General features: G+C 35.9%; 3 long non-coding RNA genes and 1 other non-coding gene across 4 annotated transcripts in view; 1 reads left to right on the top strand and 3 right to left on the bottom strand.

The window, feature by feature from the left end:
* The window catches only part of LOC138703720 (uncharacterized), an 8899-nt gene extending 7759 nt beyond the window's left edge, over nucleotides 1-1140 (bottom strand). The window contains exon 1 of the long non-coding RNA XR_011333246.1: nucleotides 1044-1140. This is a non-coding gene — a long non-coding RNA (uncharacterized lncRNA). The remainder of the gene's footprint in view (nucleotides 1-1043) is intronic.
* A 28961-nt stretch (nucleotides 1141-30101) lies between these two features.
* TRNAY-GUA (transfer RNA tyrosine (anticodon GUA)) lies at nucleotides 30102-30173 on the top strand. Its single transcript has one exon. It is a non-coding gene; the product is annotated as a tRNA-Tyr (tRNA).
* A 1475-nt stretch (nucleotides 30174-31648) lies between these two features.
* Nucleotides 31649-34725, bottom strand: LOC138703718 (uncharacterized). The gene is made up of 2 exons (XR_011333244.1): nucleotides 32258-34725; nucleotides 31649-31875 (listed from the first exon to the last, which is right to left on the bottom strand). It is a non-coding gene; the product is annotated as an uncharacterized lncRNA (long non-coding RNA).
* A 13784-nt stretch (nucleotides 34726-48509) lies between these two features.
* LOC138703722 (uncharacterized) lies at nucleotides 48510-67297 on the bottom strand. Its single transcript, XR_011333248.1, has 3 exons — nucleotides 67196-67297; nucleotides 49120-49196; nucleotides 48510-48736 (listed from the first exon to the last, which is right to left on the bottom strand). It is a non-coding gene; the product is annotated as an uncharacterized lncRNA (long non-coding RNA).
* Nucleotides 67298-72089: the final 4792 nt, after the last annotated feature.

Genomic DNA, 72089 nt, shown 5'->3' with positions numbered 1-72089 from the left:
ATTTTATACCCCTTGACCGCTGTACGCCAGTTTATATCGTACCCAGTTTTCTTTTAAATATGACTTGAGAAATTATATCTCAGAAATTAAGGACATATTAATTATATTATATCTTATTTTATTTAAAAAATAAAGATACATTATATAAATTCGCAATAAGTCAAAAATAACAAACAACAATAACAAAAATAATATTTTGGGATACGTATATTTTAGAAATTAAAACATTGTTCTTCCCACAATGCTTAACTGATTAGCAACGTGATTATACAGATAGAATCTCGCAGTAACAAATTTTCGGACATGAACAATATTTTGAGAGACGTATAATTTAGAATTAATACAGATTCATTTTCAGTGAGCTTACGTACATTCATATACAAACATTAAAATCGTAACTAAAATATCACTGAATAGCATTTTGGTATGTGTAAAATGCTTTGTTTTCCCCTAACTTGCATAAATAAATAAATAAATAAATAAATAAATAAATAAATAAATAAATAAATCTATGTATATAAAATTAAGTATTAAATTATGTGGTTTTAAAGAATTCAAGAATTCAGTTGGATAAAATACAGCTTGCTCACTATCTACAACTGTATCGAGAAACTCATACTACAGTCCTGGACTGCGTAAAGATACTTATTACATGAATTGTCTAAATTTTGGCCTTCATGATGTATCAACAATGCTTTCGTGCTCTTTCTTCCACGGTCTCGTGAAAATCGATGTTAAATACAACAGACAATAATAAAAAACAATTGACTGTAGAAGATTGCATTTAATACTATACATGAATGTTTGATCGTATATAATTTTATTTTTTATGTTTTAATTAATTTAATATCCATTTGTCCGATTTTAATGTAGCCTATGTACTTCTCCTGGTTATGAAGATTAAATGTGGAAACTTTGAGTCATATCGGTCAAAGCGTCTAGATTTGTATAGAAAACATACATACATAGGCACATTGACTTTTATATATAAGATATTGTTATATTTAATTAAGAAATACTTATTTCGTGTAGCTTTATCTCACTGGATATAAACACAGTCCCGTGCTACGTCGTCGTGGTCTAGGCAGCCTTGTCAGACTTCTGTGCACGTCTAGGAAGTTGCGAGCTTCTATTTATTTGCCTGTTATCGCGAACACTGGCAATGTTTCGGGGGTATCTGATTTGACGCAAGAGAATTGAGCGTTGACCATGAAGGAGAGGGAAGTGTTGTGCAAACATAAAATATCACTACAAACTACGTATACAAATAACTGCGTAATGCTTGGACTAAGAACACTAATATAATTATATCTCCATGTAACTCGTAATATGACCCTATATTTTGAAAAAAAAAAAAAAAAAAAAAAAAAAGTAAGGTAGCCTGTATACCAGTGGTTCCAAAACTTTCTGAAGGCGCGACTCACTTTTGGACGAGAATTTCTTTTGCGACCTCCCTCCCCCCACTTCCGTACCGGTACTAAGCCTCATTCGAAAAATATAAGTCCTTGTACAACCGAAAATAATAATAATTTTGCTCAAAATCGGTGGATACCACCCAAAGTATGAACAAATTGAATTACAGAGGTGTGAAAATTATTAGAATAATCTTAATTTTAAAGGTTTTTTCATAGTTCCTTCACAAATATTCATTGAATGATGAATATAGGTATATAATATTACTATACTGATGTAGGATATATTTACTACTAACAATGCCGGAAAGCATTGTTGTACATTGGTATTTTTCTTATTTTACAATTGTTATGGGAATTCAGAAATTATTATATTATGTTGGCTGAATTGGAAACATAAAAAATTAATTAAGAAATGCTTTAAACAAATTGTTCTTTACGTTTACATTGTTGTGAAGGTTCAAATGAACGTATACATCTGTTTTGTGCATATAATTTTTTATGTTTCCAATTCCGCCGCTGTAATTATATTTTAGTTCCTATTTTATTTTACTTATTTATTTATATTATTATTATTATTTTTTTATTTTAATATTATATCTGAACTGCGACCGAGCACGAGCGCTGCTCATTCGGTCTCAAATTTTGTTAATACTACTGTATCTTCTTTTTATATTGCTTGTATTATTTTATTTGTATTTATCTTTGTTTGTTTTTGTAATTATATTTCTTTATTCTGTATATTTGAATTTAAATAAATAAAAATAAATAAAATATATTACTTCAAACCGTCACCATCATGGCGCTGCGGTAATAGTTCAATACAAAGTGATAAATTTCATCAAAGGAAGGGCATTGCGAACTTGTATTTTCAGCAAAATTTGTGAAGGTATGTGTTCGTTATATGGAAATACAGTGCGTTCGTAGCTCGGCCGGACCGTTCCGCGGCGGCCTTGGACTGGGTGAAGATTGACGCGCCTGCCTCCAGAGTAGCGCTGTAGCTACCGCTGACGCGCCAGTCAGTCGAGTTGGATCTGTCGTGAGGGAAAGACGTCTCATTCATTCATTCATTCGTTCATTCATTCATTCATTCATTCATTCATTCATTTTATTCCATAGATCTTACATGAGCAATGAAGCTTTAAGATGTGAAACAAGTCAAAATTTTACAATATTACAATTACAATTTTTACAATTTTGTTCAATTTTTTACAATATTTTGGCGAGATGTAGTGAGATGAGGTGAGGTCCGAAGATTCGCCAAAATATCACCCGGCATTCGCCCCCCGGTTGGGGAAACCTCGGAAAAACCCAACCAGGTAATCAAATCAAAGGGGTTGCTGCCAAGGACTCGCCATAGACCATCCGGCTTCAGTCCCACGGCTGTGGAAAACCTCGGAAGAAACCAAAGACCAAAGGGGGATCCAACCCAAGCCAGAACGCAGCTCCGGATCAGCAGCCCAGCGAGTCTGCCGACTGAGCTAGATCGATGCCTGTACTGAAAGTATACAATACATAGCCAATCAGATTATTAAATTCACAAACGCAAACGATCATTCATCAGTTGAGCTATATGTATAATACAAAACAAGTAAGTTAATCAAGTTTAAGGCATAAACAATTCAACCAGTTGTGATATACAGAAATTTATAATACATATCATGCAAACTACTTCAAATTACAAACTCAAAGTAATCATTTTAAAAGCATATGCAATTCATCAGCCAAACTACAACAAACATAATATACAATCAAATTAGTTCAATTTACAAACTTATTTTCGTTAAGCTATACAAAATTGTACAATTCATATGAAGTAGATTAATTCAATTTATAAGCTTAAACAATTCATCAGTTGACCTATACAGTATGCTAGTCAATTTACAGCACATACAGTTCATCAGTTATGCTAAACAAAAATATACAATGCATAGGGTTGGAAGTAAATCCCGAAAAGACTAAGTATATGATTATGTCTCTGTGACCAGAATATTGTACGAAATGGAACTATAAAAATTGGAGATTTATCCTTCGAAGAGGTGGAAAAATTCAAATATCTTGGAGCAACAGTAACAAATCTAAATGACACTCGGGAGGAAATTAAACGCAGAATAAATATGGGAAATGCCTGTTATTATTCGGTTGAGAAGCTTTTGTCATCTAGTCTGGTGTCAAAAAATCTGAAAGTTAGAATTTATAAAACAGTTATATTACCGGTTGTTCTGTATGGTTGTGAAACTTGGACTCTCACTTTCAGAGAGGAACAGAGATTAAGGGTGTTTGAGAATAAGGTTCTTAGGAAAATATTTGGGGCTAAGAGGGATGAAGTTACAAGAGAATGGAGAAAGTTACACAACGTAGAGCTGCACGCATTGTATACTTCACCTGACATAATTAGGAACATAAAATCCAGGCGTTTGAGATGGGCAGGACATGTAGCACGTATGGGCGAATCCAGAAATGCATATAGAGTGTTAGTTGGGAGGCCGGAGGGAAAGAGACCTTTGGGGAGGCCGAGACGTAGATGGGAGGATAATATTAAAATGGATTTGAGGGAGGTAGGATATGATGGTAGAGACTGGATTAATCTTGCTCAGGATAGGGACCAATGGCGGGCTTATGTGAGGGCGGCAATGAACCTACGGGTTCCTTAAAAGCCAGTAAGTAAGTATAGTAAACACATTAAGTCAATATAAAAACATATTTTAGTTGAGCTACATAAAATTGTCTGTGCGCGTGTTGTGAGTAAAATTGTGTTGTCTCGTGGTGATAAAATGTCTATTAATAATGGTTGATTACACTTCAGAACAACGCATTTTTCTCCTTGATGCGTGTGTGAAATACTCTTCTGCAAGAAGGTGTCGAAGAGAATTTGAACATCGGTTTGCAGGTGTCTTAATTCCTAGGAGGTCAACTATTCATGACTCTGCCAATAAAGTCAGACGTACAGGATCTTTTTTGAACCAGAAACGTGTTCAACAACGCCGTGTACTGACAGAAGAGAAGCTTGATGAAGTAGGGGCCCGGTTATAGCACTCACTCCGCAAATCACTGCGACGTTCAGCACAAGAGGTTAACATTTCCAAGACGTCAGCTTTTGTGGCAACGAAACTTCTGAATCTTAAGCCGTACAGGGTAGCTGTAGTTCATACTTTATAACAACAAGAGCCTGTAAGTAGAGTTAATTACTGCAATTGGTTTGTGCAGTCCATTCATAATGGCGATGTGGACCCACTTTTAACGTTCTTCACTGATGAAGTGTGGTTTCATCTTCACGGTCATGTTTCTACTCAGAACAATAGATACGGGCCACCGAAAATCCCCATATTATTCATGAAGTTCCTCACCACGCTGCAAAGATTGGGGTTTGGTGTGCAGTGAGTGCGAGTGTGTATTTTTCGACACAACAGTTGATTCACACGTTTATGTAACTTCAATTTTAAATAATTTTATGCTCGACCATGCCGAAATGTAGTAATTATACACCTGGTAGCAGACCTTTAATGCATGTCATTAAAGTTCACCTACTCATTAAAGGTCAGGTCTTTCAGCCAATGACGACTCAGGTTACAACTGTTCAGCCAATGACAGGTCAGCTTTGTACCGTTATAAAACCGCAAGTATCGATTATTCTCGGATATGCAATCGAAAGAGAATTAGCGAAAAGTCACGGAGGCTGGAAATCCAATACTGTCGCAGAAGGTTATGTACTGTTACTATAATAATTAGCGTTAATTGTAAATAATATTCAAATAAATTCAATTTGTCATCTCGTTTTTCAATGTCTAATTTATTTTAATGTTATCTCTGTAGGTTCTTATGGCCTAGCAAGGTCATTGTGAACATCTGTACTCGGAAAAAATCAATACTTTCGCGTCTGCGCACATCTGACAACATACGGGACATTGGGCAAGGTCAGATACAAAGAAAATTAATAATATCAAGTTAGAAATATGGTCGAGCATAAAAAGTCGTATGAAACTCGCCTATAATGGTAATTAACAAGCTCGTATGAAAATTATGAAACTCCCTTGCGCTTGTTTCATAAATATCCATACTCGCTTCTTAATTACCTTCATTATAGGCTCGTTGCATAATGTACTATTTTCCGCAACTAACAAGAAACAAACGATTGAGTGGCTGGTTTCAGCAGGATTCAGCTACAGCGCACACCGCTGCGAATTCTATGCATGAACTGCGAAGTGTGTTTGGTGACAGAATAATTAGTCGAGGATTGTGGCCACCTCGTTCCCCTGACCTATCTCCATACGATTTTTATTTATGGGGAACGTTAAAGAATAAAGTGTACGCATCAAATCCGCACACGTTACAAGAATGGAAGGACAACATCACGAGAGAAATACAGGCAATCGGTCAACATGAACTTTTGCGTTTGAACCAGAATTGTTTTCGGAGATATAGGGAATGTGTTCGAGTTGAAGGTCATCCATCACTTTCAACATCTGTTGCGATGCAGGTAAGCCTAATGTTAGTAGAGTAGTTAGTGTTCCGTACCCATGACTTGCCGGTCGTTTACGTGTAACTCTGGCGGCAGGAGCGCCAATCTTCACCCAGTCCAAGGCCGCCGCGGAACGGTCCGGCCGAGCTACGAACACACTCATTGTCACTGAAGATCGTTTTCTTGGGGTAACGTGTTGGAAAGAATTACACAGTTAAGAATATAACTTTTAATGTACTGTACGTACAAGTACTGCCGACACCATATCTATGCAGACGACCTTCAAATGTGCATAAAATTCCACACTGACGAAATAAATGATGCAATAACTAAAATTAATGACGATCTGGATTCAATCTGGACATGGACACGGAAATTCCGACTTAAACTAAATCCAGAAAAATCACAGTCAAACATTGTGGGCCATTCACGTTTGTTAAGCACTATTAACATACCAAATTTGTCCCCGATTAAAATACACGGCACCGAAATTCCGTTCAGTGAATCAGTAAATAATCTAGGTATTACTGTAAGTAATCTTATTATTATCGCTGCCTTAAATCACTTACATATATTTGGATTACAGCTCGTCTAATTATTATAAATTATAATGTTGATTTTCTCTACTTAACTTTCAGTGAATGATTGAAATTCATACCTAACTTACGATTTATCTACTACGAAAATCATCGTATACTCCACGACATCCACAACCAACGAGCATTCAGTTCAAATAATATCTCAATAATCTGATTACACATAACGTCGCTTATCTGACGAAGTGACGTAAGCGCCAAAACCAAAAATTTGGAGATACTTCGCCAGCACACTTCGTTGGACCATATCTATATTCTGACGAACTGGCGTACATCCATCTCTAATGGTTACTTGGCAGTGAACATCGTGTTATCGTCGTAAACGCCATTGCTCTTTCATTCTTTTTCAGACGAACTGGCGTATACGACTCGCAAGTCGCTTACGTCTCTTCGTTAGGTATTACCATTTTTAAAATTGGTCGTTACGTCTATGTGTGCAGTGTATTGCTAGGCTCCCTATAATCCATGGATTGCCACGTGATGAACATTTATTTATAAATTCGAGCAAACTAACTATTTCAACATTATTAAGCTGTCTGGAGTATGAAATTGGCACAAAAAGAAACAGATTGATTGGACTACAGTCAGAGAAGTCAGAGTGACCAAAGACGACCCTAACTGCGTTTTTGTAAAAACCAGTCATTTGGACGAACATTATGAGCAGCTATCTCTGAAATCACGGAATATTTCTGAAATTTTGAAGCTTCCTCTGCCTCTTCTTAATGTCACCTCTCCAAAGATTTCGGTTGAGAAGTACAAGGATTTGCAGCAGCTATGCGAAGGGTCAACACCAGTAATAAGAGATGTTGTTTATAAAACTTCTACAAGGAACTCCCACATTAATTCTAGGGTACAATTATTATTATTAACCCATGAACATTTTCAATACTTGTTTGTGTTTCTTAAAATTGTTTGTAAACAAATAAATACATTATTCATTAATTTTATGTAATTAAAAAAAATTCTTGATTTTGCTTTATTAAAATAAGTTTATAATCCTCTTTATTTCCTAAATTTCAAATAATTATAATGTATAATAAAAATAAAAAATAAATAAAATTAGTCAAAAAATAAATAAAGAATAATACAACTCAAAGAATAGCATAAATTAGTATTATACGATCAGTCATGTGTCTGGCGTAAGTGCCTTCCTATTATGAGTGAAATCTTTCGAACAGACGTATCTCCAATTAAGGCCTTCTTGGCCTATAAGGTATCAAAATTTTAGAGTTTGCCATTAGTCCTTATTAAGAGAAACAATAAACGAACTGAATCAATGTATTATCTTTGACGTGTCAATTTATTACTTTGAGTTGTAGGTCCGCATATCAATACACTTTTCTTTCAACTGCTCTCCTGTAAAATTACACATTTGTCGCTTACGCCACTTCGTCTTTTTAGCGACGATAAGTCATTTACAATTAATAAGATGTCACCAAATCAGATAACAAATTGGAGCAGCAGTCTCCTGCATAAATAATATTTGGTTCATTAGCGAACGTTTTTCAGTAAGTAGTCCTATAATTATCTGTCTATATAATAATTCGTATATAATATAATAACTCGCATATATTTTTGCACTTACCATTTCTCCATCTTAACTTTCAGATGAAACATATATAACACACGAACATCAACTACGCAATTATCGTATATCCTACGACAACTAATGAGTACTTTAATATATCTATTTTATCAATTAGCATTATAAATTTTAACATTATTGACAAATTTTAATCATAATTGTATATTTTATTTGTAACATGAGCTATATGTATAAAATATCCATCCAATTCAATTAAAAATCTATAGATTATATTAACAATTATCCTGTATTACGTCACATTTTACATAAAGCTCATGAATATCATGCATTACATATATACATTGTTCTTTATTCTTTATTATTTGCATAATTTATTATTATAGGTTTCAGATTACATTGTTTTGTTATATCTGAGGATGCCCCAAACGGCGAATAAATAGCAAATAAACATTTGCAAGTTCATATGTCTTAAGATTGAAAATGTATTATATACTTATTTAGTAATTCACCAGGCATATTGAAATATAAAAATGAATTGTAAATAATTATGGATAAAAGTTTAAATTCGAACATTCGAGTTGCAGAAACCTGCAAAAAAGTATTCTCATTAATCCACTCGTTTAGACGATTGAAGAATTTTCTACTCTTTTCCATGAAAAAAAAATGTTAGTGCAAACACTCGTGATGCCCCACTTCGATTACTGTGATATTCTGCTTACTGACCTAAGCGTTACTTCGGCGCAGAGACTACAACGTACGTCCGTTTCGTCTGCAACATTCGCCGGGCTGATCACGTAACACCATCCCTCGAAATGTTGTCCTGGCTCTGTCTAGAAGATCGTAGGAAAATCCACTGTCTTTCCCTTCTCTTTCACATATTGCATTTCTCCACTCCTGTCTATCTTGAGTCTCGTTTTCAAAATGTATCCACCCATCATAACCTAGACACACGATCACAACACTCCTCAATATTATCCATTCCCTCCCACCGAACATCCTCATATTCATCTTCTTTCACTGTGGCTGTTCCTCGCCTTTGAATTCCCTACCGAGTAATGTCAGGGACTGTCAGACATCAAACCAATTTAAGAATAGGCTAACGAGATATTTTTCAGGTTTCTCAATGTTTAATGGTCATATATATCACAGATAAATATCTAAAATATCTCATTATTATTATTATTATTACTATTATTATTACTATTATTATTATTACTATTATTATTATTATTATTATTATTATTATTATTATTATTATTATAACTATATCTTACCAATGTTTATTATTGTCACAGTAACATTAGTTATCCAATTTTCATTATTTACTTTCATGTTGTTTTATGATCTAGATATTAATGTAATAACTATGTAAGCAAATGTATTTAATTAGAATTAGAGTCTGGCTGGGCGGAAGAGAAGGCCTACTGGCCTTAGCTCTGCCAGATTAAATAAATAAATAAATAATTATTAATATTATTATTATTATTATTATTATTATTATTATTATCACAAGACGAGAAATCGGAATACAGTAGAACCTCTATTATCCGTGGTAATGAATGGGGTGGAGTGAACGGTTAATCGAAAAAATCGGATAACCCGTACTATAAAATGTGTTCATAACCTAAGTGCATAATAGCCTACAGTTTCTAATTTCCCCCGTGGTCTTTTCTTTTAACACGCTAGGTAGTGGATCATAAGTTCACTCATTTAAGTCTGGTTTTCAACAACGAGTTTTTTAGTAGGTTATTTTACGACGCTTTATCAACATTTTAGGTTATATAGCGTCTGAATCACATGAAGGTGATAATGCCTGTGAAATGAGTCCCGTTTCCAGCACCGATAGTTACCCAGCATTTGCTCATATTGAGTTGAGGGAAAACCACGGAAAAAACCTCAACTAGGTAACTTGCCCCGACCGGGAATCGAACCCGAGCTACTTAGTTTCGCGACCTGACGCGCTAGCCGTTACTCGACAAGTGTGAACAACGACGGGTTTTTAATGGTCAAGGAAACTCCTTATGACAGATGTCTGTGGAAAGATAGGAATAGTAGAGGTCTCACGTTGTAGATTTACAAACTTGTTGCACTTTATTTTTTGTTTTTCATTACGTTGTGCACAGTTGTAATTCCTATCTCGCATTGTGATGCGACAGTTTCTCTTTTTCCCAAACCACTCAATTATTTGCACTTTCTTTTCGTAGCAAACAGCGTATTCCGAATCTCACCGGTCCGGTGGCATCAATGACGTCACGTTGCAGCGAAATAAGGAACAAAACTGCTGGAAGGATCGATGGCTGTCATGACGACTGTACAACTTGTTGTCTGTGCTACGCTAGCAAAATTTTGCGAAATGTCCGTACTCCCATCTCGTTCAAAGAAAAGAGAGCATAAACAATTTATTTCTTGAACCAGTAGTAATAACTGGTCCGTTGACATGTTCGCTCATAAGCCATTAACATATTGTTTTTACGTTGTGCTCATTACAAACAATACAGCAGAACACACCGCCATGACACAACAGTGCACGATGTCATTCGTCTGCTAATTCCCGCCCTATACAAGAACCAATCAGATTCACTGATGGCGGCTGATGGAGACTGCCACCACATCTGCAAGCTGATGGCACCGGTGCGACACCGGTGGAGCATCAATGACGTCATCGGTGGGATTCTGAACACCGTTATGCCATCGGATTGCTCACCGGTGAGATTCGGAATACGTACAAACACGTTTTCTTTTGACACCTGTGGAAGACATTTTGCATAGAAGTTAGACAGTACGACAACTCGAAAAGTAGATCATACTGCGTGTAAGGATAGGTTTGTAAAAAAACATTCTGTATAAAAAAAATCGTACTAATGTAATGTACATTACTTCATATTTTTTTCTGCAGAACAAAAGGAACGAGAGAGAAAGATAGTCGGATAATCTACCAATCGGTTAATACGGTGACGGATAATCGGGGTTTTACTGTATATGTTTTTTTCAATTTTTTTTTTTCTGTTTTTCGTTTTCACTTATTTCCTTTGTTTTTACTTACACTAATACAAACACAACACCCATGCCCGAGGCGGGACTCTAACCCACAACCCTTCGGACCAAGCGATAGAGACATGCCGTGTCCCTACCGCTTGAGCCATCCGGGCCGGCAATTCAATTTGATTCAATTTTTCAACTTAAATTTATTTGGCCATTAGACATACAGTTGTAGGCTTCGTCAGAATACATTGAAAAAAACATATAAATACATTTAAAAAAACACTAATAACAAAAACAGTAAAATTTAAGTAATATAATGAAAACATGAAATAATTTGAAACTTTTAAATTGAAGAAAACTAACTAAATTGCAATTAACACTTATCTATTAAAATACAATTTCATACAAATTTGTGTTGAAAAACTCAGCAACAGAATAAAAGGGATTATTTAATAACCAATTGTAAAATCTAGTTTGAAACTATTGATTGGTAATTTATAATATTGACTTGGGAGCTTATTATATAATTTCATCCCCATAATTAAAAAGTTTGCGTTGCTCTTGTGTAATCTACAATATGGAATATTAATTTGTTCACTATTTCTAATTTCATGATCATGTATATTGGCCACTAATGAGTAATTGTCGATATTTTGTCTAGTGTAAAGTACTAGATCATATATATACAAATTTATGATTGTTAAAATCCGTGATTGTCTGAAAAGTGGCCGACAATGTTCCAGACAATTTGATTTACATAAAATTCTAATGGCCTTCTTTTGTAAAATCAAGACGCTTCCAATTTTGGTTCCATTTCCCCAGAAAATTAGGGCATATCGAATTATCGAATGAAAGAAAGAAAAGTAGACACATCTTAAATCATTTTGAGAAACGCAAGTAGTTAATTTCTTTAGCAAATATAAAACTCTTGATAGCTTTGTGCATATGTACTCGATGTGATTGTCCCATGTTAAACTGGAGTCTATAAAAAGTCCCAGAAATTACGTGTAGTTGAGTTTGTTGTCCCTATTTATTAGATAGTTTAGGCTGGAACCTATTTCCCAATTGAAGAATGTGATCCCAAAATTAACAAGGAAATATATTATCTATATAAAGGTAATGATATGGTTATAGACATTAAAGCTAGATGTATTGAATGGTTTGCCCAATTATGCAGAATGAACGATACACATTTGCCCAAAATGATATTAAGGGGAGAGGATGGTATTTTTTTAACTTTTTTCCTATTTGGTGTAAAATATTAATTTTTTGTGTGTAGAGAGCTCATAGCTGTGGCAACTCAACCAAATAAAAATATTTTGAAAAAATTATTTCGCGGCCCAAATTTGAAAAAAATATACCCATGCAGGATTGTACTAAAACCGATATATCTAAACCGTTTTTAAAGATAGATTCAAACAGTGTTTTGCAATGTATTAGCAAAATCAATTTTTACAAACTGTCTGTAACAGAATTGTGATATTAGTCCCTACGTATGTAAAATAAACAATTAAAATTTAATAACAATTTTCTGATTTCCTTTCTTGCAAACAAACGGACGTATTTTTAAATTTAAATCAATTAACAAAATTCTGTTACAGAGAAAAGTTTCCTAATAGTCTAAAGAATGTGTGTTCTAAATTTCATGCATGTATCTTTAATAGTTCAGATATTATATCCATTTTTGTCTGGCAATGTAGCAAAAAAAAAATGAAGTTACTGGAAACCGATAAAAGAGGGCGTATGATTTAAAAATCCATAGCGCAGGAAGTTTAAAAATGACGTCTCAACATCCGATAAGGGCACAAATACCCACAAAATGTTATGCAATGCATTCCACACATATCAAAGAGTATTTTAAAGAAAACTTTTTTTTTTAATTTAATTTACCGGAAACAACAATAAAAGTGTGCGAGTGATTTAAAAATCCATAACGCAGGAAGTTTAAAAATGGCGACTCAACATCCGATAAGGGCACAAATACCCACAAAATGTTATGCTATGCATTCCACACATATCAGAGAGTATTTTAAAGAATTTTTTTGTTTTCTGAAAATTTACTCATTTTTCACCAAAAAATACCATCCTCTCCCCTTAAATGCTAAACTAGATGGCAAGAGGGAAGTCGGCAAACTCAGATTACGATGCCTGGATCATGTACAGACAAACGAAAGATGGAAAGCAAGGGCCATAAATCGAAGTGAATGGATGGTTGTTTTTTATTTTTTATTTTAGTAGGTTATTTTACGACGCTTTATCAACATCTTAGGTTATTTAGCGTCTGAATGAGATGAAGGTGATAATGCCGGTGAAATGAATCCTGGGTCCAGCACCGAAAGTTACCCAGCAGTTGCTCATATTGGGTTGAGAGAAAACCCCAGAAAAAACCTCAACCAGGTAACTTGCCTCAATCGAGAATCGAACCCGGGCCACCTGGTTTCGCGGCCAGACGCGCTAGCCGTTACTCCACAGGTGTGGACGGACGGTTGTTGAAAGGGAGGCTAAGGTCAAACTAAAGGACTGTCACGCCGATGATGATGATGATGATGATGATGATGATGATGATGATGATGATCCCAAAACTCACTCGGTCTATTTGATCATTTTTGTTAGGCTATTTATTGATATGTTATATATTATTATTATTTTTCTTTTTAGATTTCTATCATGTTTTAAGCTTCTTTTTTTCCAAAACAACGCCAATCCTTGTCTAAAAGTTTGTGTTATTGTGTATATCACTTGAAAACAAGCTTAGTCCGTAAATCGGTGGTGGATAAAAAAGTATTGGACCTAGCCCAGTTCTTTCATAAAAATGGACTGAACACGTTTTGAATAATAGTTTGCAAGATTAAGATGTTAACATTATAATAGCCAGGGATAAAATTAACGGGTTTACAAAGAAACTTGATTTCTGGACAATATCATATGACAAATATATTTGATTCAATCTAGTGTATTAAAGAGCTCATGGAAAATTTTGCTACGTATGATAGACAATGGAAGGAGTCCATAATCGTACCCATCTTTAAGAAGGGGGACGAGACTAACTGTGGTAACTTTCCAGGAATATCACTTTTGTTGACGTCGTACAAAATGTTGTCCAATATTCTTTTGAGAAGATTAACTCCATATGTAGTTGAAATTATTGTGGATCAACAGTGTGGTTTTAGGCGTATTAGATCAACTCTTGACCAGATATTTTGTGTTCGCCAAATAATAGAGAAAAAATGGGAGTGTAAGGGTACAGTGCATCAGTTATTCATAGATCTCAAAAAGGCATATGACTCGGTTAAGAGAGATGTTTTATACGATATTCTTATTGGATTTGGTATTCCCAAGAAACTAGTTCGATTAATTAAAATGTGTCTCAGTGAAAAGTACAGCAGAGTTCGTATAGGTTCGTTTCTGTCAGATGCGTTTCCAATTCACTGTGGGCTAAAGCAAGGAGATTCACTATCACATTTACTTTTTAACTTTGCTCTAGAGTATGTCATTAGGAAAGTCCAAGATAACAGACAGGGCTTGGAATTGAACGGGTTACATCAGCTGCTTGTCTATGCGGATGACGTGAATATGTTAGGACAAAATCCACAAACGATTAGGAAAAACACGGGAATTTTATTGGAAGCAAGTAAAGAGATAGGTTTGGAAGTAAATCCCAAAAAGACAAAGTATATGATTATTTCTCGTGACGGGAATATTGTACGAAATGGAAATATAAAAATTGGAAATTTATCTTTTGAAGAGGTGGAGAAGTTCAAATATCTTGGAGCAACAGTAACAAATATAAATGATACTCGGGAGGAAATTAAACACAGAATAAATATGGGAAATGCCTGTTATTATTCGGTTGAGAAGCTTTTATCATCCAGTCTGCTGTCAAAAAATATGAAAGTTAGAATTTATAAAACAGCTATATTACTGGTTGTTCTTTATGGTTGTGAAACTTAGACTCTCACTTTGAGAGAGGAACATAGGTTAAGGTTATTTGAGGATAAGGTGCTTAGGAAAATATTTGGGCTAAGAGGGATGAAGTTACAGGAGAATGGAGAAAGTTACACAACACAGAACTGCACGCATTGTGTTCTTCACCTGACATAATTAGGAACATTAAAACCAGACGTTTGAGATGGGGAGGGCATGTAGCACGTATGGGCGAATCCAGAAATGCATATAAAGTGTTAGTTGGGAGGCCGGAGGGAAGAAGACCTTTAGGGAGGCCGAGACGTCGATGGGAAGATAATATTAAAATGGATTTGAGGGAGGTGGGATGTGATGATAGGGAATGGATTAATCTTGCTCAGGATAGGGATCAATGGCGGGTTTATGTGAGGGCAGCAATGAACCTCCGGGTTCCTTAAAAGCCAGTAAGTAAGTACAACCTTGTATTTATGCAGAATTAGTTTCTCGTCTATGTTCACCTTCAAAACAAAAGTGAGATATTCCCTTGAACTTTAAAATGAAATCACATTAATTTTTACTAAAATATTTTATTATTCTTATGTTCAATATTGTTTATGTTTATGTTTCTAAATACAAAATAAATGTTAATAAGAAACTTTTCAACTTATTTTGTAAATCATGTCGTGACCCCCTTCAATTCCTTACACGATCCGCCTAGGGATCGCGACTCACACTTTGGGAACCGTTGATATACAACCAACTCGTTTCTTCTATCAGCACGATAATGTCATAGCGTGGAATGAGGATTAGTAGGTCTTGTTATGTGCAGATTAATATTTTGTAACATTTTCTTTTGCTTTTGTTTCTCAGTATTTATCAGTGGCCTCCATTTTTACGTTTGCATGAACACAAGAAAATGTAATGAGCATATCACCCATAAAGGTTTCAAGCTATCTTATTCTTTATCATATTTCTGGAATTCCCTGTCGTGACCTCTTTGATAATTTGCTGAATCCTGTCGTTTTGCAAGGTTATCTTTCTTTATTTCAAATACACAGATAAACTGCTTTTGTGAAAGTTATAACCTAACTGATCCGATTCTTTGGTTAAAAGATGTTTTTAATTTAGAAGTTAGTAATTTGGTTTCGAAGAAGTTCGTAATAACTTAACGCTTAGCATTACCTTAAACTCTACGCGTACTAGTATCTTCCATCTTGCTCCTTAGAGGGAGCCGCCTATGCAGCCCGCGGTAGCGGGCCGATGCAACCCGCAACATAGCACAAGGGATACAAATAAAAAAAATGTATCCCTCATGCATAATTATCATACATATCAGAACCCACAAACATCTAAACCAGGCATGTCAGAAATCAGACACTGAAAGTGCAGTGTATGTGCGCGGAACGCCGGTCTGTGCAAATTGCGTCATTCACGTGTTGATCTTACCAGTTCTTAGCGGGAGGGATGTGCAAGAATCTGTTCTGCAATTCTAGTGTTCAATTAAATTGACATTTTGGCATTATAAACATACTTAGCAGAAGGAAAAAACACAATTATTGTCAGTGTCAATATTTGACAATAATTGTAACACAAGAAACAATAGAATTACTCAGTTACAATTCACAAAGCAGTCGTTTGTAAAGAATCATTTATTTACTTGATATGTATACAGTATTTGAAGAAAATAGGCTCTAAATATTGCAGTAATTTCGAGACAACAAAAAGCGAACACAGTATTTCATTTTACGTAGTAGGTACTGATTATTTCAAAGTAATACCCTTTCATTGTTCGTCAAGCATTGTTGGGACCATTGGTGCACAAATGTTAAAGAAATATTTTACTCCCAATTACATGCAGTAGGACATTGTGAGGCTTTTACACTGGAATCATTTTCTTGCTGTATATTAATATAAATCCACATTATTATTAATAAATTGGATAAATTAAGCTTGAATTTAAATTTATATATAGTTTATTTGGAAAACGTTGAAAGCAAGTATCAGCAAGTTGGGAGCGTTACTGAATTGAGTTAAAAGAATAGTTCACAAGCTGTGAAGCGAGGACATTTTCTTTATGTCAGGTTTAAAGATTTATTAACGTAAGTATATTAAGGTAATACAGTAACGTGAGATGGAAAATTCGCCATTATGTATTATTTGTCCAGAAAATTTTTCCGCCTTACAAATAGTTGCTTTCTTCCTTCCCTTACAACCTCAAGACCCTCACATGTATTCTTCACTCAATATTCTCATCACTTATCAGCTTATCAAATAAAAGTTGTAAGTCGTCTAACCATTGATGGCTGTGTTAGTACAGACTCCAAAACAACGTCATTGTCATGTTTGTTTTTGCCATGAGAGTACTGATTAAGAAATAAGAGCTGGCGAATATCATATTTTGAGAACTTTACTAATCTGATTTAAATTCTCACATCACTATTAGGTCCACATGATATGATGAAAGCCTTTCATTTTAAAATAATTACTGTTGGCTGAGGAAAACATCATAACAGTTATGTTATATGATTCGTGATTTCTCTTCCTCGTTATATCTGTGGACTCCTCACTTTATATTCATAACGCATTCACAATCACAGCTCAATGAGCACCCGTACTGATCTGTGTTACTGAAACAAAAGCTGTTCAGCTACTGCAGGTAATGTACAGCCCTGTCGCGTTCCCCTCCAAGCCGATTCACTCCCTCCAGGTAGGGGAATAGGAACTGCACATTGCACAGAGACAAGTGCACAATGTGCAGGGTTTTGACATGCCTGATCTAAACCCATATCACACAAGTACGAATTACATAAATTTTCCACGGAATTATAGGGATTATTTGAATTTTCTGCTATATTTTTAAAATGTTAGATGCTTAAAAATGCTATTTTTCTCTACTTGAGAAACAAATCTATGCTTGTGCACAAGTAAAATAGGGTTAGTTAAAATGTTACATTTTCTCTACCTATATATTCGCCTTGATTTTTATGAAGATGCATCTTCCTTTCAACACTATGATACATGAGTGTGTGGTCCACACTTGTGGAATAACGGTTAGCGCGTCTAGCCGCGAAACCAGGTAGCCTGGGTTCGATTCCCGGTCGGGGAATGTTACTTGGTTGAGGTTTTTTCGGACAGTATCAAGCTCCGCAACAGAAAAGAAAACCCTCGTCAACCTTGTATCAAAGTGCGCATCTATCTCCCCTCATTGGTTACCCCCACTCTTTCACATCAATACTAAGCAAATTCTCTTCACACTTCAGAGTAAATAAATTAGTAATGTCAATATTGTGTACTCCGTTCTAGGCTTAGACCTACTTGTAAAACTTCATGAACCTCTTGCTAGTTTTAAGTAGTCTTGGATGAAGTTTTCTTCTTTGCGTATATTAGTTCCTTCTTTTTAGTTTTATATCTCTGGTCGTTATTTTCTCGCTTATACATATATATACATCGTGACGTTCAACCAGAGGTCCCGGGATCGATACCCGGCCCCGGTACAATTTTTCCCTTGAAATTATTCAAATCTGCTTTACAGGGAGCTTTACCTGAAAGACTAAATTTGCATAATATATACGTCACTGTGTACATTAACAGAAAACCACAATTCCAAGTCACACAGAGATTGTGTGCACTCGATGTGGGTCTCTGGCGTTTCGACAGCCCACGCGAGTTGTGTGGATATAAAGGGAAAAGTTGAGACGGTGTCGGGTGGAGTTCCCGGGTAGCTCAGTTGGCAGAGCGCTGGTACGTTCAACCAGAGGTCCCGGGATCGATACCCGGCCCCGGAACAGTTTTTCCCTTGAAATTATTCTCCTATGATGTTCGTGAAAATTCAAGTTCAATGGAAAACTACTGATACTCAATATAGTGTATAACAAACACTGCAATACATATAGCGATGGAAGAGTGAGAATATGACAGGATTGAAATAAAGGTATGCAATGTTCTTTTGGTCCAACACCACAAATAATTCTCACTGCTTTCTTCTGTAATTTGAAAATATTAAAAGATGAACTATGATTCCCCATAATAAAATACCATATTGAAGATGACTATGAATATATGTAAAACACAGTGAATGACACTTTTTTTATCCACAGTTTTAGACAAACATCTTAATATAAATATTCCTTTAGATACCTTACCCGAAATCATATTGATATGGCTATCCCAGCCCAAACAGCATTCAATATAAATACCCAAAAACTTGATGTTATTATGAAAAGCATCAATTTTCCTAACCTAATTTAAGATCTGTCGCTTTACTTTCATTAATACATAAATAATTAGAAGAACACCATGACTTCATTAAGATATCATTCTCATCTAACAAATGTTGAGAGTCAGAATAACAGTCAGCATCTAGCTGAATAGCCACTTACTTACTTACTTACTTACTTACTGGCTTTTAAGGAACCCGGAGGTTCATTGCCGTCCTCACATAAGCCCGCCATTGGTCCCTATCCTGAGCAAAATTAATCCATTCTCTATCATCATATCCCACCTCCCTCAAATCCATTTTAATATTACCTTCCCATCTACGTCTCGGCCTCCCTAAAGGTCTTTTTCCCTCCGGCCTCCCAACTAACACTCTATATGCATTTCTGGATTCGCCCATACGTGCTACATGCCCTGCCCATCTCAAACGTCTGGATTTAATGTTCCTAATTATGTCAGGTGAAGAATACAATGCGTGCAGTTCTGTGTTGTGTAACTTTCTCCATTCTCCTGTAACTTCTTCCCTCTTATTTTCCCAAGAATCTTATTCTCAAACACCCGTAGTCTCTGTTCCTCTCTCAAAGTGAGAGTCCAAGTTTCACAACCATACAGAACACCCGGTAATATAACACATCATCAGCAAATAGATAAGGGTTAACAGAGTTGCTATTAACACAACGTAAATCATTAATATGAATAATAAACGTTACAGGACCTAAAACAGATATTTGAGGTACACCATATACTAAAGACTTGAACTGCGATAGTGAACCATTGTAAGCTACACACTGTAATCTATTATTTAAGTAAGAATTTGTAAGGTTCATTCCCTCTGAACTAAAACCATAAACATTAATTTGTCAACTAATACAGGGTGGGGCATAGGGACCAAGTATTTTTAACTGGCTTGTACTCGGTCATTATGAAAGGGAGAGACGTGCGGCATGTGACAGTCCATTCCGTGGCTCATAGCATTTCACCTGCAGTCGGCATCATGGAGCAGTGGACGCATGTTTGCCTATGATTGTTTTGTTAGAAATGGCGAGTCGGTGAGCTCGATACGGCGTGAGTTTTGCTACAGATTCAATATTAATCGCAATGATTCTGTTCCCGTGCGTGACACAATCTTATGTTGGGTTAAAAAATCTTAAAAAAAAAGGCGCAATACTAAAGAATAAATCGCCCGGCCCCCAACACAGAGTGCGTACTCAGAAAATTTTCAATCAGACAAGCGATACTGCGCAGCCCAGGCCGCTCTGCTCGAAGACATTCAGCTGCTCTTGGAATCAGCAATCGTACGGTAAGACGGATTTTGCATGGCGATTTACATTTACACCCATACAAGATAGGTGGTTTCAGCAAGATGGGGCCACGGCGCATATCTCCAGAGCGTCAATGGCAGTTCTTTGCCTCCTGTTTTCCAATCGTCTCATTTCGAGATTTGGTGATGTTTAATGGCTCCCTCGGTCCCCTGGCCTGTCCACGTGATTTTTTTCTGTGCGAGTACCTAAAGGCACGTGTTTACGAGGATAAGCCCCGAATATTAGATGAATTAAAGGACACAGTACGTCAACACATCACCCAAATCAACAGAGATCTCCTGGAAACAATAGAGGTGAATTTTCGTCAGTGCCTTAAACAATGCGTCAACACAGACGGGCATCACATGCCAGATGTAATTTTCCGCTCATAATTGAAATGGTATGTTCTCACAAACGTTATTCTACGAATAAAATGTGTTGAAAACAAAAACTAACTGTTTTATGATTATTTTAAAAACACTTGGTTCCTATGCCACACCCTATATATCATGAGATATAGGGTCAAAAACTCTTATCATGTCATAAAATTTACATAAAACAGATTTTTTCAATACATTTCAAACATTCACCCACTAGTGGCAGAACAACATCACAAGTATTACGGTTTTTACGGAAACCAAATTGGGAAGTAGAAAATAAGTTATTGGATTCAAAATAATTAATTGTCTGATCATTAATAAGAGATTTAAATACCTTGGCCGCTATAGGTAGGCCCCTACAATAATCACTGGCCTATAATTTTCCATATCTGATTTGACATCTTTTTTGAAAATTGGAATAACTTTAGAACACTTCAAGATTTTGGGAAAATAAGACATTCTAATTCTAATGTATGTATTAATAAAATGCTTAAAACGGTAATAATAATAATAATAATAATAATAATAATAATAATAATAATAATAATAATAATATTAATAATAATAACCTGAAGAGGGAACCGAACTCTAGCGATATGTCTTAGGGAACTTTTACACTGGCTTCCAGCTAGAAGCATTCGCCATCCACACCAACTGACTACACCTCGTTGGGGGTTGAGGGAAAACCTCGGAAAAGACCTCAACCAGGTAACTTGCCCCAACCAACATGAAACTTTAAAATGCAAGTATCTTAAAACTTTAAATTTTAAGTTGTTTTCCTTTTGAATTGGTCCGTCGATATGTGCTCTAGAACCATCAAACGTGTCCAACAATTGCTCAACAACATAAATTTAGAGCTGTAACTTTTCGCAGTGCATGGCTACAAGTATTTGTCTGATGTGATGTGATTCAGAGTTTGAAAGAAGAAGGTATGGGAGAGAAGGAACAGTGGAAGAAATTAACAACTGCCAGGGGCAACCTTGACGAATTTGTCAAAGCCAAACTTGAATTCAGTAATAATTCAGGGGCGATTTCTCAGGGTATGCTATGCTTGCTGCGCAAGCCCAATATTTTCGTAGAATGTATATTTCTCAAAATGGCGTTACGTACATTAAAATTTCTTTTGAATTTTTGAATATTGTATAGGCGTATTACCATCCGCAGGTTGCGCACCGCAAGTATCGTAACGCTTGCTCGTTTCTCGGAGCTACAGGAAAGACGTAGAAATAGCGAGAATATGATGCGCGCGCAAGTGCCTTCCTTCTTAGTCCGTCCTAGGCGCACATGTTTCTGGTATGTGTTGTTTGAAGCTCTGGTCCGAGAGCTACACCAACGACTATTTAACATTACACAGAGCAGTACTGACAGCGGGAATGTGCTGTGATTTGCGAGTGCAATGTAATTGTATGAGGGAAATGCATATTATATTAACTGCTGCATGTACTGGGTGTTCAGTTCAAAGTGTGTCATGGCTCGCTGTATGCCGTCATGTGGCTACCCGATGAGCCTAGAGAATTCAATCTTCCTACACTTCCGCAGCTCAGGTGTATAACCTATGAGGTAGAGAAGTTGCCTAGCAAGTACGGCATTCATTCTGAAGAGCACGTACTGATACGTACGGTAACGCCGGTAGTGGCAGGAATGTGAACTGTTTGGAAATACGTACTGTCGGAATATGGGGAGAGGGTTAAGACGATTACTTACGCATTTGTTGACATTAACTTCGACGGTCAACATGGACACGGAGCATTTGATTTTTGTTGTGGAATGTTACCGTACGCAACCGATGATAACAAATACCCTGCGTACGACTTGCCGGCGCAAAACACAGTTCGAAAGAGGTTATGGTAGCACACAGACCGTACAGACCGCCACCTGTTGCTACGACGTTCAAGTTATACCGTACACGTTTTCAAGTTCAGATTGAAGAACGCCTTAAATAATAGGCAACTTCTCTAACATATAAGCTGAAACTCGCTTCAAATCGGTGACCCAACAACAGTGACGTCACGACACACTTTGAAATGAACACCCAGTATTATTAATTCTTAAACATTAATTTGAAGTATTGCAATGAGTTCGGAATTGTGTGTTATTGAAACCTTATTATTAAATCCATTTTCCCGAAGGACTATTCAAGAGAAGACAGACATAGAGAATATGTGCGCTCATTCAGTGCAGCTCAATACAACAATGTGCATTGGTTGGCAGGGTCGAAAAAACTAAATAAACTGTTTTGTTGGCCATGTTTGTTATAGTATAGCAAACTCCTACATCTGATAAACAAATATGATCCATGACTCATAATGATTTCATAAATATAAAATAAATTATTTATGTGGGGCTGATTATTTTTCTATGAATTGTTATATCCTCCCATCTTCCCCTATGAATAAACGAGCAAGCCTAACTTTCGTGACTAGCATTTTCCCCTGAGTAATATCAAGCTTTATGTTACTAAGAACTTTCTTCGAAGCCAATTTATCACTATCTGGATTAACCATAATGTTCGTTTTGGTAAACTATAAGCTGCAAATTGAATGCGGTTCGATTTTTGTGATTGTGGAACGCAAGGAAACTCTCTGTCTGTAAGTTATGTATTAAATAAAAAGAGCCAGCTTTCCAAAACGATAGGTTTTAGAAGAATATTGCAAAAGTCAGGTTAACACCTTGCACAAATATGATAAATAACAATCCTGTTTTAAATATTCATGGGAGGTACTGAAATCTTTCAACCAAGGACAGATATCGGTTCATGAATAATTATTGAGAAACAAAAGACATTTCAAAAATTGAAAAGTGTAACCTCAATGCATATCGAATTGAATAATATACTAATTATCTTTTCAGGCTTTCGTATTATCAAACTAAGACAAGAAAAATGAGTACCCTGCAACATTCAAATAATGTTAATCTAAACGAAGTTTTGTCACGCACGAATTACTGTTAGTATACAGGGTGTTTCAAAGATACGGGGCATAATTTCAGGTATGTATTTCCCACATGTAGACAATCAAAATAGTTCATTACAACATGTGTCCGGAAATGCTTCATTTCCGAGTTATGGCCTTCACAACATTGAAATTCACCGAAACGTTTTTCTTTCCGCAGGTCGTAGTCATTACAGAAGATGTTCAAAATGTCCACCTCCTGCTTGAATACAGACCTCACATCGATGTCTCATTGACCTGCGAACACGATCCCGAACTCCAAGAGTATTGCGTATGTCCTCAGAACATGCCACAATTCGATTCCGCAGGGATTCCAAATCAGGCACCGGAGACGAATAAACCAATGATTTTAAATGGCCCCACAAGTAGAACCCGAGAGGGTTCAGATCAGGTGAGCGTGGAGGCCAAGCAATTGGGCCACCTCTACCTATCCATCGATCAGGAAACCTTCGATCCAAGTACCGGCGAGCCGTACGACTGAAGTGTGCAGGAGCGCCATCATGCAAGAAGTGAATGTGTTGACGATTGATCAGTGGAGTGTCTTCTAAAACATGAGGTATGGTTTTATACCATTAAGTACGAGAAAAATTCGTACCGGCACCGGGAATCGAACCCAGGACCTCTCCTGGCCGTAACACGATACTACGAGAGGAGTTCGGCCGGCGTCGTGAATCGGGTCCCGGCATAGCTCAGTTGGTTAGAGAGCACTCTGCGCGCACAGCTGAGAGGTCCTGGGTTCGATTCCCGGTGCCGGTACGAATTTTTCTCGTACTTAATGGTATAAAACCAAACTGACTAGTCATACTAGTCGAGCAAAATATAATGAGGTGGGCGAGACCTCATTCATATTTGATACATGAGGCATGGTGTTTTCCAGGAAGTTTGTGTACGCCTGCCCCGTAAGTCTGTTTACAAGTACATGGGGTCCAACTAATCGATCACCAATGATACCGGCCCATATGTTGAGGGAGAATCGCACCTGGTGATGAGATGGAACAGTTGCACGTGGGTTTTCATACGCCCATACATGCTGATTGTGGAAATTTGTTATGCCATCTCGTATGAACTGTGCTTCATCTGTAAATAATACTAAGGCAGGAAAGTTCGGATTTACACCACACTGCTGCAAGAACCACTGACAGAACCTAACTCATGCAGGGTAATCTGCTGGTGACAGGGCCTGTACACGTTGCAAATGATAAGGATACAATTGATAATCTTTCAACAGTCTCCAGACAGTCGTATGAGGAACATTGACTTGCAACGCTACCCTTCGTGTGCTGATAGGAGTCACGTTCACAGCCTCCAGAATCTCCTCCTGTACTTCTGGAGTTGTAGATCTTGGTCGTCCCCTTCCTAAACCAGGAGACTTAAATTTTCCATACTCGCACAGACGGTAATGGAGACGTACAAATGTCTTCCGATCTGGAAATTGTCGTTGTGGGTACCTCTCCTGGTACAAACGACGAGCCAGCGCAGCATTGCCGTCCGCCTTACCGTACATGAAGTGTATCTCTGCCAGCTCTTGATTTGAATACATGTCGCACAGTCTAACGCCTACACAACACTGAATGTAACCTTCGCCTCGGAATGAACTGTCAGAGTGCCCCCTTAATGTCTCCTTTGACGGCAACGACCTGCGGAAAGAAAAACGTTCCGGTGAATTTCAATGTTGTGAAGGCCATAACTCGGAAATAAAGCATTTCCGGACACATGTTGTAATGAACTATTTTGATTGTCTACATGTGGGAAATACATACCTGAAATTATGCCCCGTATTTTTGAAACACCCTGTATATAAATTTTGAATACTGCATAAATTTGTTTTAAAAACAATAGTTACTCGTTTAAGAAAGTTTGAATGTCGTTGCCAAGGCAATGTAGAAATAGGAAGATCGTACCAAAACATAGAATTGACGTGTGCAGCCACTCATATAAATCATCTCGGCTCTGTAGGACTGTGTAATTGTCTGCTGTGTGTACTACCTCCGCAACTGTGGATGGATGACTTTCTTAAGTACATTACAGTAAATGCACCGTAGAGAAGGAGATTGATTGCGTGCTAACGTTTGCAGCGGAGTTGTGCTCGACTTATGCATGATGTTGGTATGTTTCAATATCCTTTCACACACTTTGCTGCAGCCCAAAAATGTAGAAATGACGCCGAGAGATGTGGAAGAATAATTATTGGTTAAATATACAGTATATACCAATCCGTAGAAGTCCCAATAGACATTGAAACAAAAAAAATGAAAAGTGGTTTTGAAACAAATTATGGGTTTAATGTGATGTGCCATGTCGAAATTCACTATTATAGGCTATTCACAAAGATGTAGTTCTTTTGGCGATACAGTAAGGAATACTGTATATTTCAGATTGCTCCAGTTACGTCTAGTGACGTAGAAGAAACATTTTCAGATTACAAATATTACTTTTGTGAACATAGAAAATAATATTTTTGGTATACTGCAAATTTAAATTATTATTAATAGGAACATGTCTAGAAACATACAGGCTATTGTTACATATTTTGCTATATTTATGGGTAAATTATTTTATATAGAAAATTAAGAATGTAATTGGCAATTACTGTTCTTATGCACAATGTTAATCGTTCATTTTGTTTCTCATTCATTGGCACAAATATGGTAAACATTGGTAATTTCGTGATAATTTCATGAAAATTAATTTAAAATGCAAATGTGTAAATATATCCTTATTCCGATTTTTTCATCTAAAAGACGATAATTTTCTGTACAAACCTGGAGACATAAAAGATTGGACACGTTCTTGAACAAGTGCCAAAAACCACTTTTACAACTTAAGCTAAAAGATTGGTTATTTCGTGATAACCTTGGTAATTTCGTTATATTACACTGATAATTTCGTGAGAGGTAGAAGAATTGTGGAAAAATTCATTAAAGTCAAATTAAATTGTCATTTATTGTTACAAGGCTTCAAACAGTAATTCCGTCTAATATTCGTAGCAAGAAAACATAGAAATATATATCACCACATAATAAGAATGAAATCAAAGTAAAATTGAAATTGAAAAGGGATCTTCTTTGCCCTGAAAGGGTGAACTATTTTATTACGGACTTTACTATACCCCATTATTCCTAGGGTAACTCCAAAAGTAATACAAAACATTTGTTTAAAAATTATATTTTTATCCTACAGCTTTGCTATTTTTACAGAATGTAGATACATCCTTTAGGAACAAAATGTCACTTTTCCACATAATTCCCGCCCCTTTCAACTGCCTTACGTAACCTAGGAATGAGGGCCTGTAGACCAGCACGGTGAAAGTCTGGACCAACACGTCTGAGCCACTCTTTAGCAGCGTGCACAAGGGAGTCATCTTCTAACCTCGTTCCGCGAAGGGATCCTTCAGTTTACCAAAGAGATGGTAATCGCACGGTGCCAGTTCAGGACTGTAAGGCGGCTGTTTCAGTGTTGTCTATCCGAATTTTCTGATCTGGTCTGTGGTTTTGTGACTGACATATTATGGCTGTGCGTTGTCGTGCAATAGCAGAACATCCTGCTTCACCCGATGTCGTCGAACACGACTCAGTCGAGCTTGAAGTTTTTTGAGAGTTACCACATACGCGTCAGAATTAATGATGGTTCCATGTGGCATGATGTCCACAAGCAAGAGTCCTTCTGAATCAAAAAAGACAGTAGCCATAACTTTTCCTGCCGAAGGTGCACTTTTGAATTTCCATTTCTTTCGTGAATTTGCATGATGCCACTCCATTGTCTGCCTCTGTCTCCGGTCCAAAATGGTGGAGCCATGTTTCATCATCTGTCACAATTCTTGCAAGTAAGTCATCTAGCACTTATCATTGGCACTTAGCATGATAACAAATCAAACAGAAGCTAAACTGAACCCATTGCGCCCCCCTTTTCTTTTTTTTCATCATATCTTATCTTCAGATTTCTAAAATTCGTATTGTAATACAATTTTTAAAGTAGTATAAAATGTAACGCTTAATGCTCAACAAAATTTCGCCTCAAACAGCTAAGATTTCTATCAGTAAAGCTAAGCCTATAGGGCGACTAAAGCTGTATCTAAAATTCCAAAAACATTTCCTAAAATATCATGAAGATATAATAAATCATTGTACCAAATACCATATGCTTACCTTTAGTAATAAGTCTGTAATGTAATTTCAAACATTAACAAAATTTGTACGCCTGAGATTTCGACGCTAACTTGCTCTCTCCAAACATAAAAGATCACTGAAGCGGCTACAATAGTCACACAAAGCGTAGCTGTATGTTTCTGGAAACCGGACAACATATGCAATTCCTTGGCGGAAATTTGAATCTCGTAACACCATTGGTTAATTCACGAAAAAGCAAAGGAAAAGTATCACGAAATAACCACTGCCACGAAATTACCAATGTTTACCCTATAAGTTTGGTTACCTACATGTTTCTCTTGTTGGTTTGTTGACGTCACTGCATTTCATGCAGTAGATGTGCAGAATGGATGGCAACCTCTGCACCAAAATAAAACTGGTAATAGATGATGAGGACTGATTTGGAAATCTAAATAAATTTTTGTCTAACATTCACTGTTTAGAGATAATCGTTATATTCCTACTAAGCATTTGGCAATATTACAGCCCTGCAAAACCTCTACCAAGCGCGGGCTGCACTCCTTACCTTCCCCTCACCCTTTGTGGTATTCAGTCTGTGACGCGTGACAGTGCGCTGCGTTGCAAGATTTATTTTAATGATTTACGCAATTATTAAATTTAAATTCATAGTTAACGGTTTGATATGCGAAAAAAGATTCAAGACACTAACTGTTCAGATTATTTTTATCTATCTGGGTGTATAGCAATCAGCCATTATCTCGGGCCATTACTGTAATAGATCGCTGCAAACAATAGGCTAAGACTAATTTTTTCCTACTTAACAGTGCTTCATCGAAGTAAAAGTGTAATAAAAGTTTTGTTACATTTAACACAGTAGAATCACCTCTTAAATTTTGACGTATCAGTCTGCAGTCCCTTCCAGTCTGCATAGTCCAAGCTCACACAACTTAACAGTTTCGGTACGAACTTCTTACCTCAGGTTATAAGAGAACACCAGCGAATAGGGATTATAAAGAATGGACACTGAGCGAATTTTCCTGTGTGTTTGTTTCTCTGTGCGCCAGCGGCTAGTTCCACTTTCAAGCGCTAGAGGTAGTGTAATCGAGCATACGCTGAGAATAATTGAGAATAGAATTAAGGCACAGGATCCAAACATCGCCTACCTTATTGCATAATCCAGTAACGCTTTGCTTCAAATAAATTCAAGTTAACCGCTTTTCCTTATTTCTCAGTGACAAACTAGTTGTAATAATAATATTTTATATTTCAGATATCATAAATTATACTATAAAATAATATAATACATTATAAAATTAAGTATCGAATTCGTTTAATATTTGTATATAATATAATATAGGTATATGGTTTTACTTCTCGTAAGAGTTTTGTTTTTCCATTTTCAGCGCTATCAAATCATTACATATTTTAATTGTTGTTGGGGTCAACGTCTGAACTCTCATTATAAAGGAACTCTAGAGTCTAGACATTACAGTTAATGAAGGATTTATTATTTTATGGATGCAATTTATTTTATTTGAGTACATAATGTACCTAGATGTATTAATTGTATGTGTTATATTTCCGCTGTGTCGACTGCTAGCTGGTGTGATGTCAGGGCCAACTCTAGGGAGAAAGCAGAATCTGACGCTCTAGCTGGCTTGAAGGTCATTGAAATCGGTCCGGCTACATCAAAGGTACCGACGCGAAGTGTCCATTCTTTATAATCCCTATTCGCTGAGCACACTAGCGCTTTAAGTACTTATAACAGAACTGTGATTTCTTTTGTTTGTATAGGAACCAGAGAAGGTGCAGTATTGTCAACTTACGAAGGATGTAAACAGTAATGGTAAGTAGGAAAAAAAGGCATGATCCTACAAAATATATATTATCGTTGCATGTGAAAAGGAACCTAGTCATTATTCTCTGAAAAATAATTCCAAGTGTTTGCACTTTAACACATATTTGGAATATATATTATTTTAATGTACCGAAGTACATATGATATTTCCATGCAGATATTCTGCGTCATCATACGATGAAAGAGTGGAACGGAGAAAAATTCTCTCCGGCGCCGGGATTTGAACCCGGGTTTTCAGCTCTACGTGCTGATGCTTTATCCACTAAGCCACACCGGATACAACTCCGACGCCGGTTATAGACATCTATGACGTAGTGCAGAGGGCGGCCACTAGAGGGAACCCAAGAGTTGGAGCTTAATCTGAGACGATTCTAACCGGCGTCGGAGTTGTATCCGGTGTGGCTTAGTGGATAAAGCATCAGCATGTAGAGCTGAAAACCCGGGTTCAAATCCCGGCGCCGGAGAGAATTTTTCTCCGTTCCATCACTCTTTCAACATATTTGGAAGTCCTAGGTTGACTTCCGTTAACCGCTAATTTTTGAAAATGTTCGTTTCGACATTGATCATGACATCTTGAAGCAGGTTGCTGTAGGATAATCAGCTCTAGCTCTGCAATGTTATGCAAAACCCCGCCGAGTCTGTGTGGCTAAAGCGGTAGCACACTTGTCGACCATGCAATCTGCACGGATTGGATTTCTGGGCAGGTCGTGATGGAATTGTAATGGATAAACCAGCCGTTGCAGAGGAATTTTCTCGGGGTACTTCCCTTTTCCCTTTAGCCTACCATTACACAAAAACTCTACTTATTCCCGTCACTTTATCTGTTACGTCGTAATATTTAAAAATAGACAGCGATGAATTCTTAGGGCTAATACAGGTTTCCAATGCTGATTTAGGAAGGGCTTCGGACGAAAGGTTCTGCAGCTTATTAGGTACTTGCCTGACGTTATATATATATATATATATATATATATATATATATATATATATATAGGGTACAGTAGGATACTGTAAGCCTAAGAACTTGGAACCCTTCTGGGTCCAGCTATCGAAATTCAAGCCAAACCAAGTTACTCCAGCCTAGGGTTGCAAGGTGTTCTGTCAACGCGTACACCAAAGAGACTGGGGCGTGTTCTGTCAACGTGTACATCGAAGAGACTGGGCCGTGTTCTGGCAACGTGTACACCAAAGAGACTGGGCCGTGTTCTGGCAACGCGTACACCAGAGAAACTGGGCAGTATTCTGGCAACGCGTACACCAAGGAGACTGGGCCGTGTTCTGGCAACGCGTACACCAAAGAGACTGGGCAGTATTCTGGCAACGCGTACACCAAGGAGACTGGACCGTGTTCTGTCAACGTGTACACCAAAGAGACTGGGCCGTGTTCTGGCAACGCGTACACTAAGGAGACTGGACCGTGTTCTGTCAACGTGTACACCAAAGAGACTGGGCCGTGTTCTGGCAACGCGTACACCAAAGAGTCTGGACCGTATTGTGACAACGCTTACACCAAAGAGATAGCGTGTTCTGGTGAGCCAATACTGATCCAAGCATACTGTTGATTTGAATATAAGAGAATATCGAACCCGACTCAATCGTCCTGCAGCCACTATACTAGACCCCCGAAAGTGACCACATTATGGAGTGATCAGTGTATCATTGTGGAAGTATCAGTACTTCCGCAAACTAATGTTGGTGTTATAATACATCCGATACATCATAGTAATGTAAGATGACTGAAAGCTATGATTCTGATATATCCGTGGACATGAATATTAAAGAGTTATGAACAATTTTATTGGATGTAACTCAATAATTGTAGTGCTGTTATGAGTTTGAACATGTGGTGTAATGTAGAACAGTCTTTATTTTGTAAGTCACGTGGGTTGGACACTTAGGTCCTAGCGTCGACGCATACAAATAAATAAGAGTCAATAGCTAGTAGGTAGATGTTTTATTCTTGCAGATGTGTTACAATTTAAGGCGGGTTCATCTGATACACAAACATTAATTTTCAGATTCGTGCATTAGGATAATTTTCTGTTATTTTGTGCTTATACAGTATGTTGCATGTGTTTTACTTCATAAGCGTATTTTATTTGTAGGGTCCTCTGGAGTTATGTTGCTCGCAGCCCTTAGTATAGGGGAGCTCTGGGTGGCAGGCGTCTGAAACAATTCATAAAAGGATGACATATTTAATTCAAACATTGCACGTAGTTTCAACATAAGTTAAAATGTAATGCTATTCGAGAACAAGGGATTCACCAAGTTCAGGATGTCACTGTCGATATATTGACCTACTTTGTATTTATTTGCTTATCTCTCTTACTTTTTGGAGTACATATTTATTATTTTTAATGATGCTTGCAGAGAAGATGGTAGTTAAAAACTTATTCATTGTATTGAAACAAAGATTGAAAAAACTTTATATATGAGCCTTTAATTTCTCTTCGTGCTCATTTTCGTAATTTAGTTTTGACACTTCAAGCAGGAAAAATTAAAAAGTTCAATATTTGATTTAAATTTAATATATTATTTAAAAATTTACCATTATTACGAGTAGAACCACAAAGAGCAACACACGAAGCGTTGTGGACATTTTATAGTGGACTCTTGCACAGGCACCTGCAATTCATAGTTTGAAATAATTACATAAATAACTAGCAAAACAATGGACAGCATTCTCACCATTTTACAATATCACAATAAAGTCATCATTTTTATCTTTTCTCTAATGCTATTGTCCACATATTTACATGTAGAATATAGTGCGTTGGTTTTTGCAGAATGTAGACTTAATATGAAGGTATTAGTTTAAAGCATTAAGCTAAGGGGCGTAGCAGGGTCAGTCGTCCATCAGTCAGACAGGCTAGCTATTTGTAACGATCCCCACAGTAGGTTTTCACCTGATGATGAAGAGAGATCCATTGTTCGAAAGGCTGTGTTATAATTTTTGTGCGAGATCGTGCGTATTTGCTTGCTTTCCGCACAAAATAAATACGCGGTAAGTGTGAAATACCACATTCAGTACTCCCAACGTAACACACATAACAATTTCCCTCTTTTTACCGCTTAAGAGACATATTCATTTTACTGCTTTAGGCTTTTAACATATGATTTTTAGAGACGTTTAACATAGTAATAATTATCAATTGGAAACTTACAACTGCAACTTCACCTATATTGCACTGTTAATTATTGTTCTTAAATATTTGCAAAAATTAAGTAAAGTCTACTACTCCACTAAAGTTATTGCATTTGTGATGCAAGTAACATTAAATAAGCCGTGAAAAAATCAACAAGATTCCAGATGTCGATGTTATTACTGCAATATGTTATATAAATAATATTGTTAAAATATTAAAATGAAAAATAAATCATTACATAACATTACCGTTTGTTTTAAGTTCGCATTTATAGACTGGAGGAAAATAAAGACAGACGTATATCACATCCTGCTGCAATATAGTAAACACAGAAAACATTTTATAACAACAATGTTGAAGAGAGATATTTTCGTTTTCAAAAAATTGCCGTCATTGAACAGAAACCAAGATGGAGATTTCATTGCAACTAATTAGAAATTCCTCTTTCAGGTATGTAATAAACGATCTTCGCACAAAATAATGTACGATACACGAGCGGTATGTTTGTTTTCATGTTCTCGGAAATTAAAAAAGCTCAACTACGTTTCGCTTTTTCGTTCTCTTCCTCGAACATGAAAACATCAACATACCGCTCTTGTAACGCATATTACTATTATAAAATTATTAGCAATGGAAAAAGTCCAAACAGCTCAACCATTGAATTTTATTATTAATACTAGGTGAAAGCATAGGGGAGAGGGAGGCAGGTTGGCTCAAATTTTAAATTTCATTTTTTTTTCTGTAATTTGGATAGCATTTTATGAAATCGTCAAAGGCGGTCGTTCTACTGGTTCTTTGGCTATGTGTAAATATATTTGAATTTATATTTCACCACGATTTAAATTTGAAATTTTGTATTATTTTCAAATTTGCAGATTTAATCAACTTACCCCGCCCGGGACGCAGGTTGACACGTGGTATGGGGTATATTGGCTACATGTTAAATAAGAGCAAACTGTTTATAAGATTAGTTTTTTTAAGTATAGAATTTATTTCTTTACACAGGCACACGATCCTATATGCCGAACACACATAAATATAATATAACCATGGAGTTAAACAATTAGGTAAAAAAAGAACTGAATTCTAGAAAAACAAGGTAGAAAAATTAATTTTGAACTTGTAAATGACTACATGTCATATTGTCTTATTAAAAAGTATCTGAGAAGGAGTTTATGCAAACAAACTTTCTGTTTGCATCTTTAAAATTTTGATGGGGCATTTGTCTTTGGACTGGTCTTAAGATTTCTTTTGTTACTACAGTCTCCTCTTGTATTTTTGGTGAACAAATTCATTATTCTTCTTTGATTTTTTCTCCGAGACTCTGGTATGAGATATTAAAATCACTAATATATTACTTGCTGTCTTATAAGGAACCCGGAGGCTCATTGTCGCCCTCACATAAGCCCGCCATTGGTCCCTATCCTGAGCAAAATTAATCCATTCTCTATCATCATATCCCACCTCCCTCAAATCCATTTTAATATCATCTTCCCATCTACGTCTCGGCCTCCCTAAAGGTCTTTTTCCCTCCGGCCTCCCAACTAACATTCTATATGCATTTCTGGGTTCGCCCATACGTGCTACATGCCCTGCCCATCTCAAACGTCTGGATTTAATGTTCCTAATTATGTCAGGTGAAGAATACAATGCGTGCAGTTCTGTGTTGTGTAACTTTCTCCATTCTCCTGTAAGTTCATCCCTCTTAGCCCCAAATATTTTCCTAAGAATCTTATTCTCAAACACCCGTAGTCTCTGTTCCTCTCTCAAAGTGAGAGTCCAAGTTTCACAACCATACAGAGCAACGGGTAATATAACTGTTTTATAAATTCTAACTTCCAGATTTTTCGACAGCAGACTGGATGATAAAAGTTTCTCAACAGAATAATAACAGGCATTACCCATAATTATTCAGTGTTTAATTTCCTCCCGAGTATCATATATATTTGTTACTGTTGCTCCAAGATATTTGAACTTCTCCACCACTTCAAAACATAAATTTCCAATTTTTATATTTCCATTTCGTACAATATTCTGGTCACGAGACATAATCATATTCTTTGTCTTTTCGGGATTTACTTCCAAACTTATCTATTTTACTTGCTTCCAGTAAAATTCCCGTGTTTTCCCTAATCGTTTGTGGATTTTCTCCTAACATATTCACGTCATCCGCACAGACAAGAAGCCGATGTAACCCATTCAATTCCAAACCCTCTCTGTTATCCTGGACTTTCCTAATGGTATACTCTAGAGCAAAGATAGATAGATAGATAGATGGATAGATAGATAGATAGATAGATAGATAGATAGATAGATAGATAGATAGATAGATAGATAGATAGATAGATAGATAGATAGATGGATGGATGGATGGATGGATGGATGGATGGATGGATGGATGGATGGATGGATGGATGGATGGATGGATGGATGGATGGATGGATGGATGGATGGATGGATGGATGGATGGATGGATGGATGGATTTGTTCCATAATATTCTTACATTTGCTTTACAGCATAGAATAAAGAACATGTCCAATTCTTACGTTTAACAATAAAATGCAAATATGAAATATGTACAGAATTAATACCTTAATAACAATAATATTTCATACTATGTAATATGTTTACCATTTAATATTATTATAATATTTACACAGTACTGTGAAATGTCAAGAATTCATCTACAGAATAGAAAGTGTGAGATATTAAGTAATTTTTTAGTTTTACCTTAAATAATGCAGTGTTTTGGCTATGATTCTTAATGTCTTCAGGAAGACTATTGAACAATTTTATCGCCATGTAACGTACTCCCCTTTGAAATCATGATAAATTTGATGATGGCGTATGAAAATCATTCCTTCTGCGGGTATTTATACTATGTATGGCTGAGTTAGTTGGAAAATTTTCTTTATTACATAAGAGGAAATTTATTGTAGAGTATCTGTATTGATTTGTTAAGGTTAGAATCTCTAATTTTTTTTTTAAATAATCTACATGATTTTCTAGCCTTTGCTCCAACTATTATTCTAATGGCTCTTTTTTCTAATAAGAATATATTTTTACTATCTAAAGAATTTCCCCAAAATATTATTCCGTAGGACATAATGGAATGAAAATAGGCAAAATATATTGTCTTTGAGATATTGCTGTTTAGAAATTGTTGTAACTACCTAATTGCGAAGCATGCTGAGCTAAGTTTGGGGGTTATTTCTTTGATATGATTTTTCCAATTTATTGTATTATTAATATGCAAACCAAGAAATTTGGTTGTTGATGTTTCTAGTAGAGGTATATTGTTGATAGTTGTGTCCAATGTTTCAGAGATTAAATTTGAAGTGGCTTTAAATTGAATTATGTTAGTTTTATTATTGTTTAATGCTAGTTTATTGGTTGTAAACCAGTCATAAATTTTAAGGAGAATTGATTCTGTTTTATATTTGAATGTGACAAAGTTATTGTCTGTAATTATGATACTTGTGTCATCTGCAAATAATATAGGATAACCTATTCCTTTTATTATGGGGCCAAGGTCATTTATAAAAATTAAAAATAGAAGAGGCCCTAATATAGATCCCTGTGGGACCCCTGTATGAACATTTCCCCATGTTGAAGTAGATGTAAAGGAGTTATTAAATGCGTTGATTTCTACTTTTTGTTTTCTGTTCAGGAGATATGACTCAAACCACTGATATGCTATGCCTTTAATACCATAGTATTCTAATTTTTGTAGTAGAATTTTATGGTTAATACAATCAAAAGCTTTGGAGAGATCACAGAATATCCCTCCTAATTGTAATTTTTTATTAATAGCTTCCAGAATTTTATCAGTTAAATTAAACGTCGCTTGCTCAGTTGATTTATTCTTTCTGAACCCAAATTGTTCCGGAATGAGAATGTTGTATATATCAAGATGATGATATACTCTTTTATATATAACTTTTTCGAAGACCTTTGAGAAGACTTGTAGAAGGGATATGGGCCTGTAGTTTTCGGGCGAGGTTCTGTCCCCTTTCTTGAATAAAGGAATAACAACTGAATATTTCAGTCGCTCTGGAAATACACCATTAAACATTGAAAAGTTACATAAATAAGACAGGGGCTTGGCTAATATTTGTGAACTGGCTTTTAATATTTTACTAGTAATTTCATCATATCCCGAGGAATTTTTAGACTTTAATTGCTTTAGAATTGTAATTATTTCTCGTGAATTTGTTGGAAAAATTTGAATATTTTGGAAAGTTACAGGAATAAAAAGTAAAGGGGATAGTGCATCTCCTTGCTTTAGCCCACAGTGAATTGGAAACACATCTGACAGAAACTGACCTATACTGACTCTGCTGTACGTTTCACTGAGACACATTTTACTTAATCGAACTAGTTTCTTGGGAATACCAAATTCAATCACTAATATATTATATTATATTATATTATATTATATTATATTATATTATATTATATTATATTATGTTATGTTATATGTTATGTTATATTATATTATATTATATTATATTATATTATATTATATTATATTATATTATATTATATTATATTATATTATATTATATTATATTATATTATATTATTTTTTATTTTTATTTACTAGAAGTTCCTCAAATTAGAGGCTGCCATTAGACAAAGCATACAAAACAATACAATAACAAATAGATGACAGAGTAAGAAAAAAGTAAACAAGTACACAAACAAACACTGGTAGTTTACAGAATCAAAAACGTTACAAGTAAAGAAGCAATGAAAGCTAATAAGAGAAATAAAAATGATAATGGTGCGTCAGTTTTTTCATTACACTGAATTAGAGTCCATATAGGTGGTTCCGTATGAGTTTGACTGACTCTCTAATTATGAGGAGGGCCAGTTCGTTCAGAAACGATTTGTGAAGTCCTAGGGTCTTACAGAATTGAGAAGAGAAGTTAGGTATCGTTCCTCTTGCTCCAAACATCAATCCCGTAACACTGATATCGCGAAGTTGGTATTTATCTTTATAATACGGGATGGTTGTAACGTAGATTGTTCGTTTCTCCTCATGTACGACTTCAGGCTGTCCTTTATACGTTTCAAGCCTGATGGTGGGTCGATTATCATACTCTGAGACAGGGATTCCCTAATGGCGATTATGTCAATTCGTCTGTTACTGCCATTGTCGGCAGTTCCGTGGAATTCTTCATAGACGGTGTATTTTAGTTTTCTAAGGGCATCGGCCAGTTTAGTTGTAATTGCATGGTGCCTATGTATACGCAATGGTTCGCCATAAGGGCAGGCTCCGAGGACTTGTCCAAGGGTTTCTATCTCACTGAGGCATCGCCTGCAATGGTTGTCCTGAGACCTACCGGGTATGGCTCTTAGAGCACGTTATATTTTTATTTTAGAAATTAAGAGACTGTATTTTGCCCAACGCTTAACATACTACATTGGCACCTGTGACTACACAGATAGTATTTCTCAGTAACACATTTTCGGACATGAACAACTTTTTCAGAGACGTGATTTTAGAATTAATACAGTATCATTTTCAGTGGATTTACGTACACTCACGTACTATGTATATTAGCAACATGACAAAAGTATCATTGAATTGTTTTTTGATATGTGTAAAATTCCTTGTTTTTCCATTCTTTGCTTAAATATAGAATATGTATAACTTACTAATGTTCAGGTGTGTCCACTCGAGAGCAAGCCACATAGGTTAGTTGAGGATGTGGAAAACACCCAGTTTCTAAGTTAATGTCTGCAACTTGCAACGACTGTCTTTGAGCTTTATTTTAATATGACCATTGCAAACGCTAGACGCACTGAAATTACAGTTGTTTATAAATCGGAGGACATGTTTGTGGGTATTATGGGAATACGTGTGATAAAAACATGTTCTCCTTTCGTTTTCCCAGTTAATATTGTCACTTCTACTATGTGTTCATGAGTTTTTCACAACAATTCTTGTTCTACAGTATTCCATAATTTTGGTGTGTCAATACTTTGCCATTGGTGATTCAATATTAAGTATTATTATGTGGTGGCAATCCTTGTTTTTTTTTAAGAATTAGGGATTTCAGTTGGATAAAAACAGTCTGCTTACTATCTTCAACTGTATCAAGAAACTCATAATACAGTTCTATACTGCAAAGATTCTTATTGCATTAATTGTCAAGTTTTTGGTCGTCATGATGTATCAACAAATGTTATTAAATTTAATTTCGTGTCATTTTTTCCACGGCCTCTGAAAGTCGATGTTAAATACAACAGAGAGTAATAAAGAACAATTGACAGTAGAAGATTGCATTTAATATTATACAGGAACGTTTGGTCATATTTAATTTTATTTTCTAAATTAATGTAACTTCCATTTGTCCAATTTTGAGATAGCCCATATTTTTCTCCTGGTTATGAAGGTGAAATGTGCAAACTTCGGCAAATATCGGTCAAAGTATGTAGATATATAAAAAGAACATATATACATAACCACATTCTCTTTTATATATTAAGATAAAGAGAATTATAGAATCCTCATTGTAACTAGTTGTCGCTCTACGGTCTCATTACACCTTCAGATTTCGTTATCTAACTTAACATTAATCATATATTGTGATGTATTAAAAGGCCACTTGTGCCAATAACAGTATAAAAAATAAACAGAAACAATTCACCCAATACGTACCCCAACTCGAGTTAGTTCAGTGTGTGAAGACGATTTAGTGAAGAATTCAGTATGTGAGGACGTGTATATACTAGCAGCAATGCAATTTTTCTGTTTTACCTTACATGAATTCTTGTATTTAACCTACTCATTTGCCTCTATCAGTACGTTGATGTCCTAGGGTGAAAATACATTTGGAACATTTATTTCGAAATGCAAAATTACTAAGGTTTCTCTTTCTTTTTTTCTTCTTTTTTTTTAACTGCTTTCGTTTTCCAATAATTATCTATTGCTCAACTAATTATTTTCGCTTCAATTAGTTAATTATATATGTTCCATAATATTTAATAACACTTTTCAAATGCCACAATTTTCGCAATTTTCGAAGTTTAACTACTTGCGTGATGGCCTTCAAAATGCTCTTCTTTTTAATTCAAATATGCCTTATGCAAGAATCGTTTCCATGCGTCCAACAGTAACAAAAATTGTACAGAATTCGATATGTCACTTCCAATTTTCCGAAAGCTAACGATTGAACTAGCCTGAATTTAAGTTTAGTACTTACTTATTTACTTATGTCTTTTAAGGAACCCGCACGTTCATTGCCGCCCTCACATAAGCCTCCATCAGTCCCTAGTCCGTGCAAGATTTTAAAATGTACTTTATAATAATAATAATCTGACTTGCTTCTCGAAAAAGAAGTTAGGAAGAGACTAGTGAAGTGCTTTGTATTGAGTGTGGTTTGTGTGGAGCTGAAACATGGCCATTAACACGAAGTGAAGCGAAGAGAATAGAAGCATTTGAAATGTGGATATGGAGAAGAATGGAACGTGTGAAATGAACAGACAGAATAAGAAATGAAGCTGTGTTGGAAAAAGTGGGTGAAGAAAGAATGATGCTGCAACTTATCAGGAAGAGGAAATGAAGTTTTTGTGTCACTGGCTGAGAAGAAGCTGCTTATTGAAGGATACACTGAAAGAAAAATGATGAACGAGAGAAAAGTTGGAGGCAGAAGAAGATATCAGGTGATAGACTACATGGTTTTATATCATTTCAACACTGTTTCTTTCCTAATCTTTTTAAGGGGATTATTATTATTATTATTATTATTATTATTATTATTATTATTATTATTATTATTATTATTATTATTATTATTATTATGCGTTTCACGAATAGAGGAGGTTGTCTCGTCGGTTTTTAAAATAGTAGCAGGTCAGTTTTCCAGGAAGGCAAGAGGACTACCGAACGTTTCAAAGAAAGTTCATACTTTTGGTAGAACACTCGTGTATGTATCATATATTGCGTTATCCATAACAATCATAGAATTAGGTGGAATATTAGGTAAAAGCTGCTCCTGAAAACATTTTTTAAACGGTCGCTCTCCATTTCTTCGTAATAATCCTTAGCTGAACGTGATTTCAACACCTGTAAGCTATTATTTTTTACAAAATCCTGTTCACTACCGGCATGGAGTAGCCTACTATAATTCTGGAATCTCTACCAATCGACGCACGCGGAACTGGATCGTCATCACTCATTGTCATGATTTTAGTTTATCTTTTGGCGTGTTCACATTTTTATCCATGTTTCTTCAAGAGACGTTCAGTTGATCATATACTTTTGTGCGAGATCGTGCGTAGTTGCTTGGTTTCCGCACAATACCAATCCGCGGAAAGCCTAAAATTCCACATTCAGTATTCCCAACCTAACACACATAACAATTTCCCTCTTCTTACCGCTTAAGTGACATATTATTTTACTGCTTTAGGCTTTTAACATATTATTGTTAGAGACGTTCAATATAGTAATAATTATAAATTGGAAACTTACCACTGCAATTTCACCTATATTGCACTGTTAATTTTTGTTTTTGAATATTTGCAAAAATTAAGTAAGCTCTACAACTCCACTAAAGTTACTGCATTGGTGATGCAAGTAACATTAAGGAAGCCGTGAAAAAATCAACAAGACCGGCAAAATTAAACTTACCGATGTTATTAGCTGCAATATGTTATATAAATAATATTGTTAAAATACTAAAATGAAAAATAAAACATTACATAACATTAGCGTTTTTTTTAAGTTCGCATTTATAGACTGGGGGGGGGGGAAGACAGACGTATATCACGGCCTGCTGGAATATAGTAAACACAGAAAATATTTTAAAGCAACAATGTTGAAGATAGATACTTTTGTTTTCCAAATTTGCCGTCATTGAACAGAAACCAAGATGGAGATTTCATTGCAACTAATTAGAAATTCCTCTTTCAGGTATGTAATAAACGATCTTCGCACAAAATAATGTACGATACACGACCGGTATGTTTTCTTTCAATTCTCGGAAATTAAAAAAGCTCAACTACGTTTCGCTTTTTCAAACTTTTCCTCGAACATGAAAACTTCAACACACCGCTCTTGTAACGCATATTACTGTTATTGGCATGAAGAAACTGATCACGCAACCCAATTATGTCTTGAGGTTCCATGAAATATTTCCGTGTCATGTTATTGTTTTTACAGCGGAACCCAATGTTTGTCATTATTGGCTAGAGAGATGATAGAGACGCAGAGAAACCCAACTGCTCTTTGGCTCTTTTAGTACATCATTCACAGTTGGAATGTAACCTTCTCTACACAAGCTTAAATGCATTCCTATCGAAATTACCCATATTATTTTCAGAACAATCCCACTGCCGCTTTTTCGTTTGCTTTTCAATCCGCCTGTTTGTTTCTCTAAGAACTCTATTTTTCATAATTCCACTAGCTTTAATAGTGCATGTACGTGAACACCACAAATATTATCAGAAAATACAGGCTCTAAATTTCTAACATTTTATGAGGAAATAAACTCACAATTGTACCTAAATTACAAGGTACCACAAAAAGACTCATTGGAATTTGAATATCTGATAAAAGTATAAAAAGGTTCCTAATAATATTTTTTTAGAAATCCGTTTTTACTTTCAATTAAATTTTCCAAAATTTAAAAATTTTCACACATATTATTTCGTAACTCCACAACCATTAGATGTAGAACTCTGATATTTTGTACACTGGATTTAACATGCATTTATGCAAAAGGTACGCTACAGTAATGCTCATTTCTTTGAAAATAGAAAAATTAGGTAACAAAACATTATGTAAATTTTAATATATTTTATATAGGACAAGTAAAAAATAAATTGTATTAAACTAAACAACTTTACATGTCTGAGAATAGTCTACTTTTCAGAAATAAGTGTTTATTACATGCAGTAAAAATATTGAAGTTGTCAGAGAGACCATAACAGTGTTATGGTTACCAAATAATGTAACAGCAGAATTTTTTTGTTTTTGTTTTTTTTTTCATACTGTAATAAATCTGGTTTGAAGAATAACAAGGCTCCTGGGTGTGACCACATAACAACAGAAATGATTAAAAAGGGTGGTAAAGAACTTAAAAAGACAATATTATATTTGTTACAAAGGATATGGGTAACCGAGACTATTCCTGAGGAGTGGAGAACAGGGATGATAGTTTCAATACATAAAAAGGGTGATAATATGATATGTGATAACTATACGGCAATAACTTTACTGTGTACAGTTTATAAAATTTTGACTAACATCCTATATAAAAAATGTTACCATATATGAAAGGAATAGTAGGGGACTATCAGTGCGGATTCAGACCGGGAAGATCGACGGTGGACCAGCTATTCATAATGAGACAAGAGACAGAAAAATGCTGGGAACAGAACATCGATTTACACTGCCTCTTTTTAGATTTTGAATCTGCATATGATAATCTAACACTTAGGACAATATGGGGACACATGCATCAACTCGGTTTTTCAAGGAAACTGATAAATGTATGCAGAATTGTGTCATCTGAACCAAAGGCAACAGTGAAATTAGGAAAGATCACAACTGAAAATTTTAAATTGGAGAAAGGAACCAGGCAAGGAGATGGGCTGGCACCTCTCTTGTTTAATATAGCCCTACACATTGCAATAATAAAATCAGAAGTCCAAATTAATGGAACTACTTTTAATAAGACACAACAGATTTTAGGCTATGCGGATGATGTCATCATCACCGGAAGAAGGATACAAGACGTTGAAGAAGCCTTGATAACATTGGATAAGGAAACTCAGAAACTGGGATTTAAAATAAATACAAAGAAATCTAAATTTATGTCAGTCACCAAAAGACAAAATGATCAAGTGAAGGAAGTTAAAATGGGAACATACAAGTTTGAAAAAGTAAAAGAATTTACATATCTCGGATCAATATTGACAGCAAATAATGACGTAAGGAATGAGGTACAAAGGAGAATAAATCTGGCTAACAGGGCATATTATTCACTTTTACCAATTGTTAAAAATAAAATAATATGTACAGAAATCAAAATCAAGATTTACAAAATCTTAATAAGACCCATTATAACATATGGTACAGAAACATGGGTCCTGAATAAAAATACATGCAAACAACTAGCAGTATTTGAGAGGAAAATCTTAAGAAGGATATTCGGAGCAATTGAAACAGTGGATGGATGGAGAGCCAGATATAATAATGATATATACGAACTGTACAAGGAATCGGGTTTGGAGGCGCACATAAGATGTCAAAGACTGAGATGGTTGGGACACGTCACAAGGATGGAAACAACAAGGAAAGTGAAGATTGTCTTCAATAACAACCCAGATGGAACCAGGTTAAGAGGAAGACCGAGAACAAGATGGTGGAACTGTGTACGAGTGGATGTGAATAGATTAGGAATAAGGAATTGGAGAGAGTTGGCGATGGATAGAGAAGGATGGAAGAGAGCCATAGAGGAGGTTAAGGCCCACCTGGGCTGTAATACCAAATAAGAAGAAGAATAAAACTGGTTTGAAAAATATTATTGCTAATGTTTTTTATACTTTTATCACATATTAAGGTTTTAATAATTTTTGTTGCTGTGCCTTCTAATTGTTGTCCAATTGTGAGTTCATTTCCTTATAATATATTAGAAATTTAGAGCCTGCATTTTCTGATAATATTTGTGGTCGTTCACGTGCATATACGCATACACTTAGTCATGGATATCATAGGTTTACCGTTCCTCGCATCGTCACATTCTTCCTGAAAGTACTCGTGAACCCGGTGTGTAAGCCCTTCATTTTCGGAACGGATATTGTTCCACATTCTACCAATTAAAGAAGACATTACAATAAGTATAACATTCTCTGATTGAGGTTCCCGCGGATATGTATCTCTATTATCAGACAGTACATTTCACTTGATGATATGTGTCAGGTAAAGAACAATTGTTTGTATGCATCTGAACTCTGATTAATGTGACATATAGCTAATCGGCTATGTATGCAATGAAGGGGAAAGGAACTGACCACCCTACACCGTTATCTCCTGGTTTAGTTACCTTATAAGTGGTGCCTTTTGATAACACTTCTGAGGTTCAGACCTCTCTTCGGACAGTTGACTAAGCAACAATAAGCATAACACGAAGCTTACACTTATGATTGCTATTTATTGTTCACAAGACCTCGATTAATATCAAACTGCTTGATGCAGCAACTGGTTATGACTGTAGTCGTGCTGCTTATGATTAGGTTTTCTCCGGAGCGGTTGTTTGCGCGCTTTCAATCGGAGACCTCCGGTTATCTCCGATTGATGCAGCACAGGTTGTATATGTGCTGTGGCGCAGACATACACTTTCCGCTGAGCATTCCTTTAATCGGATCAGGTAGTGATTCGAGTCCGCTGACGTCCGCGTATCTTTTAAAATAAGTTCTAATTTGTTGTTGTTTCATCTCTCTTTTATGTTAATCTCTCTCTCTTCCTTCGGCTCTTTTTTTGTTTTGCTTAAAGTGCTACGTTAGCTGACAATTTTTTTTTTTTTGTAGTTTTGAAATTCATAGTATATGTGCAAAGCCGTATTACTTTTATGTCATTGATGAAATTAATAACATTCAATCTAACTGCAAAACTAATGCAGAAGTAAAGCTTTTCAGTAGCTAATGTAAACATTTATACTTTAATTCTCCTAGAAACTCTCGTTTAATCGCAAACAGGGTTTGTCAATTATTATTCTAATCGGTTTAGTTAACGTAAAATATATATTAAGGGAGCTTCAGAATGAAACAAAAGAAACGTGGGCTATCAATGGGATTAAAGTTTACTGTCCAACATAATGTATTCAGACTCTTCACCTGACAGGACTGTGATCATTGTGTTAAAGGGTGTCAGTATTGGAACTGCCTGTTGTAAAACGCTCCACTCCTGCTCAGTAATAAACATATAAGTGGATATGAACTTAAGGATAATTGTAATTATATTATTACCATATGTTTCTTTAGTTTCATTCAGAAATATTTTAATCCAAACCGTAAAATATAACTGTCGCTTTTATAGGCCAGTATATTTATATATAGGGTACAGTAGGCTACTGTAAGCCTAAGAACTTGAATCTGTTCTGGGTCCAGCTCTCGAAAATTCAAGCCAAACCAAGTTACTGCAACCTAGGGTTGCAAGGTGTTCTGTCAACGTGTACACCAAAGAGACTGAGGCGTGTTCTGTCAACATGTACACCAAACAGACTAAGGCGTGCACTGTCAACGAGTACACCAAAGAGACTGGGCCGTGTTCTGGCAACGCGTACACAAAAGAGACTGGACCGTGCTGTCAACGCGTACACCAAAGAGACTGGACCGTGCTGTCAACGCGTACACCAAAGAGACTGAGGCGTGTTCTGTCAACATGTACACCAAAGAGACTGGACCGTGCACTGTCAACGAGTACACCAAAGAGACTGGGCCGTGTTCTGGTAACGCGTACACCAAAGAGACTGGACCGTACTGTCAACGTGTACACCAAAGAGACTGGACCGTGCTGTCAACGTGTACACCAAAGAGACTGAGGCGTGTTCTGTCAACATGTACTCCAAACAGACTAAGGCGTGCACTGTCAACGATTACACCAAAGAGACTGGGCCGTGTTCTGGCAACGCATACACCAAAGAGAGTGGACCGTGCTGTCAACGCGTACACCAAAGAGACTGGACCGTGCTGTCAACGCGTACACCAAAGAGGCTGGACCGTGCTGTCAACGCGTACACCAAAGAGACTGGACGGGTGCTGTCAACGTGTACACCAAAGAGACTGAGGCGTGTTCTGTCAACATGTACACCAAACAGACTAGGGCGTGCACTGTCAACGAGTACACCAAAGAGACTGGGCCGTGTTCTGGCAACGCGTACACCAAAGAGACTGGACCGTGCTGTCAATGCGTACACCAAAGAGACTGGACCGTGCTGTCAACGCGTACACCAAAGAGACTGGACCGTGCTGTCAACGCGTACACCAAAGAGACTGAGGCGTGTTCTGTCAACATGTACACCAAAGAGACTGGACCGTGCACTGTCAACGAGTACACCAAAGAGACGGGGCCGTGTTCTGGCAACGCGTACACCAAACAGACTGGACCGTGCTGTCAACGTGTACACCAAAGAGACTGGACCGTGCTGTCAACGTGTACACCAAAGAGACTGAGGCGTGTTCTGTCAACATGTACTCCAAACAGACTAAGGCGTGCACTGTCAACGATTACACCAAAGAGACTGGGCCGTGTTCTGGCAACGCGTACACCAAAGAGAGTGGACCGTGCTGTCAACGCGTACACCAAAGAGACTGGACCGTGCTGTCAACGCGTACACCAAAGAGACTGGACCGTGCTGTCAACGCGTACACCAAAGAGACTGAACCGTGCTGTCAACGCGTACACAAAAGAGACTGTACCCTGTTCTGTCAACGCGTACACCAAAGAGACTGGACCGTGCTGTCAACGCGTACACCAAAGAGACTGGACCGTGCTGTCAACGCGTACACCAAAGACACTGGACCGTGCTGTCAACGCGTACACCAAAGAGACTGAGGCGTGTTCTGTCAACATGTACACCAAAGAGACTGGACCGTGCTGTCAACGCGTACACCAAAGAGACTGGACCGTGCTGTCAACGCGTACACCAAAGAGACTGGACCGTGCTGTCAATGCGTACACCAAAGAGACTGGACCGTGTTCTGTCAACGCGTACACCAAAGAGACTGGACCGTGCTGTGAACGCGTACACCAAAGAGACTGGACCGTGTTCTGTCAACGCGTACACCAAAGAGACTGGACCGTGCTGTCAACGCGTACACCAAAGAGACTGGACCGTGCTGTCAACGCGTACTCCAAAGAGACTGGACCGTGCTGTCAACGCGTACACCAAAGAGACTGGACCGTGCTGTCAACGCGTACACCAGAGAGATTGGACCGTGTTCTGCGAACGCGTACACCAAAGAGACTGGACCGTGCTGTCAACGCGTACACCAAAGAGACTGGACCGTGCTCTCAACGCGTACACCAGAGAGACTGGACCGTGTTCTGTCAACGCGTACACCAAAGAGACTGAGCCTTGTTCTGGCAACGCGTACACCAAAGAGACTGGACCGTGTTCTGTCAACGCGTACACCTAAGAGACTGAGCCTTGTTCTGGCAACGCGTACACCAAAGAGACTGGACCGTGTTCTGCCAACGCGTACACCAAAGAGACTGGAGTGTGTTCTGGCGAGTCAATACTGATCCAAGCATACTGTTGATTTGAATATAAGAGAATATCGAACCCGACTCAATCTTCCTGCAGCCACTACACTTGACCCCCGAGAGTGACCACATTATGGGGTGATCAGTGTATCATTGTGGAAGTATCACTACTTCCGCAAACAAATGTTGGTGTTGTAATACATCCGATACATCATAGTAATGTAAGATGTCTGATAGCTATGATTCTGATGTATCCGTGGACATGAATATTAAAGAGTTATGAACAATTTTATTGGACGTAACTCAATAATTGTAGTGCTATTGTGAGTTTGAATATGTGGTGTAATGTAGAACAGTCTTTATTTTGTAAGTCACGTGGGTTGGACACTTAGGTCCTAGCGTCGACGCATACAAATAAATAAGAATCAATAGCTAGTAGTAGATAGATGTTTTATTCTGGTAGATGTGTTACAATTTAAGGCGGGTTCATCAGATATACAAACATTAATTTTCAGATACGTGCATTAGGATAATTTTTTGTTATTTTGTGTTTATACAGTATTGTGCATTTGTTTTTCATTTGCCTATTTTGTTTTGTAATTCCTCTGGAACTAGTTTGTGCAGAAGCTGTATGTTAGGGGAGCTCTGGATGGCAGGCGTCTGAAACAATTCATAAAAGGATGACATATTTAATTCAAACATTGCACGTGGTTTCAACATAAGTTAAAATGTAATGCTATTCGAGAACAAGGGATTTACCAAGTTCAGGATGTCACTGTCGATATATTGAACTACTTTGTATTTATTTGCTTATCTCTCTTACTTTTTGCGAGTACATATTTATTATTTTTAATGATGCTTGCAGAGAAGATGGTAGTTAAAAACTTATTCTTTGTATTGAAACAAAGATTGAAAAAACTGTATATATGAGCCTTCAATTTGTCTTCGTGCTCATTTTCGTAATTTAGTTTTGGCACTTCAAGCAGGAAAAATTACAAAGTACAATATTTGATTTAAATTAAATATATTATTTAAAAATTTACCATTATTACGAGTAGAAACACAAACAGCAACACACGAAGAGTGGTGGACATTTTGTAGTGGACTCTTGCACAGGCACCTGCAATTAATAGTTTGAAATAATTACATAAATAAATAGCAAAACAATGGACAGCATTCTCACCATTTTATAATATCACAATAAAGTCATCATTTTTATCTTTTATCAAATGCTATTGTCCACATATTTACATGTAGAATATAGTGCGTTGGTTTTGCAGAATGTAGGCTTAATATGAAGGTATTAGTTTAAAGCATTAAGCTAAGGGCCTGAGTAGAGCCAGTCGTTGATCAGTCAGACAGGCTAGCTATTAGTAACGATCCCCACAGTAGGTTTTCACCTGATGACGAAGAGAGATCCACTGTTCGAAAGGTTGACGCGTGGTAAAGGGTAGATTGGCTACATGTTAAATAAGAGCGAACTGTATATAAGATGAGATTTTTAAAATTTAAAATTTATTTCTTTGCACAGGCAAACGATTCAATATGACGAATACACATAAATATAATATAACCATGGAGTTAAACAATCGGGTAAAAGAAGAACTGAATTCTAGAAACATAAGGTAGAAAAATTAATTTTGAACATGTAAATGACTATATGTCATATTGTCTTATTAAAAATAAGCTATCTGAGGAGTTTATGCAAACAAATTTTCTGTTTCTGTCTGTAAAATTTTGATGTGACATCATTTTCTCTTTCTACTGGTCTTAAAAGTTTTTTTTCACACTGCTACAGTCTCCTCTTGTATTTTTGTTGAACAAATTCATTATTCTTTTTCGATTTTTTCTCCTCTAAGGTTTTTTTTTAATTGGAGAGTCAGTAAGTATCGCAGTAGACATTTTTCCCCTTATGTCCTCGACAATAGCTTTCTTACATTACCTCGTGAGAGTCTGGTATGAGATATTAAAATCATTGTTGTAATATTATATTATATATTATATTATATTATATTATATTATATTATATTATATTATATTATATTATATTATATTATATTATATTATATTATATTATATTATATTATATTATATTATACAAGTGGCTTATGCAGCAAATACTGCTGCAAACTAAGTTCGTTAGACGTTCAAATAAAAATTTTTCAGATTTATTTTCAATGAAGAATACTTGTCTTTTTGATAGTTATTTGCTTCCATAATTATGAAACATACTCCCTCTGAATGGATTTTTTTAGGCCAAATACTTTTTCTTGAACCTATCCAACTTCAGTTTTTGAGTTTGAACGCGAAAACGCAAGTATCAATGTCAGGACGATAGCAGTAGCTATTTCAGGTATTTGTGGATTTTAGGCAAAAGTTAAAAAAAAGTCAGGTTTGCTAAGCTTTCGAACAATAGCATTTTCGTATAGCTGCTGCATGTAGAACTTGAAATGTAGAGCGTAAAATCATTTTACCCTACTAAGAAATCTTGCTGAAATGATCTGGAGGCTACAAACTTTTCTAGGCCTCTTATTTTATTAGTAAGTAATACCTTTTGATCTTTCCTTAGGAACTGTAATTTTTGCGCTCTCTCGAGCCAATAATGAAGACAATGACGTATATCAATATCTACACTACATCGCCATTAAGTATATGAAAAAGACCCAACCCCAGTGGGTTAATAAGTATAAAAATATATGATTTTTAATAACAATATTATTATCTTACTTAAGTTTTGTAGTTATATATAGCAGCCACTCAGTAAATTATAGAAATGAAGATCTAAATTAAGATATTCTCTACATTTACTTACATAAGTACAAAACATTTCACTATCATGTCATCAATATAGCATCAATATTATGTACAATCAATGAAAAATTGATGCATCATGATATTAACTACAATAATATTTAATTTCTAATGGTAATAATGTCATCAAACCACCTCAAGTTTCGTAGATTTGAATATCCAATACACAGCTTTACTCAGAAAATTATACACTGCAGAATCAGTTTTTAATAACAAATTGAATTGAGCTCTAAATATGTCTACAATCCTGCAGGTCATGGCCTTCGTGTAATAGCCTATTGTTTATTGTAGTGTGTGTTTTGTTCTGAAATTCAATCAAGTCGGCCGTGATTCAATAAAATGAGTTCTCAAAACTAACAACAGATGGATTTTGGAAAATAGGAAAATTATGTAGGAAAATTGACATTTCTGAAAACTACTATTTTTCCGAAAGACTTTGGCTGCCAGGCATGAAAATGAGGGGTCACTCATTAAAATCCGTTCATCCGTTTTCCCGTAATTTCCATTACCAGTTCAAATTATATATATATATATATATATATATATAGATTATATTATATTATATTATATTACATTACGTTACATTACATTACATTACATTACATTATACTAGTGGCTTGCGCAGCAAATGCTGGAATCTAAGTTCATCAGACCTTCAAATAAAGTTTTGCGTTTTTATTTTCAACGAAGAATACCAAACAATAAAATTTGAAAGTTATTTGTTTCCATAATAATGAACCATACTCCTTCGGAATGTTTTTATGCCAAATACATTTTTTGAACCTATCCACCTTCCGTTTTTGAGTTTCAACACGAAAACGCAAGTAAAATGTCAGGACGATCAGTGAGTTTTTCATGTGAGAATAAAGAAGTAGCTATTTCAGGTCATTATGAATTGGGGGCGATAGTTAAAAAAAATGTCAGATATGCTATGCTTTCGAACAATACACGTAGCATCTTGGTATAGTTGCTGCATGTAGAGCTTGAAATGTAGAGAATAAAATACTTTTATCCTGCTGAAAGATCTTGCTGAAATGATTGGGAGACTACAAAATTTTCTGGGACTCTTATTTTATCAGTAAGTAGAGTTAAAATGTTCTATTAACTTTACTTAAATTAATACACCTAAATCAATAATAAGAATAAATAAATCCTAATACCTAAAAAGAAAAAAAACCTTTTGGTCTTTCCTTAGGAACAGTAAGTTTTGCGCTCTCTCGAGCCAATACTGAAGAGAACGACGCATATATAAATATATCTGCACCACACCGCCATTAAGTATATGAAAAAGCGGCAACTCCACTTGATTAATAACAATAAAAATTATTTTTAGTAGGCTAAGTCTTGAAGTTTTTAATAACCACTTGAATATGAACTCTAAATATGTCAGCAATCCTGCAAGTCTTGGCCTACGTGGAATAGCCTATTGTTTATTGGAATGTGAGTTTTGTTTTATTCTGAAATGAAATTAAATTCTCAAAACTGACGAAAGATAGATTTTGGAAAATAGGAAAATTATGTAGGAAAATTAACATTTCACTGAAAACTACTATATTTCTGAGAAACTTTGGATTCCAAGCTTCAAAATGAGGGGTCATTCATTAAAATCCGTTCAGCCGTTTTCCCGCAATTTCCATTACCAGTTCAAACTATATATATAGATTTTATTGTATTATATTATATTATATTATATTATATTATATTATATTATATTATATTATATTATATTATATTATATCATCTCATATCATATATCATATCATATTTTATATCATATCATATCTTATCATTTTTATTTCCTTATGGCGGACAGTGAGTAGCAACGCTAGTTTGAGCTCGTGCATTCGCATATTTTTTCTGGAGGTGTACCCGAATTTCGTCTATTATTTTTTGTATTTATTGATCTACCAGTGTTGTTTGATAATTTCTGCTATCATGGTTCGTGGAAAAAGCAGGCAACAGGAGGAAAGCATTGAAGATTGTGTGAAGCGTGTGTTTGAGGAGTCTTGGCGCGATCCCACCATATTGGCGGGTCTTGCCAACCTCATCAAGGACTCTGTAGTGTCGGAGCTGAAGTCTGCTCTCGCGCGCAACACGGAGGTGATCGAAAAGCTGGAGGCATCCCTTCGTGAGAAGGATGAAAGAATCGCCAGCCTAGAAAGAAAGTTAGAAGACAAACAGGATGCTCTTGAACAATATCAGCGCCGGCAGAGTCTCCGTATATTTGGGATCCCGGAAAACAACAACGAGGACACAGACCAGATCGCCATCGAAGTCGCGGCAAAAGTCGGGGTCAACCTGGTGGTGAGCGACATCGATAGGAGTCACCGGGTTGGGAGGCAAGGAGACCGACCTCGGCCGGTGATCGTAAAATTCGTAAGTTACCGAAAAAGAAGAGAAGTGTTCACTAATAAAAAATTGTTAAAAAACTCAGGTGTAACGTTGAGAGAGGACTTAACGCAATCCCGGCATGCACTATTGAAAGACTGCATCACGCGATATGGACTGACTAATGTCTGGACCACAGACGGTATTATTTTTGTTAAAATTGGGAATGTAAAACACAAAATTGTAAAAGCTTCTGATCTGCCGTAGTTAATATGCAAGCACTAGGTCATAACATCATACACTACCACATTTTCTTAGTCCGTAATTCAATTTTTAGTGGTAGGATTGCAATATTCACTATTACTGTTATCATATAAATATTATTATTAATCTCCTTCATTATTGCATTACTATTAGTTTATATTAATTTAGTTTCTGTAAGTTGTCAGTATTGACTGCATCGAGGTGAATGACTCGCTGTCTGCAGCCCCTCACACAAACGACTTTCACTTTTCTGAATTCCCTTCCACAGCCTCACCCCCACCCACCCCAGCCACCCCTAACCCACTACCTGCTACTTCGACCAGTGCCCTGTTAAAATCGTCTTTCAGCTCGCATCCTAACACTTTAAAAGTAGCCCACATAAATTCTCAAAGCCTTCTCTGTCATTTCAATGAAGTTCAGTCTATTTTCTCTCCTTTGTCTCTTCACGCTATTCTTATCTCTGAAACGTGGTTGAAGCCTTCCCTATCATCTTCTCTAGTAAGTTTAGATAATTACACCCTCTGTAGAAATGACCGAATTGGTAAACGCGGAGGTGGTGTTGCGATATATGTGCGATCGGACTTACCGTTTAAAATTGTCTACCAGTCTTCGAATGAAGTCTTAGAACATCCTGAATATCTATTCATCGAAGTCGGTGCAAGCAACAAAAAGTGCCTCCTTGGAGTTGTATACAAACCCCCTAAATCAGGATTCTTAAGTGATCTTGAAACACCTTTGCTTAATCTTGTGCCTCACTATGACCATACTGTTATTTTAGGCGATTTCAATACAAACTTATTAAATTCAAGTAATTACGCTACAGTTCAACTTAAGAACATGTTTGAGTCTTACAATATATCCATCCTTCCTTCCGCAGCTACCCACCACACCCAGGAATCGGAGACACTTCTTGACATTATTGCCACGACTAATCCTCAGTTAGCATTAACGAATGGACAACTACCAGCGCCGGGTATCTCAGCACACGACATAATCTTTCTAGAATATTCCTTGTATTGTCCAAAATATAAACCTCACATCACATCATACCGTGACTTGAAGCATATTGAGCATGATAAATTAATCAACGATGCACTTAGCCTGCCTTGGACTGAAGTGTGGAATTTACCAGACATTGACGACAAAATCGAAAAATTTAACGACCTAGTAATCCAGTTATACGATAAACACGCACCCTTGAAAACCAGACGAGTTGGTAGACGCCCTGCGCCTTGGATGTGCGATGCCATAAAATTACTCATGACAGACAGAGACACTGCTTATCGTAAATACAGACGGAGCAAGGACGAATTAGATTTTAATACTTACAAAGTTTTAAGAAATAAATGTAATCAAGCAGTAAGAAATGCTAAATTACGCCATGCACATTCCCTTATTATACCTTCGGTCAGTGCGAAAGAATTGTGGCGTAACCTTAATAACCTGGGTCTAACAAAAGCAAAGCCTCGGGTAGATAACATCAACTTGTCACTCAATAGCCTAAATGAACATTTCGTCACTGCTCCACCTGAACCATTACATAAAAAAGAGACTCTTGAATTTCTCAGATCTTACCCCCAACCTGTGTGGGATAAATTCTTCTTTAAATACATTAACCCGACTGACGTAATGAAGACGCTGCGATGTATGAAATCTAAAGCCCAAGGTGTAGACAATATAAATATCACTCTCCTGTATAAAATAATAGATGTGATTCTGCCGACCGTCACCCATATATTCAGTGCATCTATTATGACTGGGTCCTACCCCTCACTCTGGAAAATGGCATTAGTGAAACCTTTACCTAAATCTAACACACCTTCTACAGTAAACCAATACAGACCGATATCAATTCTTCCCACTCTTTCAAAAGCATTAGAACATATTGTACACGGACAACTTACGAACTATCTCGACGAACACAAACTCCTCGATGACTATCAATCGGGTTTTAGGCATGGACACAGCACTACTACAGCCCTACTTAAAGTGACCGAGGACATCCGTGAAGCTATGGATAGGGGTGAAGTAACGGCACTAACTCTTCTCGATTTCAGCAATGCCTTTGGTTCTGTTGATATCGACTTGCTTCTTGCAAAGATGAAAACTTTGCACCTATCAGACAATACCTTGAGCTGGATGGACTCCTACCTACGGGACCGCCAACAGTGTGTTTCACTTGATAATCAATTCTCCCAATGGCGATACACAAAGGCGGGAGTGCCGCAGGGCTCCGTATTAGGACCACTACTTTTCTCTATCTACATTAATGACGTATCAAAGAACTTACAGTATTGCCGATATCACCTCTATGCCGACGACCTACAACTTTACATACATTCCAGACCCAATACGATCAATGAATCGATTGACAAGTTAAATTGTGACCTAGCCACTGTCTCCACTTGGGCGGCCAATTTCGGACTCGCACTTAACCCAAGTAAGACTCAAGCCATAATTATTGGACATAAGCGTGTAGTTAACTCCCTTAATAACAGTAATCTTTCAGTTGCTACCCTTAACAACACGCTAATCCCTTATTCATCTGTCGTAAAAAATCTTGGCTTCTTTTTTGATAATAATCTAAGTTGGAATTTTCAAGTTAAAGAAACGATAAAGAAAATCTGTTCCTCCTTTCACTCTTTGAGTCGCTTGAGAAACTTCTTGCCCCAGCAACTAAAACTTACCCTAGTACAAACCCTAGTAATGCCGCACTTCGATTATTGTGACGTTTTGTTAAGTGATCTAAGTTCTGAACTGTCAGTCAAGTTACAGCGAGCTCAGAATATGTGCATCAGATACGTGTGCAACATCCGACGATATGATCACATATCACCGTCCTTCGCAAGTCTCTCGTGGCTCCGACTTAAAGAACGCAGAACTTTACACTCTTTGTCTTTACTCTTTCGAATTCTGCACACCTCAACACCAAATTACCTTTCGTCTCGTTTCTCTTATCTATACTCTAACCACGACGTAAATACCAGATCACTTATCTGTGGCACGCTAAATATACCTCTTCATAGAACATCTTGTTATTCCTCATCTTTTACAATATCCACCCCGCGTCAATGGAATTCCTTGTCACAAAGTATTAGGGGCTGCAAGACAACAAACACCTTTAAGAACAGCTTAAAAGATAACCTTATTAGCATTTCACTCCAATCATACTGATTTAAAATATTACTGACTACACTGTTGCTTTTTTTCTTTAGACATCATCCTGATTGTGCTGCATTTTCAAAATTGTCTCATAATAATCTCTTTCTATTATCTAATATAATTTGAAATATAATTAACATTCTACGTATTTTAGTTTAATTCTGCTACCCAGTTTATTTCAGTGTTTAATTAATAGTTCATAGTATTTTGTTGTTTAATTCGTAAATAACTCTTGTATACATGTAACTCTCATCTAAATCAAATTGTTGAATTCTTTGTAAGTTCATGCATATGTATATACACTTTTTGCTGGTTGTGTGGAAGAGAAGGCCTTACGGCCTTAACTCTGCCAGCTAAAATAAAATAAATCATTATTATTATTATTATTATTATTATCATATCATATCATATCATCATAACATATATCATATCATATCATATATCATATCATATCATATCACATCATATCATATCATATTACATTATATTATATTACATTATATTATATTCTTATTTAAGTAATTAAGAGGCTGGTCTTTCCACAACAGTTAACATAGCCTACTACATTGGCAACGTGACTACACAGATAGTATTTCTCAGTAACATATTTTCGGAAATGAACAACTTTTTCAGAGACGTGATTTTAGAAGTAATACCGTATTATTTTCAGTGGATTTGCGTACACTCGCGTACTATGTATATAAGCAACAAGACATAGGTGTCATTGAATTGTTTTTTAATGTGTAAAATTCCTTGTTTCTCCCTCCTTTGCATAAATATAGCCTATGTATACTAATATTTAGGAGTGTCCACTCGAGAGCAAGCCACATAGGTTAGTTAATGATGTGGAAAAGACACAGCTTCTAAGTTAATGTCTGCAACTTTGAGCGACTGTCTCTGAGCTTTATTTTAATATGACCAGTACAAACGCTAGACGCACTGAAATTACAGTTGTTTATAAATCGGAAGACATATTTGTGGGTATCATGGGAATACGTAGGATAAAACCACCTTCTCCTTTCGTTTTCCCAGTTAATATTGTCACTTTCATTACGTTTTTCGTGAGTTTTTCACAACAATTCTTGTTCCATTGCATAATTTTGGTTGGTCAATATTTTGCTATTGGTGATACAATATTAAGTATTATTATGTGGTGGCAATCCTTGTGGTTTCAAAGAATTAGAGATTTCAGTTGGATAAAAAACAGCCTGCTCACTATCTTCAACTGTATCAAGAAACTCATAATAGGGTCCTCGACTGCAAAGATTCTTATTGCATTAATTGTATAGTTTTTTGTGGTCATGATGTATCAACAAATGTTAATAAATTTAATTTCGTGTCATTTTTTCCAAGGCCTCGTGAAAGTCGATGTTAAATACAACAGAGAGTAATAAGAACAATTGACAGTAGAAGATTGCATTTTAATATTATACATGATGTTTGATCATGTTTATTTTTATTGTTTTAATTAATTCAACTTCTAGTTGTTCAATTTTAATGTAGGCCATTGTTTTCTCCTGGTTACGAAGGTTAAATGTGTAAAATTCTGTAAATATCGGTCAAAGTGTGTAGATTTGTGTAAAGAGCATACATACCCACATTCACTTTTATTTATTAAGATAATGAGAATTATAGAATCCTCATTGTAAACCCCTATAAGTCTAACTTAAAACCGTTTCTTAAGAAAACGGCATCCGTAAAATTTCCAATGCTTATCCCTTTACGGTTTCATTACACCTTCAGATTTCTTTATCAATCTTAACATTAGTCATATATTGTGATATATTTAAACGGCCACTTGTGTCAATAACATTATAAAAAATAAAACTGAAAGAAGTCGCCCAATACGTACCTAATCCAAGTTAGTTCGGAGTGTGAAGACGATTTAGTGGAAATTCAGTATGTGTAGACCTATATATACTAGCAACAGTGCTTTTACCTTATTTTAAAATACACCGTGTTCCGCTTATAAGTATAACAAAAGAAATAGCTATAACTTCTGAATTAATACAAGTATATAGTTGAAACCAACTGCTACAAAGAATGAAAACTGGGAATTTTTGTTACCTTATGTTCCATAAACCTCAACATGGCTTCCATTGGTGGCACGGGAAATATCCAACCGGTATTCAACCTCGACCCAAGTGTTATGAAGCATCTGTGGTGTAACATTCTTGAAAGCAACATAAATTCTTTCTTGTAAGTCTGCCAAATCACGTACTGGCGTCCTGTAGACCTGGTCCTTAACAAACCCCCACAGGAAAAAATCAGGTGGTGTTAGATCTGGTGATCTGGCAGGCCATGTGATGTACGGTGATCCTCTTCCGATCCATCTTGCAGGGAATTGTTCGTCTAAGAATGTGCGAACCATGTTGGCAAAGTGTGGTGGAGCCCCATCTTGCTGGAAAATTGCTGCCTATCCCATTTCATTATTGAGACGTACAGCTTCCCTCCGTCTAAGATTGTACTGACGGCGAAACAAGCGCTGTACACGAATTATGGATCTATGTTCTGCTAATGACAGCACACAAAAGGCTTTCTGCTGTGGCGTCCACATGCTGACTGACTAAAGATACGATACGAATTCTCTTATTTAATGATCTGCGCATGCGTGAGTCTTCTAAAAATAAGTAACAACAATGGATTAAAACTTCCCAATTTCCTCTTTACAATGGTACCAATCTTAACCCATTTGCATGCATTGTTATGAAATTATAACTATTTCTTTTATTATACTTATAAGCGGAACACGGTGTATGTTAATTTAACGTACTAATTTGCTTCTATCACTATGACAATGTCATACCCAGTGACTTTATATTTAAGTGAATAATTACTGATATATCTTTTTTATGTTCTTATTTCACCTGGTTTTGCTTCTCAGCATTTATCTATCGCTGTCGTAATTATTTTCGCGTGAATGAATTAACTATATATTCCATAAGGTTTAATGACACGATTTTTTAATAAAAAATTGCGCAATTTAAAAAATTTCTTAACTTACGTTATAGTTTTCGAAAGGTATTTCATTTTAATTCGAATATTATTTATGAAAGAACCGTTTTCATGCGTCCAACAATAACATTGTACAGAATTAGATAATACTCTTCCATTTTGCCAAAAGCTAACGATTGAAGTAGCCTGATTTTATGGTTAATACATTTTTAAATTTACATCGTAATAATGTGACTTGGAATCGATTTCTTGGTAAATTAACTCAGCATTTGGTAGGCCAACTTTTCAATTTCCTAAATTTATTTTGATTGAGTCATGATTAAATGTGCAGTATATTCTTCAGCCTTCCGAATGTGGAAGGGTGGTGTGAAAAAATTGGAAACAAAATGATGAAACGTGTATACATATTTTAAGGTAAAATATTTAAAAATGCTAATATACGAGGGTTGTAAATAAAGTAGTGGAAACATTGACAGTACGAATGTATTATTGAACTTAGATGGAAAATACATTTACATCCCTTCAATATATTCACCAGCGTGTTTCTGTATCTTTTGCAAAATCCTTGGTAACTGTTGAATGCCGTTAGCGATGTTGTTTCTGTTGATCTCTCTGATGGATTGCCCTACTGCATAAAGCACTGATGTAATATCTGCAAACCTCTTGCCTCTAAGTGGTTCTATCAACCATGGAAACAAGTCGTAGTCACAAGGTCCCATGTCAGGGGAATACGGAGGATGTTCCAATACTTCCCAATTCTGTAGCAATTCGGCCACTGCACTTGCTACATGACAACGAGCATTATCATACACGATGAAAGATGGATTGTCTCTCAGGAAATGTGGACATTTGCGCCGCATAGGAAGACGTATGTTGTGTTGTAGAAAATGTTGGTAGTGCTCTGCATTGACATTTTGGTCTTGTGCGGCATGGCTAATGTTAACACCACTGTCTACTATATACAGTCACGAAGGTCAATACTTACTAAATATGCAAACATAGATAGTTGCTCACCACCATAATCGCTACTATCGCCTCATCACAGACTCTTTCCCAAGCAGACGATATCGTGTTATTTTGAAAAAATTAACACCTTCCTTCCACTATTGAAATATGAAATACATAAGGTTTATATATTATTTTCGTAAAATATATATTATATTCTATAAACACACCTTCCTGTATCTTTCGGAAGAAGGATAACTTTAAACTGTTTTTCTTACAATTTATAGTACTACAAACGACTCCTTGTCCCATATTATTATTCAAATTATTGTATTTTAGCCATTTACGATTATTACAACCGAAAATGAACATTTCACAGTTTACATAGCTTTTCAAAACAATGCGAAATACGGCACAGTCAATGCCTATTCGATCTAGACCAGGCCGTAATGTTTGTTCGGGTTTTCTATTTCAGTGTATGAAGCTCAGTGCAATAATATATTAAAAATTTATTGCGTATCATTGCTAAGTTTCATTTAGTGTAACGTATCCATAAGTTCCGTTTACTTCTTGTTGCATAATATGTTCCAGATATAATTACAAAACTGTGTTATTTCAATGTGAAGAGAATTTTACATGTTAACATAATCTGTTCGCGTCAACATTTTAAGTTTAGAATGGAAGCTATTTTGAGATTTAATAAAAAAATAATTTATATTCTAATTTCAATTTAGCACATCCACCTACCTTAATTTTAGACATAACATTTACCATACCACTCCTATGAAATTAGTGTACGTACAATTGTGTTACTTCGTCTCTTAAGTAGTAGATAAATACAGTAATTCAGTACTCAATTGTAGTATTAAAATACAGACAAATTGAATGTCCGGGTTATCATACATGACATTATACTTAATTATAATGTATAATTGCGAATTTAGGAATATAAGTTAAATATAGTAAACATAACCTATAATTTTCATATGAATGGCAAGGCATTGGAGATCACTAACTGGTACAGTAAGCATAACCTATAATTTCAACATATCTAAATATCCGTGCGGTGCAATTGAAAATTATTGAATCGGGCATAAATGAATGTACAAGGTTTTCGCAATATTTAATCGAAATAAAGGCAGGTATTATACATCCGAACAACGTAATTTTCACACCACAAATAATATTACACATTAACTCGCAACTGAATTATGTCTGAAGTGTCATATAGTCATTGTTTTAAATGTTATTAATGGAATTACACTACATTTTAGAGAAACATATATTACTTTATGCATTCCAACTAATTTATATGGTTGAAACGCCGCCCTCCGTGATCGGGTTAAGCGAGTTACATGGTCTGCCTTACGACCTGTATTAGATCACGATGGCTGTGGCACAGTCTATTGTTCCTAGTACTCACAGCGCTCCAAGCGGCTAGCAACTATCGCGAGAATTGCAAAAAATCATCCCAAGCTTCGTGACTGTATATAGTAGACTGTGCTAATATGTTAAATTGGAAAAATCATATTAAAGAAATTACCCCCAAACTAAATTCGGCATGTTTTGCTATTAGATCTATGGAAAAGATAGTAAATATCAACACCTTAAAAACAATATCCTTTGCATGCTTCCACTCGGTAATGAGTTTTGGAATAATATTCTGGTGAAATTCCACAGATAGTAACAGTATATTCCTACTACAATAAAGAGTAATTAGAAAAATAGTAGGTGCCTAATCTAGGGAATCGTGTAGGATTATTTTTAAAAACTACAAATAATACCCATGGCTCGTCAGTATATCTTTTCATTAATAATCTTCCTCGTATGCAATCGTGAAAACTTTGTAAACAATTCAATGGGTCATAGCACAAATACACGTCAAAAAATAACTTACGGCAGTAAAAACTTTTAATATCCTCCCTGTCGATGTAAAAAATGAAATTCAGAACATAAGATTATTTAGGGCCAAATTAAAGAAGTACCTAATTTCTCACGCCTTCTATTCTGTAGATAAATTCGTGATATTCAACAACGCTTCATGAAATTGGTACTAAAACTGTGTATTGCACTAGTGTACTATATTGTAAACCTCGTCTGAATATATTTCATCTAGACTGTGACTATAAATTAATACTTTATAACTGTATTATGTTTTTTGACTTGTTCCTTATTCTAGCTCTGAAGGAATCTATGAATACCATGGAATGTTAATAAATACAATACAATACAATGCAGTACGTTCTCTGCTGTACGTTTCACTGAGACGCATCTTAATTAATCGAACTTGTTTCTTGGAAGTTCAAGTAAGAATATCTTATAAAACTTCTCTCTTAACCGAGTCACATGCCTTTTTGAAATCTATGAATAACTGGTGTGCTGTACCCTATATTTCCATTTTTGTCCAATATCTGTCGAATACAAAAAATCTGATCAATAGTCGATCTATTACGCCTAAAACCACATTGAGGATCCCCAATAATTTCATGTACATTATATAAAGATGATAAAAAATAAAATACTCTCATACAATAAAGTATTAATTGACTAACTGAAATACTAAAATATCTCGAAAATGTACTATTGTATCACCTCAGTACTTAATATTCCAATATATGGCAGTAGTATGTTTGACGACCTGTTCTCTTGTTACCAGTTGTGCCAACTATACAATCTCTATTGAACTCTATGGGTTAATACTTTTAACGCAAGTGTATAGCACTCTAGTTTTTGAACGATCGTCATTTAAATATATATATTGATATTGATATTGATATTTATTTGTCATTCAACTTTACAATTCACAGTTATGGTGGACCTTCACATTTCTGTTTTTCGATCCACCATCCCTTTATACATATAACTCTTTTCTATTAAGGTATTCTTTGTCGAGAATTTCTTGATTGCTTTCTAATGTTCTGTTATGACTGAATTGCTATATGTCCTTCCCCCTCTATTCTCATCTATTCTCTCTCTCCTACCTAGACTGTTTCCCTTTCATTCCTAAATTTCCTATTTTGTTACCCCTATCCATATATTTATTTCGATAATACTCCTACAGTTATATTACCCCTGCTACTACTCCCAATCCAAAACATTGAAAAACATCAAATATCTAATTCACTTAAATTACACTTCCAATTTCTCTCTCAATCCACTTCACATTTGTTCAGATATATACAGTACACACATATATATATTTTTTTCCGCCCACTTTAATTCTCATTGTATTCATTGTTTGATAGTTTATCTTATTACACTCTTACCCTATCTTCTTACACTTAACACTTTCTTCTCTGTTCCTTTTCTTACACTTTTGCCACCCCTAACTTTCCTGCACTCACTTTTTAGCACTCTTCTTCTTCGCTATAACCTCTCCAACGTCCTATCTATTCAGTCCTCACAATCACTAGTATCTGGTAGTCGCTTCATTCCTTCACTCGTTCTTCTCATGTCTTCTCTTGCATTTCCCCCATTAGTCTTGTCTATGCTCCTGACCTCAGGCACTTCCAGCTGTTTCCCTAATCCTTCGTCCGCAGTATTTTATATCTGCCTCACGTTATGTTTTCCTCCTTGGTTTATTCTGGTCAGCTGTTTCGTACTCGAAGTAGACGTCAGGTATCGTCATTGTCCATCTCTCGTTTCATTGATATTGAAGTTTTGTGTCGTTTGCATTTTTTCCATTCTTCCTAGCGTGCTGTCTCGACGTACGCATATTTTCGCGTCCATTGAACCTCCGTTTCAGTGCGCCTTGATTCACCTGTCTTTGCTAGATTTCAGTCCAAAACTCTGGTTTGTCACAATTCTTTCCACAGTATTCGAGAACGTACACTTTATCATTGATTTTCAATTTATCTATGCCTCAGACTAAGCAGATCTTTCCTCTGGTTCACTTTTACACTTCACACGTCTTAGTTTGCACTTCCTTGTTTCTTTAACTATCACATGACTCGCTGAATTTTTATATAGTTTCACCTATTTTCTCGCACATCTTTTTTTAGTTCCCTCTCCAAAACCTCCACGATTTCTGAACTTGACCCTCTGCGCTCTCGTTGACAGCTGTCCTTAAATATCACATAACTCGCTGCATTTTATATAAGTTTCGTCTACTTTCGCGCGTATCTTATTTAGTTCTCTCTCAAACATCTCCACGATTGTTGATCTTTGACCCTCTGCGCACTCGTCGTCAGTTGTATTCTCGACTTCTTTCTTCTCTTCCCCGCAGTCCCTTTCGTAACTTGCACTTGTACCTGCACTCGCAAAGACTTCTTTCCTTATACTCTCCGTATTCCCCTTCGATGATTCTCCTATTATTTCCAACCCTGGACTCCTCTCCTTCTCTTTCCTTCTTCTTACCTCTATTATCCGCTCACACGATTCATAACCATCAGTAGCTCCCTCTTCTTCACTAGACTCATTCATCATTACACAACTTAAACCTTTCTTTATCTTCTCATTCGCATATTTCTTTGCCGCTGTAGCCTTTATGCCACTCTTCTTAGAAGTGTACTTCTTCCTGTCTGTTAGTTTGGTGATCCGTTTTTTGCTCCCTGGTTCAATGTCTTCTTTCTGCGTGTGACGCCTTCTTGCTTCGACTCCTGATTCATCATTTTTCGCCGCATGCTTCTCGTATTCTACATTAGCTCCAATGTTTGCTTCCGAAGCCAGTTGAACTGTTCGCTTGATTTCATTCTCTACTCCTGCTTTCGATTCCCGCTGCGCGTGTTTGTCAGTCTGCCTCTGATGTTTCTCTACCACGTTATTTAATCCAAATTCCGGATGATTTATATTCTTCTCACAAAACTCCAGGTCATAGTATCTCCCGTTGACTTTAAGTTTTTCTTCATATATCTTAGCAAAATTTCCCTTATTTCTAGCAGCTATCATGAACGGTATCAGCGCTTTGCGTCTTCTTCTTGTTTCATAGTTTACGTCTTTTTCAACCCTTATTTTCGTCATTCTTAATTTTCTTAAGTTCCTTAAGATAATTTCTCTTGTTCTCATGCTTACGAAAGAAATTAAAATAGGTCTAAATCTTCCTTTCCCAATTCTATAAGTCTGTTCAATGTGGCCCACTCTCACGTCGATACCAAAAATCTTACCGCACACGTTGCATACAGTCTCATATGTATCCATTTCATATTCATGACCCTCTTCTTCCACCCCGAAGAATATTAAATTCTTCTTTCTTTGCTTATCTTCATAATATTTTATTTTCTCTTTCATTTGCTCATTATCCCGTACCAGATAATCAATCTTCGCACAGATGTTATTTATTCTGCACGTCAAGCTTCCTGATGTTATATCCACTTGATTATTCGAGTTTCCTGTACTGTTCTGCATTTGTAGTCCTCCATTCCTAGCTTCATTTCTCCCCTTCTTTATCACTTCTCGTTGTAGCACTTTTTCCATTTTCTAATGTACCTTCCGCTCTATCACTCGTTCGTAGGTCAATGCCTCTATACGCTGTTCAGACTCCGCTCCTTCAGCACACGTCCTTACTCGGCTAAAACTCGTTGATGACTGTGAAATATATATATATATATATATATATATATATATATATATATATATATATATATATATATATATTAATATTGCATAAATTTGTTTGATGAGCAAAAGTTTCTCGTTTAAGAAAGTTTGAATGTCGTTGCCAAGGTAGTATGTGGGTTATAAGTAGAGCTTTAACGGAGCGGGAAATATCGTGTAATAAACTTACGATTCTTTCCTTATTTTACGAACACGAACACACGTCACTTCTGACGTCAACATAGCGCTATAGGCTTAGCGTGCGACGAAGGTGCGAAATCTTTCTAATGTAAGCATCTGCGCACGCACGCATTTGGTTTTACGGGATAACGAATGGCCTATAATACTATTACTACTAGTCTAGTAGTACTACCACCACCACCATCACCATCACCATCAATTTCGTATTCCGCAGATAAAATTGCGATATATATCCAGATATGCATTAATAATACCTTAATCTCTGTGGGAGTTATAGTAGCCTATACTTGTTGATGCAACAATTATTATCCTAATGAAACTTACAGATTCCTCATTGTAAACCCCTATAAGCCTAATTTAAAACCGTTTCTAAAGCTCTACTTATAACCCACATACTACCTTGGCAACGACATTCAAACTTTCTTACATGAGAAACTTTTGCTTATCAAACAAATTTATGCAATATTAATATATATATATATATATTTATTTATTTATTTATTTATTTATTTAAATGACGATCGTTCAAAAACTAGAGTGCTATACACTTGCGTAAGATTTCCACTAGTAATCCTTTTACGGTCTCATTACACATTCAGATTTCGTTATTAATCTTAACTTGCTAAAGGTTGGTAATACTGTGATACGAGTATCATTGTGATAGTTCTTTTCGAGAATGTATTGCAGTTTTACTGAGCGGTTTTGGACAGCATCTTGTCCACGAACATTCCCTTAATACGTTGACGTAAACAACCGATTTCCTCTGACTCAGTAAAATTCTAATAAGGTCTCAGAAAAAAAAAAACAATATCACTGGTATCAGAATGTTACAACATTTACCTTATTGTGATGTATTTAAACGGCCACTTGTGCTAATATCATTATAAGAAATAAAGCTGAAACAAGTCACCCAATACGTACCTCAACTGGAGTTAGTTCTGGAGTGTAAAGACGATTTAGTGGAACCTCAGTTTGTTTAGATCTATATATACTGGCAACAGTGAAATTTCACCTGATTCCAATACTTTCATTTGACCTACTAATTTGCTTCTATCGTAAGACAATTTCATAACGAGTAATTATATATCTAAATGGATAATTTTATTACTGAAGTTTCTTTTTCGTTATCTTCTTTCTTCGACTGGTTGTGTTTCCAACTATTTATCTACCGCTGTCCTAGTTATTTTCGCGTGAACTAATTAACACTATCATTCCACAAAAATTTATGACACGGGTATTTTTTTATCAAAATTTGCGCAATTTAAAACAATGTCATAACTTGTATAATGGATTTCGAAAGGCATTTCATTTCTCTTCGAATATGACTTGTGAAGGAACCTTTTTCATGCATCCAACAATAACAAAAATTGTACAGAATTAGAAAATGCAGATCGAGTTTGCCGAAAGCTAACGATTTAGGTAGCCTGATATTATGTTTAATACATTTTTCAATTTACTGTATATTGTAATAATCGGGCTTGGAATCGACTTCGTGGTAACTTAACAACTTAACGTTTGGTAGGCCTATTCTTCAATTTTCTAAATTTAATCCCATTGTGTCAGGATTAAATGTGCAGTATATTCTTTAACCTTCCGAAAGTGGAAGGGTGGCGTCAGAAAATTGGAACGAAAATGATGAAACGTGTATACATATTTTAAAGTAACATGTTTAAAATTGCTAGTATACGAGTGTTGTAAAATAAATAGTGGCAACGTAGACAGTACGAATATATTATTGAACTTGCATGTAGTCTCGATGATTGTCATCTTCAAGTTCGGCAGTTCCTACAAAACTGTTTTCTGTTGCTGGATAACCACTTCAGATTCTAAATGAACTTCCTTCAAACTCCTTCTTGGTAACTAAAAAATCAATGACTTCAAATTCACAGCCATTACACACAATTTGATAGTACGAAGGGTGTGTTTTGGGATACTTCGCTACATCAGTGGGTCATGATGTTGTGTAACTGGGATAAATGGATAAGTTTTGACTCAGGGTAATTGATTTATTTCTGAACATTTTTTTTTTATGAAACCGTAATCTATACTAAGATGTTCAGCTCAAAATTATTGTAATTTCCGACATATGGAATTGTCTAGCAACCATAACGAGTAGTAATTAAAACACATTGACTTATGCTTGTTCTCAACGCTTCGTTGTGACAAAAGTTTATGATTACCACTTAATAATAGAGAGTTCTCACCAATATCTGCTTAATACAAAAAGTCAGGTCAATAGTCTATCTATTACGCCTAAAACCACAGTGATGATTCTCAATAATTTAATTTACAGTATATAAAGATGAGAGGAAATAAAATACTCTAATACAGTAAAATATTAATTGACTTACTAAAATACTAAAATATCTCGAAAATGTACTATTGTATCACCTCATTACTTAATATTCCCCTAGATGGCAGTAGTATGTTATGACGAACTGTACTCTTGTTACCAGTTGTGCCAACTAAACAATCTTCATTGAAATATATGGACGAATACTCTTAATAATAATAATAATAATAATAATAATAATAATAATAATAATAATAATAATAATAATAATAATAATAATAATAATGGCTTTATTTAACCTGGCAGAGTTAAGGCCAGAGTTGCACTCAACCAGGATTCAAACTCGCTTACACAGTTGAACATAAAACTGGATCGGGATTAAGTAATTACATACTGATACAATTTAGTTACATAATGAGATCAAAAGAGGTAGATACATAAAATGTACCTCATTAAATAAAAATAAACATAGTGAAATACATATTAATGGTGTTAGAATCAAATACGAATCACATAAAAACAGAAGCCGATAATTAAAAAAAAAATGTACACAGTAAAAATAAAAATGAACACATTAGTATACATATTAGTATTAGATTACAATGAAGTAAGATTTACATAATTAAACCATAAATCGACAATTGAATAAAATGTACTAAAAAAATAGATTAGTAATAAAAACAACAACACAGTGGGATACATATTGGCGTTATGTGATAAATAAACACGATTTAGATAATAAAAATAAGAAACAAAAAAATAAAAATAAATACAGTGGAACACATTCCATTAAATATTTGCAACGCGTTAGGTCTGGCAACTCATCACAAGATATTTTTCTAATTTACATTTAAGGGAAATTAAAGTTCGGCAGCCCTTGACTTCAGGCGGCAGAGAATTCCAGTGACGAGAAGTAGCAACAGTGAAAGATGAAGAATAAAGAGATGATGTGTGCAGTGGTATTTCTAGCGTGTTATCATATTATGACCTAGTATTAAGTTATGATAGTGAGAAAGATTGTGGAATCGGACAGATAAGTAAGAGGGAGTAGAGGTGTGCAAAATTCGGTATAAGAGAGAAAGGGAATGTAACTTTCTCCTCTCATATATATATATATATATATATATATATATATATATATATATAAATTTTGAATATTGCAAAAGTTTCTCGTTTAAGAAAGTTTGAATGTCGTTGCCAAGGCAATATGTGGGTTATAAGTAGAGGTAGGAAGATCGTACCAAAACATAGAATTGACGTTGTGTGCAGCCACTCATATAAATCATCTCGGCTCTGTAGGACTGTGTAATTGTCTGCTGTGTATGCTACCTCCGCAACTGTGATGGATGACTTTCTTAAGTACATTACAGCAAATGCACCGTAGAGAAGGAAATTGATTGCGTGCTAACGTTTGCAGCGGAGTTGTGCTCGACTTATGCATGATGTTGGTATGTTTCAATATCCTTTCACACACTCTGCTGCAGCCCAAAAATGTAGAAATGACGCCGAGAGATGTGGAAGAATAATTATTGTGTAAATATACAGTATATAGCAATCCGTAGAAGTCCCAATAGACATTAAAATAAAAAAATGAAAAGTGCTTTTGAAACAAATTATGGGTTTAATGTGATGTGCCATGTCGAAATTCACTATTATAGGCTATTCACAAAGATGTAGTTCTTTTGGCGACACAGTAAGGAATACTGTATATTTCAGATTGCTCCAGTTACGTCTAGTGACGTAGAAGAAAGATTTTCAGATTACAATATTACTTTTGTGAACATAGAAAATAATATTTTTGGTAAACTAAAAATTTAAATTATTATAATCCCGTCGCTCTTATTTCCGGCGGCCAATCACGTTGCAAGTCGGCTACATTTAAACATGTGCGTCTTTTCATTCGCTGTTGATTTCGTTATGGACTTCCTAAGGCTCTACAGATACTGGGTATAATCGTCCGCCATTTTCGTTCTTTCCTTGCCGTATGCAGCAAGCAGACGAGAATTTACAACAGTACAAATTTTAATTCCGCTCTCTTCTAGATGTATTTGTTTAAAATAATAATAATAATAATAATAATAATAATAATAATAATAATAATAATAATAATAATAGAATCAAGGGTAACAATCGACTTAGAGCCATGCAGCTGGATACTCCGATAATTAAACCTTCAACAACAGTGCAGAATTTGATCCACATACATTAAACATTATAGTCAGCAATTGATTTCGTTAGGTATACAAAAGCTATCTCAACATTCACTTACCTATTTATTTTTAAGTTTCTCACATTAAATATTATAACAGGAACGTAATCGACAGTTTGAATTTTTTTCCGGCAGCGAGTCCCACAAAGTGCGGGGCCTGGGGTGACCGCCCCACTTGCCCCGTCGAAAGGACGGCCTTTCTATGAGAATCCACAGTTCTAACAGACTTAAGTTGTCACTCTGCAAACTGAGGTCCGCGCATATGTTACTCCCAGTAACTGGGAAACTAGTACTGTGCAGATTTCGAATAGGAATCACTTTTAAAAGTAATTCTTTCTAAACATTGTTCTCGCTTTGACTCCCAGCTAAAGTTAAAAATAGAAAAACTTTTGAAGGTGTCAATGTCTATTTTAAAAATGACACTTCTAAGTTAGTAATTTTTTCTCCCTTCCCAAAAAAACATTTAGATTTCGAATTTTTTCTATGCTTTCCTTAGATATTCATCTATCAAACCTAAAATTTACAATGCGATTATCATAGGTGCTACGACGTGATAATGTATAACGGTGCGGAAAATAGCGTCGTCTGCTAACCGCAACTGGCAATGAAAGAACTAAAATGGCGAACGATTATATGTACCTACTCTTTATAGAACCTACTCTTACCAGGGCGTAAGCAAAGAGGCGGAGCCACGCCGGAAATAACAGCGACGTGACTATTTTGCTTGTTATTTTTATATGTATGGATAAATTATTTTATATAGAAAATTAAGAATGTAATTGGCAATTACTGTTCCCATACACAATGTTAATCGTTCATTTTGTTTCTGATTCTAAGGTCTGGATCATTGGCACAAATATAAGTTTGCTTACCTACATGTTTGTCTTGTTGGTTTGTTGACGTCACTGCATTTCATGCGGTAGATATGCAGGATGGATGGCAACCTCTGCACCAAAATAAAACTGATAATAGATGATGAGGACTGATTTGGAAATCTAAATAAATTTTTGTCTAACATTCACTGTTTAGAGAAAATCGTTATATTCCTACTAAGCATTTGGCAATATCACAGCTCTGCAAAACCTCTACCAAGCGCGGGCTGCACTCCTTACCTTCCCCTCAACCTCTGTGGTATTCAGTCTGTGACGCGTGACAGTGCGCTGCGTTGCAAGATATATTTTAACGATTTACGCAATTATTAAATTTAAATTCTTAGTTAACGGTTTGATATGCGAAAAAAGATTCAAGACACTAACTGTTCAGATTATTTTTATCTATCTAGGTGTATAGCAATCAGCCATTTCTCTCGGGCC

Source organism: Periplaneta americana, chromosome 7, assembly GCF_040183065.1.
Source record: "Periplaneta americana isolate PAMFEO1 chromosome 7, P.americana_PAMFEO1_priV1, whole genome shotgun sequence".
In the NCBI taxonomy this organism is placed as follows: domain Eukaryota; kingdom Metazoa; phylum Arthropoda; class Insecta; order Blattodea; family Blattidae; genus Periplaneta; species Periplaneta americana.
This window is presented reverse-complemented; position numbering and strand designations above follow the sequence as displayed.